Here is a 72,089-nt window from a genome sequence, read left to right as displayed (position 1 = left end):
AGGGAAAAAAAAAAAACGAAAAACCCCACACCTTGCTATATATACTAGTAGGCTTAAAAATTATATCCATGGTAAGAAAAGAAAATTTACTTTGAAATCAAAATAGAATCTTGTGTTTTACATTGAATCTGTTATTCAAATCACATGGAAAATTGAAGAGACATTTAAAAATAAAGCAACAGTTTAGTTGTGTAGAATTTTACCTGAAAATCATGAAAAACTTTTCAGTAACTGAAAGCACCTGAAGAAAGATGACAGAACTAATGAAACAGTATTTCCTATCAACTGAAGTCTCCTATGCTTCCCTATTTATCCTTTTTTATCCCAAGTCCTCATGCTCCCTGCCACATCCTGCAGGAATCCATCCTTGCTCCTCCATTCACCTGAGCCCAAGCGGAAAATACACTATGACTCGTTCGGAGCTACCCCTATACTGACTGACAGGTAAGTGTGTAATGGCTACACAGTCAGATGTTCCTGCTCGTCAAAACAAATCAGGAGCCATGTCCCTTTCTTCATAGGGGCACAAGTCTGGCCATCAGATTATCCCATTACTGGCAGAAACTTTGTATGTTTGAAGTCACCATATTCCTGTTAAATTTACTGAACATAGCTAATAGGTTCAGAAGTTGAAGAGAAAAATAAAGTCAGTCCTTTTAACTCTGGAATACTCTAAGATGTGCTGATGCAAAAATTACTATGCAAAACTTTGCCAGACAAGATTTTCTGAAGAAAAAAACCAAGTATACTGCATTTCTCAGTTAATGCACAACAGCAGCAACGTCATCTTTTGCTGAATTTTAGATGGAATGGATGTTTCACATGCTTTATAGATTTTCAGCAATATTTTGTGGTGACAACACCTAAAGAAATTGTTTTGTTTGTTAAAAGACAACTAAACTCAAAGTACACCTTATCCTTCACCTCCACAGTCACAATACAGGAACAGTAACTTTATGCTCAGTAGTATATAATAAAAAAAAAACAACAATCAAAACCAACAAACAAAAAAGCCGCAAAAAACCCACAGAAGATAATCTTCACGGGTCAAGGTTTTCCCAGACACTTGCTGGTTTAATCTGGGATTAGCTGTAATAAAACTGAAATAGCATATCAGACCTCTTAAGATTCAAGATCTAAAACAAGACGGAGATAAAAAGCATAGAAAGCACCACAACGAGAATTTGAAATTTGTAAGCACAAAAGGAAAACAAACACAAAATAAATTAAGTTTCTATGACTGCAAGTCAAATTACAGTTTTTAGTCCAGGGTTGCTTTTACATGTTTACTGATTCCAAACAAAAACTGAGATCTTACGTATAGTAATTTGATTTCCCCCTAATCTTTGGTGCATAAATATACCACAACAACTTAACATTTATCTACTCATTTGATGTGAAAGTATCAAAGATACCATAAAGCGTTACTGATTAACTGCATTTACTGCTCACTGTTTCCATGACCACTTTTCAGCAATTCAGTCAGGTATATGGAAGAAAAATAACAGAACTCTGAAATATTTTACTCCCTATCTTTACAGATTTCATGACTCAAGATCTGAAAACCATACATAACATATGTTGTAAAAATCAGAAATTTTAAAAGACAAAACCCCAACACATTAGTCAAAGTGAAAAGGAATATTTTATTAGTCTGAAGAGCATGGAAACTTGAAATCTCAGTTTTAAAGAGTAGCTCTTAATATCACAGTTTTAAGATTAAATTGAAATGCGCTTTCATGTATGTTGACTTTTTATTAATCTGCAGGGAAAACCACTCAAATAAGTGATAGTGAAAAACTCTTTTGATGTCCCACTTGCTAACACAACTCATCTGAGGTTGAAAGGTTGATCTTTCACTGAATAATAACTGCATCCAACAGAGCAGGCAGAGATCATTTCTCAAAATGCAATCTAATAAGCAAGGTCAAAAGGAGGAAGTTAGGAAGGTGCTGAAGAAGTTGTTACTCCTGTTTGGCTACGCCTTCAAGGACGACATTTTCAGTTTCTTCTTAACGGTCAAAGAGTCAATCCAGCAAAATCAGCAAGCATACATACTGGTAAGCCAGCCTGACTGGTAGTAGTTATTCAAATCCACCTCTACACTAAAACTTAATTTGCCCTGAAATGATGAACAGTTAGACTTTAAAATTCCCCAAAGTAGCAACAATACTTAAAACTTTATTCAAGACCAGGTCCGATGGTTAGAATGTTAAACTGGAGCGATCGTGACAAATTACATCATCTCATGTTATACCTGATTTGAAAAGCAGTAGTGGAAAGGGTGTTTGCTGGAGTCTCTGCCCTTACAACTTTTGCAACTACTAACCACTAACATTTCTGAACTGACAAGACCACAGTAAACAACTTCCTCCAACTAGTGAGGAAAGAAACCAATTATTTGCTTCAGTCTGACTAAAGATTGTCAAGATTATTCTCAATAAACAGATGCTTACTGAGATGGTAACAAATGTTATCATAAAGTTATGTTTAACATTCCATTAAATTACTATGGAACCCTGTTATTGTACACACAATACTTCAAAGTGATAGGAAAAGTAACAATAGAAAAAGGTAATTTTAAACTAAAGATTATCGTAAATCAAAATATCTGTATAACCAGTACTTTTAAAACATTACTACCTCTAATGAAAAGAAGCTTTCCTCAGTAAATAAACTGGTTTACATGATTCAGACTTCACCCCTTCCTTTACTGACAGGTTTGTACAGCTACTGTTCTCAGCCCTACCAAAAAGGAGTATTTTTATAGAGAAATGTTGTGTAAGTGGCAAGACTGGGTAATGTTTCCCTATTCCACTGAGAAGGCTGCTTAAATTATATTAATGAAAATTGCCAAACTTGGGTAATCTAGGATCTTATACTATTTTAAAAAAATGCCTGCTTTTGAATCTGTTACTATATTAGATATATAATTTACCAGAAGAGTTTTAGACAGGTTCCTCAGCACATGTCAAATGACACGCACAGCCGAATCAGAAGTTTAAACTTGCATTCATACCTGCTCACAATCACTTTTTAAATATAAAGCACCTATCACTCCAAAAGTGTCTAAGAAATATTTAGTTACGGTATGAATTACTAATACAGTGCTATTTCAGAGATTGCTTTCTGCCATGCAGCATGGTGCAAGAGTAAATTCTGATTTAAAAGCCATCAAAATCAGAAATTTAGCTTTATTTTATTACTTCATATCCTTATGCTTCAGGTGTCCTCACTGCACAACAAAAGCAACACTTTTCTGATATGCTCTCCTTCATAAAAGTCGTGGGCAAGTTTTGTTACTATGAATTTTTCCCTCAAAGCAGGACTGGCTCATTTGCATAGCAACAGTTTGGGATTTACAAATTACTCACTATTCACCACTACTACAGTTCTTAAATAATTAAGAAAACTATTTCTACAACTCAGAAAAGAAGTGGGTGAAAGCTTTACTTTCTAGCCTCCTCAGAGTTAAAGCGCTTGTCACACAGAGGTTGTATGCTTACTAGCGATTAACATGCTAAGCATCCTTCCCCTAGTTCGAAACCTCCGGTTATAATATTTTATTCTATTTATTAACAAAACTGGCAACTTCAAAATTCAGCTTTTTCCTCCTATAGCAAGTCATGGGATGTTGGGTGAGGAGATTTGTTAAAGCACTCCATGCTGGGAGGCTACCCTTCAAAAACCAAGACCTGAATGGGGCAGAAGTAGCTATATCCTTGTTCCTGTGAAACGCTCTCAGTGCTCAAATGGGTTTGCCCACATAATCTCCTCAAGTCATCCAATTCCGTACATGCAAAATAACATTTAATATTGATGGCGAATCTCAAAGAATGAGAAGAGTTGAGTCATTTTCTGTTGGAGACATCTAGAAAGAACTGTCACAGAAAAACACTGATTCAGTAAATGACCTTCATCACTCTACAGCATTAGTGAACCATACTCTAATGAATTTACTGGCACAACATGCTAGCAAAAGCGCTTGTTTCAGATGAAGCACAAATGCTCAGATTTCTCACACCATTTTATAATAGTCAACCATAATAAGAAAATATTCAGGCAACACAGTGTTTTTTAGCCAAAAAACCTCATACAGAACTCCAGTAAAACTACAAGATACTTTAACATGCAAACATAGTAATGCGTCTATTATCTTGCTAGAGCGAATATGGAAAAACTTAAAATTGTCTCTTCCTCAAAACTCTAAGAAAACTACCAAGTTTAAATTTCATAATTGAGGCAAACTACATAGAACATTATGTTCACCTAAGACTATTTTTACATGATCACATCAAATCTGCCTACTGAATATAAAGAAATACCAAAGCCACCTGCTCCAGAAGTCCAGTCTACAGTTGCATTTTTTCTCACTTATTATACAACAGCTCTAAAAAGAGTATTTCCCTCATTGAGGCACAGAATTGTTACATCAATCAATTTAATAACTAAAAATGGAAGCTTATTTTTGTAGTTTGTTTTCCTTTATTTTTAAAATATTTTCTTCTATTAAAAAAAGAATGAATTTGCAGCAGTTAAGAACTGCCAAGTATTCTGTTAGCACATTCACTCACATTACACGATCCCAGAGCCGTGAACAGCCTGTCTGTATGGAGGTACCTGTAGCTTTCAGCAAAGCGTACAGAAATTATCTAGCAGCAGTTGCAGTTTGACAATTCATAAACTGAAGGTAGACATGTTTTGTAGAGCTCCGTATAAGTCACCATGCAAGAAAACAGAACACTTTCGGTATATGATAATGTTATGATCTGTAGCAACTTTCTTAAAAGCAGAGAATAAAACAAAACCAGCAATTAGCTTAACACCACTGAGTTACAGCAGTATCTCATGAAAGATTTAAACCCGGTGCTATTCCTAACCCCCATCTCAGTACAGCCATGGATATTTTTCCAGCTTGACTGGATTTTCCCCCTCCCTAATTGCTAGTTTTCACTGAAGCCAACATAGATTAAGAATCAACCTTAAAAGCAGCATAGAGACTTTGAAGCAGCAGAAAGACATGTGACATTTTGTATCGAAAGCAGGCACTGGAAATGCTAAAATATAGATACCCCTTCCAGCAGAGGAAACAAAACTGCCCGTCTGCTGCTGCTGCTGCTGCGGGTACCCCGCCAATCAATAACACCGCACAAACGCATCACATCTCCTCCTTCATTCCTACGTCCTCTGCGGACGATTATTTGGACACCCTAACGCCCGCATTTCGCCAAGCCTAATCAGCAGGTCACCTCGCAGACTAGAAGAAGGGGCAGGTGAAGCAGAAGGGCGGTGGGGGAAGAGCCAGCAGACGCATCGCTTGGGTGCAATGGAGATTTAAACGCTGAGCGGCCGCTTCCTGCGGCAGGAGCATCCCACCTGGCTCACCGCGGTGGGCACGGGCAGGGGGGCCGTCCCTCCCGAGAGCTGGCTGACAGGAACCGGCCCTCCCGCCGCCCCGTCCCACTGAGCGGTTGGAGACTACCTCGCTCTGCCCCCCGCCGCCCCAGAGACCCGGAACCCCCCCTCCCCGCCCCAGCCCCTCACCGCAGCCACCCTGCGAGCAGCGGGCAGCTGTTTTCCCCCCCACACACACACACAGCCCCCCTCCTCCGACCCGCCCGCTGCTTGTTTTCAAGGCAGAGACAACCTCCCCCTCCCCTGCCCTCTCCTCCCCGCCGCCCCGGGCTAAACGAGGTGGTTCTAGCGTCTGCGCCCCAGCCTCGCCTCCCCCCCCGTTCCCCTCCCCGCAGCGTCTGCGCCCCTCCGCACCGCCCGCCTCCCCCTCACAGTCTGCCCGCCGCCAACGGCTGCGCCCCCGCCCGCCCCCCCGCGCCAAGACCGTTAACGGCTGCGCCCCTCCGCCGCTCGCGCGCCCCCGGACCGTCACCGGCGGCGCCCCTCCCGCGCCTGCCGCCACCCCCGCGGCCCTCCCCGGCAGCGCTCACCCGAGGGCAGATGAGAAAGGGCGGCAGGAGGGAGCTGGAAAGAAGGGGCCGGTGCAGACGGTCCCCCTGACGAAGCTGTCTCCGCCGCCGCCGCTGGCCCCAGCTCCGCCCCCCGGCGCTCCGCTCCCTCCTCCCCCACAGCCACCGAGCGGCCCCAGCCCCCACCCGACAGGGTGCGGCTTCCCGAGGCCGCAGGCCAATAACCGCGCCGCCCATTGGAGGGCGCACGCTCGGCGACTAAGCGGCTCTCCTATTGGTTAGAGGCGGGTGGGCGGGAAGCGCGTGAGGGGAATGGCGGGGAGCGGTGGCGGTGCCTCGGGAAGCCGCAGCCAGGGCTGCACTCCCCGGGCCGGGAGCCTGCGGGAAGTGCTGGGGGATTCCCGAAGGACTGGGCAGAGGCTGAGAAGAGCCCCCGGCACAGGGAAGGGACGTCTTGTGGAGCTGGATCCCCTCGGAAAGGAGCAGCGCGTCGTCTGGGAAGCTTATCATACAGCAGGCTGAGAGATAGGGGCAGAAATCAATTGCTAAGGAAGCATTACGATAAAGGGTTCTTTCACACCCAGCAGCGACGGTATCTAATCGCTGGAAGCTCAAAACAAGTCACGGTCGATCCAGAAGCACAGATACCCAGCGAGAGTAGTCAAGCTTGAGAACCGCGTTGGTGAGCGTTAGAGACATCTGTCAAAACTAAAGGTATTTAAGTCAGTCGAATATCCTCCGGATGTTAAACTCCAGTCTAATGAGAACTTGTATACTTGATTCAGGAAGTGTGTGGATATATTGTACAGCTTGTATGTAGGACACCTGATTAGATCTTTATAAATCATCCCTTTAGGTCTTCTAAGTCTTTTGAAGAGCTGTGTGGCTAGTAGAACCCCACAGTTTGTTAGTCACTGCAAATAAAGTGCAAGCTGTAAAGTTAACTTGTTCTGTTAGCTGTTCTGTTATTTTCTGTACATTTTTACTATCATTTCTATATTATTTTAAGACTACCACTTTACACTTAATTTTGGAAACTGTTGTTCAGAATAGTGCCTGCTCAGGTCAAAGGAAGATTTGGGGGGCTGGGAACATGCTTTCAGAAACACTAAACTCTTTTCTGTTACCTGTACCTCCTACCCCCAAGTTACCCACATGATCAGAAAAAAAATAGTATCTGCTAGCAGAACCTGATGGGTGTCTTCAGGAGCCATAAACTGGAAGATGGGAGGAATCTAACCTGCTCCCAACCACCTCTATGGAGGAAACACACTCCACTTACCTAGTTCACGCTTTCTGGCAATTAATCTTCATTTGTTTACTGTTCAGAATGGAAAAACTGGCCATAGACATATACATAAACTTCTGTGTGAATTCAACAACCAAAACTAGTGGTTTAGTTGTCAAGTGATGACACAATGATTATGGCACATCTGATAAGAAGATGCTGCTGGACATAGATCTGCCTCATCAAAAACATCCCACAATAGGACATGTGTTAGTGTAATTACTAATAATTAGCAAAACATGTCTGAACTTTTTTTGTAAGAACTGTTGCTATAAGCCTAAGACATTAAAGTCACTTCACCTGTCTAGTGCTGAACCCTGTTAAACCCGGTGGATGTGTTTACATGGAAGATAGCATACTTTGTCCCTGCTCAAAGTCTACTCAAGGAGATTTGCAGGTGCTCTGCACCTGCAGGGTCCAGCCACCTGCCTCACGCATTGTCTTCCCCTTGGCATGTAGATGACCTTCTGTCAAATCTCTCCTTTGTCTTGGCACTTGGCTTACCTCTCTTTCCTTCCCCCACCACGGCATTCAACACATAAAGCCCTCTTTCTTCTTGTCTGCTAAAGTAAATGGAAGAATGGATCCACGTTAAAACTAACTCAGTTAAAAAAATACTGCTTTGTTTTAAAATGAAGGGGTTTCCTCTCCAGCTCAGTGCATGGCTGTAAGACCAGCAGTGCCAAGAAAGAGGGGGATGTTGAGGACAGGAGCAGTGCCCAGAGACTAGGGGAGGGCAGGGTCATTTCTTTCCCTAGCAGCGCTTGGCATAAAGCCTTTGTGTAACCACCGGGTGCGGTGTCACAAGCAGCTTAGGCTGATCAAAGGATGTGTTTTGTCATTGCACCTGTTCGCTCTAATGATGAAATGCTGCAGAAGAATGCTGTTCCTGTACCCCTCTCTTCTGCTGTCCTACTCTGTGACCTGCCTAAGGTCGCAGGTTCCCGCTGTCCCCTTCCAGCCTTCCCCCCCCCACCCCTTGCATCACATCCCATCACCACGAGCCCAGAGAAGATTTTGTTTCACCTGGCTAATCTGATGGAAAAACTGGGGGGTGCGGGAGGGGCAAGGCCAGCTTTCTGCTGAATCAGCCGGCTCAACCAACTCACCTTGCAGCCCGAGACTGCTAAAGCTGATGCAGGGCAGTGTTGATCTTGCCTGTTCAGTTTTTGGCCTGACCAGATTCCTGAACTGCCTCTACCCAGCTGCAGGAACAGCAGCGCTGGTGCAAAGGCAAAGGCAGGATTATCTGGATAGAAACATAAGGGAGGGTGCATGCATACTGACAAGTGAAAGCAGTATGTGGTGCTGCAGAAATAAGGCATCAAAGACAATCTGAAAAAGCACTGCTGCATTATTTAAGACACGATGAACTTGACTGTCTTAACTCTTACCAGCTGGGTTTACAGCATTACAGCTACAACAAAAGGTACAGTATGAACCACACAGTGTTTTTCAGCCCATAGCATGTGCCTCCTTCAAGATCTTTGCACTGGTGATGAGGGGTCTGGGAAAACGACCAAGAGAAACTCATTGCCAGTAGGCTTGCACTTACCGTATGCACATCTGCATGTGTGCTGGAGAATGGTTACTGGCCCTTCAAAAAACAAAAAAATACTACCACATATTTACAGACAGCACAGCGTTCCCACGAGAGGTGTCAGAACGTGGTACTGTTTAGGCGGTATAGATGTTCCACGTGCCAACTCATCCACAGTAAGTTGTTTTCCTTAGCAGGCTCCAGCACCAACAGCACCGTACTCAACTTAAATCATGCAGTCTCAAATAAAAGAGTCAATACAAATGTATTCATGTACAAATTATTTTAGTTTGGCTTTACTAGGTATCAGAAAAATAATACTGTTCCATTATTTTTACCCAACTGACCTCTTTACCTGGCGTTAGCACTCCTTGGTGATCAAACTGTTTACAACTACCTGTGAGGAGCACAGTAGTAGGTTGATGTCACAAACCAGGACATTTATCTTTTCCTTTACGTGGGGTGCACTCATTCCACATAAGCGGTTCCAGATCAATTTTCTTACCTATAAACAGGAAATGATAGTATCAACCCAGATCTTTGCCTCTCGGCCTGCTAGAACTGCTCTATCCTGACAGTCTGTTGACTGGGCAGGACTTGCTTCCCTACTGTGATCATTCATTTTAATCTCACACAGACCTTTTACTCTACTTCTTGGACAAAGTTCTGGTTCCTCTAAATAAAACAGTGCCAGCATGTGAATTCTCTGCTACTTTTCCCATGAGCCTTCAAAAGCGGAGTCTTAGTGTTGTAACTTCCTCATCAGGTGCCAGTAAAGTAAAAGCCAGCCCCTGATTGGTCATACCAGACTCGGAGCAGCAGGAGGGTGGGTGTAGACAAACATGAATTATCTGTACAAAATAGCCCAAGAGCAGCCCTGGAAGTGCTGTGTGTCTCACTGGCATCTGGGACTCTGCTGGCGGTGGTACAAGTGAGTTTATACATGTGTAGCATTCCTACTGAAAAGCTCATGAGGGATTTTTCTTTGAAATTACTGAACTTAAATGCCTTTTTAAAAATTATCTTAATTTCAGCTGTGTGTAACGGCATTAATAATGTCTCATGGCTTATGTTCAGTATTACTAGAGTTGGTCAGTGTAGGTAAGGTTATGTCAAAAGTACTATTAGAAACTTTATTTTTTTCTCAGCTGCAATCCTGTTCTTCACAGGAGGGAGTTGCTTTTTTTGAATTTTACTGATTTATGTATGGAAAAACTTTCCCAATGATTTGAAAATGGTATATAGAAACAATATATATATGAGAGACATTTGATAGAACAACTACACAGAGGAAAAAAATGTATTCTGGTCTACTTTCATCTCCCTCCACAACCAAACAAAAACACATCTGAGGTTTATTTGAGCTGAAAAAAAAAAAAAAAAAAAAAGAAGAGAGCTGAAGCAGTAGGTGGGGAAAGGGCAGAGCAGCTGGAACAGGCTGATACTAAATGTTGGCAGATTTTACACAATCTATTAAACTGACAGGCCACTTTGGCTTTAAGTTTGAAAAATATTGACTTTATGCTCAGGGGGGCATAGGGAAATTTTTATACATGATTGTGATTAAATGTAAATCTAGCTTCATGGTTCAAGCTGCTTAATAACAGTTTAATTTAAACACAACTAAAGGTGCAATGATTGCTGTGGCCAAAAGGAATTCAAGCAGCCAACTCTTTTAATGTTACAACACTCTTCACGGAGCTTTGGGTTTGTTTTTCCAAAATCCTTTTCCAAGTAAAGCTGATTCTTTTGATTGTAACATTTGTGACTTCCTAAGCATCATGTGCCTTCTAACTGTATGTTCTCTGCTTCTATTCTAATTCCAGTGTGACTAGAGCTGCAGAGATTGTTTTTAACTGCTCTCTAATAGCATCTTCATCCTTAGCAGTAGGAGGAGTGCCACTACAGAAATTAGAACTTTCGGACAAACTTTTGAACTAAAAACCATCCCAGGAGAGTAAAACAAAGAAAGGAAAAAGAAAAAAAAGATAGCAGGGGAAGTTCAATGTAATGACAAGGACTGAGAAGCATAAGAAAAATATTTTAAAGTATTTAATATTTTAATTATTATTATATATAGAAGAAAATTAATTAGTCTTGGGAGAAGCTTTTTAATATTACAATATTGAACTTTGAATTCCTTTAAATCACATTTCATTTTAAAAAGGAACATTTTCAGCAGTACTCCCCTGGATAGGGCGTGGCTGACATTTACTTGGAAAAATAAATAAGCATAAATGTTAGCACAGTGTAAATTAAAGCGCAATGTAATCACTGAAGCCTAAAATGGAGAGCTTGTGAGGCCACACCTGGCACATCTTTCCTTACTTACCCTGTAATAAACCCCTTTAATAAGTTTACATGGAATTGACCCTTCTTTTTCCTGTGCTGCTGTGGCAGACCTTTCACCTTCCATACAAGTGCAAAACTCCATCCATGCAAAAAGCCTTCAAGGTCAGGATTGAAGAGCACATCAGCCTCCCCATACAAGAACCAACTGTGCCAAGATTGTACTCAGAGGGAGTTAGTATGAAGTGGCTGTTAAAAGGCAGAAAAAGTGGCAACTCAAAGAAAGGTTAGATGCTTTTCTCTGGTTTTACGTATCGAGAGGTCTAATTCTGCAAGCAGTTACTGCCATTTCAGTGCAAACCACCTCCAATAGAGGTATGTGTGAGTAAAATTAAGTTAAAAATGATTCTGTGATATCTCTAAGATTACATGCCCATTATAGGGCCATGTCATGAACCTGAGAGGCTGGATTACCCACTTCCCTGGTAACTAGATGCTGTAAGGAAGGAGGTACAGGTGAGGGATAGTAATGACTGTTCTGTAATTAAGATACAGAACAGAAGTCCTGAAGGAATAGATCTTGGGGTTGGCTATGCTACAGGACTTACTATATATGCTAAGCCCACTGAACTTAATCACTTCAGTTCATCCAGTTTTAAAGCGAGCTCAAACGCTATCTGCTAAAAAAGTTTTAGTAGCATTTGCTATTCAGTATTTTGGTACTTTGAGTATTTATAGTAAAAGAACTATGAGTTCTCCTATTTAAGGGGCTGTAATCATGGTCATCTCAAGCCCTCCCCTTGCTAGAAAACAAACCTTGACTTTGAGTTCTTGACTAGTAAGATAGAAACTATTCCAACATCATGTGACTTGCTGCTAGGTGAAGTATTTGATGTTCAGAACAACTCTTTAATGCTTCATGATGTAGATAATTTAGGTCGTGCTTAGATGTCCATTATGTAAATCCTACCTCAAAGTATATAAGAATAATGTAAACACAGGAATGTAAGATTCAATTAATTTTGTCATCTAGGTTAAAAGACATTCAGATGAGTATTTCTGCTAACAACATTGCTACTTAGATGAGAAAGATGAGCCAAAAGACATCCTAAGTTTCAAAGACTTGGCCCATCAAGTCTCCACCTGAAGTTAAGCTTTAATCTCTAGCTTCTACCCGAAGTCACTCAGGATTGATCTCTGCCCAAATGCCTTCCATGCCCATGCTCAGCGGCTGTGACGCTGTTGCTGGGATCCCTGCGTGGAGCAGCCTGACCACCAGATGTCCCTAAAGTCAAAATAATCACCAGAAAGCTTCCAAAATCTTTACAGCCCTTTGGAACTTTCCAAAGCATGAAGCACCAGAGGCCATGAATACTCTCGCTGCTTATTTACATTCTTGTAAAAACTGAAGTTCTGAACTAGGGAATACTTGACTGCTGGCACAAAGCACCTTTATTGTCATAGAAAAATTGTTCACTTTTTATGATACACTGCCTATTGATTGACAGTCCCTTGTTGAAACTTTTCTTTTCAAAAGCACTCTATTTTTTTTCCCCTAGAAGAGCAATCCTCCCACAAATGTCACCTGTAACACTTTCTTGGAAGTTTAGCTACAAGAGGCAAGGCTTTTTCCAAACTGTTATCAATATTTTGACTTGGATATCACCAAACTCACAAACCACATTTTTTTTTAGCATAACAAATACTGCTTTTACACTTCTCCACAAAGTATTTTAAAGCTAAGGAGCTTGCCTTAGGTTGTAGGTGCAAGAGGCTGATTTGTGGTGAAGGAAAGAGGAGAGTCAGGTTAGTAAGAGGTAGAGGAGACAGACTAGGCGCCACGCGTTCTAGCTGGGCCTTTCCTCCCTACAAACACCAGAAATGTAACTTCATCTAATTCTGCATAAAATCGACTAGTATGTAGGAGTAAGATGGCTTGGAAGAGAGAGTGTAAGTGATTGCAGATTTGGAGGGATGAGGGCATTACATAGCACATCCTTACCTATACCTCCTACCTTGAATTCTGAAGAGTCAGAGATTTAAACCTACGAGGTTGTAATCCTCCTCTTCTTGTACTAACCTACAGACACAAACCTACCAGGTTACACTGCCATTTCTGAGCAGAAGGGCTACGAGGTGCTGGGAAATGGGATGGTCCTCTTTCCCCTGGCAAGCTCCTGAAGAACACCTTTGGAGACCTGGCTTTCTTGCTCAAACATTCCTGTTCCTCGGAGATGCTCTTCTCATTATGAATGTACTTGCATTTTGTGTCCATAGATAAAATAAATGCTTCAGTTCTCAGTCCTGCACTCAGGAAACTTTGAAGTAACTGGAAAATGGGTAATTTCCACCCCCAGCCACACCATCTGATGACCAGAATGCCAAATGTCTGATAGTGCTGCTTAGCTGAAGATTTGCTTCTAAAGGTGGCTGAAAACTAATTCTAACTTCACAGTTAGAAGAATCAAGCACTATTTAACATAAGTACAAACAAAAGCATTAATACACACACCCATGAAGTTAAAGACAACTGCACAAAATTAGATGAACTGGCATTGAAAGTTTATCCACTTCAAAAATACATACATTTATATAAAAAAAGGAAATAAACACAAAAATTTACATATTTGCAAATCTTGTATTACACAGGTAAAGACAGTGTTATGTTTTATATGCATTGGATTATGTAAGTATTTTTACAGTTTAAAAATCTTAAGAGTATATGGTTGCAAAAAAAAAAAAAGTATCTGAATGGGGCCCCAAAGATACCATACTGTATGACTGTCATGACACAACTAAGTCAATTATTCCCAGACAGAGAAAAATTTAATCTGTAAACCGTATGTGTAAATACTGCAAGAAACTAGAACTTAGTCTCATATACATATATCTATATGCCACAAATATTCTTTAAATGCTTTGCTGGCTGAGCTTTCTTTACAGAGTGGATCATATCAGGGTAGTTAACCACAGGGATATTCATTTAAAATAAAAGGAATTGGAAACTTCAAATATCCAGTATTCAACAATCTGAAATTTAAGTACTGCGTATTCTTTACACACATAAAACCCGTTACAGCAGGAACAGAGATCAAAAGACTGATGTTGCATATGTCTGTTTTTCTTGTGAAAGACAGAGGCAGAGTCTCTTGCCTCAATTCCTATGTATGGTCCTAATATTACATGTCTTTATTAAGGAAAATCCCTTAGGGATTAAATCCTGGTTTATTGTTTTCATAAATAGAAAATTCTTATTCTATAACAGTTTGTTCATGTTTTTAAAGTTGTGACCAACTAACTGTAACAAGATTAAATCTGACATGTATAAACTTTGAGAGGGTAACTGAAAAAATTAAGTTTATGGATACAGATTCAGACTGATAGAAACTAGATACCTTCTCCTGTTTCAGGAGTGACAGGATTTATTTTTTTTTTAATTATCATTACAAGTCTTGTAAACATTATTAAGAGTATGAGACCATTATAACAGTAGTTTTGAATCAACTAAGTTACTTAACAGGTCATTAAAATAAATTTCTCCTCTTTATTAAAATTTAGGAATAGGGTAATTTTGGCATAAATATCAAGCCTGTGGTTTTAGGATACCTGTCCCCAAAATATTAGGGAACAAATATTACAAGCACCCTGGTAATGCCTATCGCTGATAATGCTGATAGTATGTTAAAAAGATTTTATTTTGCATACAACTGCAAACTGAGTAGCAATTTCAATAATGGAAAAATTCCTGGTGATCTACAAAAAGTAGAGTAGGGCAGCGTGTTTTCCCGTAGAACAGAACATAATGGGCTGACAGCCTGATCCTAAAAGACTGACCACAAAGATTTATGGAGTAATAGTAGCATCACATGTATAGTTTCAGGGTTTGGGTTTTTTGTGGTTTGTTTTAAAGAACCTTTGATTATGGCAACACAAGAGAAAACTGCTAATCAGAAGTAGGGATATTCAAAAGACTCCCTGGCTTCCCCCTTAATCTTCCAATAGTCCTTTCTCTTTTCTCATACCCATTAAAAATACTAGTGGCACCTACCCTTCCAGTTCAGAACTAAGGAATGGGGCTCCTATGAAAGCCAAATCATATTATTCCATACCGATCTGAAGTGCACGTCATCAAGTAATATGTGGGATGCCACAACCATATCAGTTGGATAGTACCGTGATATTGATTACTGCAGACACTGTAATCAGAAGTTACATTTACATATGAGGTGGCTTAGAAAAAAGCCACATTACCTATAGTAAACCAAATTATTTGCATAGAAGTCCTCATTATTTACACATCAACTATACAAGTAATACAAAAATTCTCAGTTGAGCACCAGTGCTGACTTCAGGAGTAATACCTTCAAGTCAGAGTATTAGTATTCCCTGTCACAAGTGACTTCTGATACACTTTCAGAAGTTTCCCTTTTCTGTATTGGTTGTATTCAGACCACTTCTTTGTTCGTGTCCATTTTCCATATTCCAAGGAGATTCGTAATAGCAGCAGTTTCATAAGAGGTGTAGGTATCATGGACAGCTTTCACAGCATAATCAGTTCAGATCTTTTTAAAAGAAAAGACCATAAAATCCACTGATCTGGATTGTAAGGTTTTACCAAGAGTTCATTAAAGGGAGTTTATATATCAATTCATCTGAGAATAAATGGTTGAAACGGACTCAGTTTCTGTGTGCAAACAATGGGATATCCACCAGTGGCAGGAGTCCACCTTTAATTCAGGGGCAGTAGGGAACCCATTTGTCCTAAGCGTCCGTGAATTATGCCAGTCGTGTCACCTTGGTTTAGAGTAACCATAAGGGCACCGAAGAACCAGGCTGTCGTGGCTAGGCAAGACGTGAGTGCTGTAGTATTCGACCAAACTTCCCATGTTCAAAAACATGATGTCTGAATCCAAGTAAAACTTGCAATCCTGTTGCAGAACAAAAACTGTAATCATTAACAGTAATTTTCCAACTCAAATGTTTAAAAAAAACCCAAAACATCATCACCATCAGAACTAAGAAGTTCTTTCAAACAAGCTACTGCTTTGCAAACTAGTCACACAAGTAAGTCCAATTTAATATTCCTTCATTTAGGATTTGACTGGAGCTGAAATTTAGATGTGAACATTTACAGCTTGTCTTTTGTATGATACAGCAACTAGAAAGCCCAGATCTGAGTACTCAAACTCTCATCCTAGACCAGATATTTGTAAATCAACCTATTTTTACTTTTAGGAGTAGGAAGAAGTTTAGACTTTTAACTTGTTAGCTCTGATATATACCTATACACATGCACACTTTATACAGAGATATATACACATGAACCTCATACACGTATACACACATATATACACATGCACACATAGTGCAGCTACTAACCTTTTCAAAGATTCTGTAGTTTCTCACTTTTTCTGCAGATTCATCCCATACAACCAATACCTTGAAGAAGAAAAATGCAACATATTCAGCCTGTGCTAATAAGCTCTTCTAAATCAATGTATTATTAAGGAATTAGTTACAATCCAGCCTAAAAAAAATAAATCACTGAAGTTATGATAGTGATTGTCTCAGATTTTCTGGTTTTAAGGAAAGAGCTCATCTAAATTGTTAAGTACTTAATATGATAAAGATACAATATCTCTAAATCAGAAAGGTTTTTGCGGGGGTAGATTCAGCAATTTCAAGTTACCTTTCCAGGCTTAGTAGATGAGTTCCTAATACAGTACAATCCATTTTGTGGTTGTCCCCGTGGGCTACTAGCTTTAAACGTCCTAAAAATAATACAGCAATTATACATATTAGCATTTTCTGACTCAGGTAAGTAAAATGCCTAGATTCTTAGAATTCTTATTACAAATCTCTACTTCAGTTGTAACAATTCATAGTACATCATCGCTGAAGGAATTTCACTGTTCTAGCATCTGAACCAGCAAGGCAACACAGAAGATCTGGCTTTCTGTCCCATCTAGCATCCTGGCAGAACAACCTTCTCCAGATGGAGCAAAATCACTCTGCAAGTAGTATGCATTTTCAATTGATACATGAGCACTGAACTCATTCCTCTAAAAAGTGATTTCCACATTAAAGGAATATAAACACTTTTATTGTGTTTTTAAACACAAATTGTACCTATCCAAATGATCTTTGGGCTACTGTTCAGTGCAGGTTTTTGTAGGACTTCTAAGCAACGATTTTAAAGTCACATTCTACCTTTCAACTTCGAAGGATTCAGAGGTATTAAGAAATATTGAAGCAGGCAGCCCAACCTGTAAAAAAGCACAAAGGAAATAAATCACTGCGTAAGTCAATGACAGCTCAAAATGCTAGCAACTTGTTATGCAAATAAGCTACACCCATCAGTATCTGAAATTTTTAATGGTGATTTGATCTTTATGCTTCCTCCTCCTTTAATCCAATATTAAAATCCAGTATTTATCAAGGCATCCCTTAAAGCCCCCCCCCCAAAAAAAACCAAAAACCCACAGCACTCTGTTTTCAGAAAGTTATTTTTTTCCTGAGATAATGCATTTAAAATGTTCCCAAAAGTATACATAAGCAAGTAAAAAAAAAAATACTCTTTGAGAATGGATCATCTGCTTGATCTTACTTTTTCATAGTCGTCATCAGAATCATTAGCAGGTTGGTCTGGCTTGGAGGGTAGTGCTGGTTTTTCAAATGAGAAGCTTCTAAAACTCTGTCCGTCCGGTGGTGATCTCCTGGCAGAAACAGAACAAAAACTGAAAGACATCTCAGGAAAACAGAACAAATATACCCATGACACTGAAGGGATAATAAAACTAGAACTGAAGAACAAGTATCAGTTTAGCCCCCAAATCACAAGTTAATTTAAGTTGGAAGGGACCTCTAGAGATCACTTAGTCCAAGTTCCTGCACAAAGCAGGCCCAACTAGCTCAGGAGTCGTCTCCAGACAAGTTTTGACTATGTCCAAGGACGGAGATTGCACAGCAACCTGTTCTGGTGTTTCACCATCCGCATGGTGAAAAGTTTTTCCTAGTATCTAGCTGTAATTTCCCAGGTTGTGACTTCCGCCTGTTGCCTCTTATCCTTCCACTGCAGACCTCTGAGGTCTTGCTCTGTCTTCTCCATATCAACCATTAAGTAGTTGTAGATAGCAGCAATCCCCCATTAGCCTTCCTAAAGGTTGAATAAATCCAGTTCTCAGCCTCTTCTCACGTACCATGTGCTACAGCCCAAACATCTTGGCAGCCTTCTACTGGACTCACTCCAGTATATCAAAGTCTTCCTTGTACCATCTTTAAAGAGTTTATTACTTGTTCTTCAGAGCTGCTAAACGATCCAACGGACGAAAATATTTTCATCTGACTCATCACCATAGATAGTTCCACATCCCTTACCAAAGCCAGTCTTAATACAAAATGGAACACACATCCTATCCTGGCCTCAAGTTGTGCCAGGGAAGGTTTAGACTGGGTATTAGGAAGCATTTCTTTACAGAACGGGTTGCCAGGCGTTGGAATGGGCTGCCCAGGGAGGTGGTGGAGTCCCCATCCCTGGAGGGGTTTAAGTCGGGTTGACATAGCGCTTAAGGATATGGTGTAGTTGGGAACTGTCAATGTTAGGTTAATGGTTGGACTGGATGATCTTCAAGGTCTTTTCCAACCGAGATTCTGTGGTATCTCCACAAAAGCCTAAAATTGTTTTTGCAGTTCACTGAGGTTCTGACATGAAAGCTTCTCATTCACTGCGATCAAAGGCTATTAAGTCTTTAAGACACACCTGAAAACAAATGAACTACCAAAATTTTGGTGTAATTTTTTTTTAAAGTTTGGTTTATCTACTGTTTCTTTCTGAACTATTTCAGAAGCTAAATTCATTGCAAAATTTTTAAATAACAGAGGGAATAAAAGCACAACATGGGGAAGAAGAGAGAGATGGTGCAGGGAAGAGAAACACATGTCGATGTGAATCTGAGATATACGTCTGTCAACTAGTTAACTAATACACAATGGAAAAATTTAGTAGTGCATTTTCATTCTTACTGTAACTGCGGACATGAAGATTTCTCTGGTCTAGGCTTGATTCCAGGGGGCTGGTGGCTTGGCACAGGTGGCTTTGGGAACACTGGTGGCACAAACAGTCCAGGTTTACCATGTTCTCTTGGCACTTTGAGCTCTACTGGTTTTTCAGTAAGCTGTGACAGCTTGGGTTTATTGCTTGGTAGTGGAGGAGGAGTTCGCGGTGAAAGGTTTAAGGTTTTTAGCTTCTCACATCCTTCTGGAGTAGCAAGAACTTGAGCTAGAGGCAGAGGCTCTGGAAGCAATGAGCAAGATTCTTTGACACATGTAGGCTTTTTGAAATGAGGTAGAGGGGGTACAGGGGGCAGATGTTCACTTAGTCTCCGGCTTGGGGATTGAATCTTTAGATTAGGTTCAGCTCGATGCTGTAACTGGGATTCTCTCACATTTAAGACATCCTCTAGTTTGATATCAGGTAGGCTTCTTTTAGGAGGCGGTGGTGGTGCTGGCAGAGTAGATTTGCCAGCAAAGGAATTTGCCCTTGATTCTGAGTAGGCAGCTTTTCTGGCATGAGGAACTGGTGGAGGCGGGTAGGCTGGGGGCAGGACCATATCTACAGAAAGAAAACATCCAAAAAACATGACACACTGAGGGGAAATACAGTATGTCATGAAACAAGACTTTTCAAATTAATTTTCTATGTGATTTAAGATATTTCATTGGCATCTGGTCTGATAGTACCCAAAATGCTGGGTAAGCATTTAACTTTCTGCACAATTCTGAATATTATGTGTAGCAAACTCCTACAATTTTTATTCAGGCATGGCTAACAATGACTTAGCAAAGAGTTTTCCCTTTGCTAAAAATAGAGAGACTACAATTAAAAGCATTACCCCTCCTCCAGACTGACGACCAAATACAGGTCCTTCCAGGGCAGGAGGCCTGCAAGAAAACATGCCCTTAAAGGCATGTAACACTTTCTGTAAATTGTTACTGCTGTTCCTAGGAGCTTTTGTCTCTAAATACCTCTCAAGCTTAGATGTCTGTGCATGACTTCAATTATTTTACTACCTGCGATGCTTCAGATATGACTAAGCCAAAATAATCTGGCATTCTGCATGAATATTGCCTTCACTGGAGACCTTTGATGAAGGGAATGAAAGAAATCACATACCATCTCTCACTATGTCAGAAGTATCTGGCTGCAAGTAAGACTCATCCTCTTCCTCCTGGTCATAATCTGCAGATAAAAATCAATGTGTCAGACTCCAATAAGTACTCCTGGAACCAAGAAAGAGTATTGAGTACTTATTGCTTTTTAATAAACAAATATTTTCCAGGTTTTTTTTTTAAGAAAGAGGTGGAAAAAAAAAGAAATTTGGTCCACCTGTTTGCTGTTTAGAATAGGTGTTTCCTTAAATTTTTATGTCTATTAAGAAAGCAATCACGTAGAACAGAGGGAGACAAACTATATGGCACATTAAATTTTTTTCATCTTTCAAGTTAAGATTTACTTTCTGGTGACACTTTCTAGTGTTATAGCCTTCCTGAGAAAAATTCAAATCAGTTGCAGAGACATAATTACATGAATGCACTGGCAAAACCAGTTGGGAAAAAAAAAAAATCCCCAAAATGTAATCCTAACACAGAAACATTTATGATTTTGCAATACGGAAACCTAAGCAAGCCTGGTGATCTACAAAACAATTAATTCTTTTGTCTTGCTCTGGCAACAAAAAAAATGCACCACAACAAATGGCTTAAATGGTTTCAGTGTTGCCTTTAACTGTAAGTCAGAATAATCAAGACATGAAAAACATGCTACTTCTAGGCAGTAATTTCTCATCATGGACTATGATAAGAGCCTCAAGGACAATATGCAGTATTTCCTCAGAAAAATACACTACCAAAAAAAAAAAAGTAAGAGTATCTGACAAAAAAAATCAGTTAGCTCTTCTAATTTTCCTAATTTAAACTCCTGCTAGGCCTCTTAACATAATCCATATTGCATACGACCCTTCCTTCCCATAACACAAAAGTACTATACTGCAATCCTAGATGAAATGCTGATGAGTCTATTTTCCTTCGCTTTGCAGCAATTGAACCGGATTTCCTAAAAAGACTCACTGATGGATTTTTGTTCTAGTCAGGAAAAGTAGTCAGGAATTTCCTTTCAGGAAGTGAGAGTACTTGCTCCAATCAACCCTGCCCTTACAAATCTGAAAAGGCAGACGGGAAAAGGCCTAGTAAAGAAACTCTGTTGAACCTTGAGGTGAGGCTTCTCATGTTGGGTTTTACCAACACATTCCTTGACTAGGAAGTCAGCTGCTGAAATATGCTGTGAGTTCCTATCTGACTGGCTTTCTGTAACGTCCTCACTTCTAATTAAAAACAAACACACGCAGCCCAAACTGTTTACTGTGAAGCAACTACAACAACGAACAGGTACCAAACTTTGAATAAAAAAGGCTATGCTAAGAATGAGATTTTCAGAGTCTTACTTTAAATTACTCAGCTTGAATGTTATCCTAGGCATTTCACGTAGGCCCATCCTATACCTAATGTAAGATCTTCCTGAACTGGAGGGATGATCAGTTCTGTTTCATACTCAGACTCCAACACAGATGCAACACCATCCAAATGTGGGTGACTGCTTGTTTGCCTCACAAGGGAATTAATTTCACAGTCTAGATAGGAGGTAACTAACTCCACAATGTTTTACTGCATAGTCTCTGGGTGTTTTCAGAACATACTTTTAAGTGACTAATATCCTATAATTATATTCAATTATTGTCAATAATATTCAATTATCATAATAAAGACCACTTCATATTTCTGCACTATGACTGACCTATGGACATACTCAAAAGTTTTACCTTTTTGCTAGATCCACAAACTCTCCAACATGCAGTCTTTTAAATAGTACTATTAGGGTGTCAGACACCTCCTTGAAAGATCTGAATTTCTCTGTTACCATTTATTTTTACTAATGGTTTCTGGCATAGAATATCTGCCTCTGATTTAAAATTACGACGACGACACACCTTGTAAAAAAAGAATTTGTAGTTGCAAATTGGATCAGTTTGCTTAAGCTATGGGAATAATTCCTGCAGAATCCAGAAGAAATGAATAAGCAAATAAATAAATGTTATTTATGAGTGTCTAAATTTGTCACCTTCATTATCTGCTGAATGATGAGAATACTTGATATCAATGGGACGTTCTACTGAGCCATAGAAACTGTCTGCATCAGAACCAGAGTCACTGCAAAAGAAAAGACAGAGTACCTTCTGCATCACTGTGCTTATGGGTCTTGGGACAGTAAACAAGTCTGTTAGCAGGACTGCAGCACTGGAAAGGAATGCTGGAAAAGCAGAAGCAATCTATTCCTATTTCCCAATTAACAGCCAGATATGTTGTTGCTGTCTTAAGTTTTTACTTGTTTTACACAAAGCTGACATTTAAAGTTCTCTCAGTAAAAAGATTTATTTTTGTCTTGGTATTCTTTAAACTATGTATTAGGAAGGACTTCCATTCTTGGGCCTTACTGTACCTGCTTTTATATAACAGTAGATTACCCGTAGGTACAAAGAGCCTAAAACACCACTGTCAAGAGCTAGTGCAAAAAGGATAAAAAGCAAATAAAGATTAAGGGTTTATACCTGAATTCTGTTATTGTTTCCTTCTTCTCATGGTAGTGATCAATTTCCCTCCTCAAGGATAGCATCCAATTCTAAATAAGAATAAAAATACAACATTCAACATATCCATCTTTAAATCATTAAACAAAGACGAACAGTATCTGCCCCCTGTAAGAACAGAGTAACTGTGCAAGGAACCTACATTGAAATAGTATTCATCCATCACTTTGTACTGAGAAAGTTATCAGTCAAATGTTTTGACTATCTAAAATGCTGTAGGAACATATTAAAATATTAAACTTCCAGTTTGCAAATGTAAAGCTGTTATTTCTAAAGCCAGGTAGTTGCTCACAGTATGTTTGTGGGCGATAGATATCACTGAACTGTTTTCATACTTTATCAAAGGTTAACAGACAAATATTTGTTACTTGGCTGAAAATAAAACAAGGAATATGGAGAAAACCATGTCAACTAGTATGTCACTTATAGCCATTCCCTAAATTACAACTTGAACTAACATTATCTTAATAGTTAAAACTTCAGACATGCTTTTCAGAGGAGCCCAAAGAACTAGGTATACAAATTTCAGTGACAGCTGCGTGTCCAGTTCATTTAGATTTTAGGGAAGTTCAAGATTTGCTTTCTGCTTCAAGGAAAATTATACTGCAAAAGAAGAAGAAAGCTACCTTTCTTTCATCTTCAGAAGAAGCTGAAAAAAACCATGTCCTGTGCTTCTTGCTAATGTGAACTAACTTGAAAGGAAACACATTGCTTGATGTTGTCTCCTCAGCTGCCCGCATAACCCTGAGAAACAGAACAACCAATACATCAAAACCTTACTCTATAAAGTTAATTCTGCTGTGCAAGTCATAAAGCTCTGATAGAAAGCAGTTTTACTGGCCAGTTTTGCCTTACGAAAAATAACGCCCAAGCCCAGGAAAATGCCACAAAAATCCCCATATGTGCATTTACAAATGCACAAGTACAAATGTACTTCTCCATTAATGTGGTAGAAAGGACAACGCGAGTGCTGACAGGAGGAAGAGCACTAGTTAAACCACCACATTACAAACGGATGTTTTGACCTGATCAAGAGTTTTAATGAATTGCATTAATTCACAAGCTTCACACCACGGTAAGGCACTGAGGAAAAAATCAAAACACAGGTTTCCACGCAAATAAAGGAGAACTAATGTTAAAAGTTAACTTAATTTTTCCACTTTTCCCTTATAAACACTTTCTTGCATTTTTTTTATTATTTTAAAACAAGCATAACTCAACCTCTTTCAAACTGCATTAGGTAAGTTTTTCTTTTTATTTTTTTCCCCAGAGGAGTCTCAAATGAGGAAATTCCTAACACACACAAAAATTTGGTTGTAAATGCTCACTATAAGGCTTTGGAACAAATAAGCAGACTGTGGGTAATCTAAAAGTAATGTTTCTAAGATTTATTCAGCATAAGCCATAGAGAAATCTCATTAAAGTTTTTACAATCATTACTGGGGCTTTCTTTCTCGTTCCTAAACTTTAACTCACCAATTTTCTCATATAATACATAAGTCCTTAATATTTAGCAAAGGTGGTTTGTAAACATAGAAAAAAAGATTGTTTGGTTAGGTACCTAATCAAGATAACATTGTTTTGGAAAAAAAAAAACTTTTCTAATCACCACCCTGAAGCTGCCATTAAGAATAATGTCAACTGCAACATTATTTCAGAATTAGAGACTGCGTGTTTTTTAGAACTCCAATCCTACTTTTAAGATGGCGGTTGTAGTTTTCTGCACCTGCCCAGCCCAAAACAAAGCCACAGAAGGAACTGTAAGTTATTTCACTAAAGCAAGGCTAATAGGGATGTTAATGTGGGAAATACCCTTGGTACAGCTGAGAGGGATACCAGCAACAGGCATCGCTATACATTTTGAGTCACTAGTGAACTCAGCACCTTCATCTCCTGTCTACTCTTAACACATAAAGGCTATTGAATGAAAACTGCAAAATAAAGAGTCCAGGGAAGCCTCAGAGTGACTGGTTTTCACACAATCTTATGTAACTACCCAATCTAACAAATTCTTTCATTTCACATTCTTTTTCAATAATGCTTACGTCTGTGCATAACACTAACCAAGACCCGGTCCCAGTTCCAGCTAAAGTCTCTACAAGGCTGCTAGAATGCAGATACATAAAAAGCAATGACACAGTACGTAGCATTTACAAATCCCCTGTTATTTTTCACATTAATGTGATTACTGAAGCTAGTGTCACGGTCAAGTTACAGTATAGGTTGCTTAAACAATTTAACCTTGAATTTTTAGTTAGCTACAATGTTTACAACTGCATTCCCATAAAACACACCATTGTTGTGATCAGTTAGAAAGCTCTCACATTCCAATAAAAGATATTCCCTTATTCCAAAAGTCTGAGAACATTATGCAGTACAAGAATAACATACATGTTTACAAATACAGTAAAACTGCAGTGGTTAGGACCAGTGTGATATTCCTCTACATTCTCTCTCTCATTAGTCCTTTCTTAGCATCAGTTACAACCGCAATTTCCTAAAGTTAGGTTAGACTTCTGTTAGTAGGCCTTGTACGTACGCTGCACTCAGATTCTGATAGTACTCCTTAACTTGAAAGCCATGCATTTTTGTCTTCAACTTAAAACGCAAATATTAAGATTTATAATGTGTAGCAAAAGGAGTCAGACATTTTGCACACGTATTCTCTCATTACTCCCGTAGTTGATTCAGTTTTTACACTAGTGTTACTGAGTCAGTAACTCCATAAATATTCCTTTCCAATTCCTTTCTATTTTTGTGATGATCATTGAAATCACTAGAGAACAAAGATCATTCATCTGAAAGAATCCACGTCTATCTGCATGTGCAAAGTCTCCATCAAATCGGTAACAAGAGTAAGCCCGTTGCAATTTTAACAGCTTTACTGGTTAAATTACCAAAGATGAAGGCTATAAACTTGCAAAGCACAGGAAACATCATATATACAATTTGAAAGGAATACACCTCTCGGAATCTGAGATCAGTGCTTAACCCAAACAACAGATGTAGTTGCATATAACTTTGTTGGAAATGAAACCCACAGCCCCCTGCATTAAGTAAAAGGAGCCTGGGTGTTAAGTAAGTTCTTTGGCACTCACCTGTTGTAACCATTCAAAGAAAATGCACCCTGTGGAGATGCAGATGTGCTGCTCTTAAAATAGTAAATACATCCCTCATGGATAATCACGAATCTCAATGGCCCTGAAAAGATAAGGAAAAAAAGTGAGCAAAATATAAATCCAAAGGCAGTATACTAACTAGAACCTCTTAACTTGGGTAAAATTATTGTTTAAGATTTTAGTATTCTTATTAATTATTATAAAAGAGCACAAACTAGTTAAGTGTCAGCTTGTTGATGATCAGCCACATGGTAGAGCTGTCCATTCATAGAATTTCAGAACTAAGGGCAGTATTTGCTTCCCTCATTTGAGAGGCAGCTGACCTGATAACTTCAAAAGAAGCCTAAGAGACTGCAGGTCTGACCTCCACCTGTGCTCCTTTACTAGAGGAATAAGCTAATGTAAGAATGTAACCTAAAATGAAGCAGGAGGAAGGTAGCCACAGGCTACAAAATACGTATTTATGTCCATCCCAAAACCATGCAGGTACCTCCCTCTCTTCTTTCACCTCAAATACATAAAGCTGCCAATAAAATGATGTTTTATTTTCTTTTTTTAAAGGGACCAACACTCCTCCTTTTATCAAAGGCAGTAATTTTTGTCCTTGACTATGTTAGCTTAGTTATAAACAGGGATAGCAAATAAACTCAAAATCTTAAGTTTTTCTCCATGTAAATAGATTCTGATTCCAGAAGCAATTACTGTTTTTAAGTACAGCCTACTGTTGGCAGTGAAAAAATTTCCATTTCACAACAGCAGTAGGAGATGGGGATATTTTTCCAGTACAGAATAACAAACTGGAAAAAAGCTGAGTACTAATCTCTTTTAGAAAAGACTATTTGAAATTGATACATATCCCGGGAATCTGTTTCTGTCTTTAAAATCTTACTTGTGAAGGACTTGACAAGAGATTTAACCAAGTAAAATAAAGTCAACTGCAACATTTATCATCTAAGATTTACAGTTCCAAAACATTTAAAGGAAATTCTTTCAATATAGGTCTTTCATACCTATATTCCAGTACAACTGTAAACCAGTACAGACAAAGTAAGTGGAAGAACAGCTTCCTTAGTCTGCTAACATGAAATGTGTTAATGGCCCCAAAGGCAAGCATTTAAAACATTTAATTTAGTTAATAATTCATTCAACTTACACTTCAAGATCTGCAGCTGGGTGCCTCCTTTTTTGTGAAGATACCCTGACTTGGTCACTCCTCCAGGCATTGTCAAAAGGTTTTGTGCTCCAATTGCCTTCATTGGGACTGGCCAGACTTGGTCCTGCGAGGCCATCATTCTGCAATTTAGAATAATTAAAAACAGTTTCAAACTTAGATTTTACTTTAAGAAATGAGTACCAAGAAACAAAGCTTGTTTCCTTAAACAAGTTTTCCAAACAACTAACATGGTTCAGCAGTCAAGTATGTAGCACAGACGGGTGTTCACAGATTCCAGGAAGTTCGTAATGTATAAAAAACATGGTGCAAAAAGTCCCGATTTATTTTTATACAGCTCTCAAAAGTGATTGACAGTTGTTGAAACATTTACTAAGCACCCTTCCATTGTTATTCAAGTATTTGTATTTTTAAAATGCCCCAGATAACACTGTGAGACTTAATCAGGCAGGTGGCTGGAAAGAAAATCAGTTTCTTCTCCAAAGTTCTATGCCACACATGTATATACAATGTAATTTTCTGTGTAATGAGGGAATCAACAGTCATATTTTAGTAACTGCAGTATCCAATACTACTTACTCCTTATATTTACATGTTTTATTCAGAATGAAAGCATTAGCATATAATCTCATACTGGATGTCATATGTGACAGCATCCTGTGCAAGTGAAGTTCACCTCAGATTGCTGCAGGCTTCCATTTAATTTATATATAAATTATTAATGCCATGCTCCACCAAGCACCTTTGCAGTTACCACTCTTTCTGCTGTCATCTTAAACAGGTTACCAAAAAAAATAGTTTCTTTAGTAGTTCTTTCTTTCTCCAACTGGTAACAGAACTAGACTAAAAATCCTACTGTGTAATACAGAAATCATGCGTGCACTGAATGGTTAAATTTGACCTAGACATAAAAGGCTCTGTTATCCTCAGGTGTAGGGCTAGAGACCTTTGCCAGTAAGAGGCAAACTAATGAAGTTCCAGTTAATTAGTTTCTGCTAAAGGAATGATGGTTTAGAACTGAAAAGCTTTCAGCGGAGGACTGAAATCTAATGGATCCTGTTTGCTCCTCCCTTCCCCAAAGGGACAGTAATGGAAGTCAATAGTGTAGCTCAGTACAGGAATCCAGGCACCTACTGCACAACACACCTTCCCAAGCACTGGTCTCTCCAGCCCAAGATGGCAAGTTGAAGTACCCATACTGAAAAGGATAAGCAAGTGATACAGTTTTGTTGAGGGATTAATTGCAACAGTAGAGTACATACCCATTCTGTATGTGTTCGGAAAAACAGAGATGCAAGTCAATTGATCTTTCAGTGGATCACCTTAGGATTTAGATCCAACTGCTTGCCCTTTGCTGGTGATGCTTGTGTGGGGAGGAGTGGAAATTACTCGCAATTTCTACCACAAGAGTTTAAACTCAATTAAATCCTCTAGGCAGCCTAGAAAACTTAATCACAAAAATTCGGTTTTAGTCCCCAGTGTTATAAAACAGGCACAAGCAGAGAAGATAGGATCCAAGGCCCTAGAAAGGTTCCGCATCAGACACTGTAAGGCATCATGGTTTCCCCATGTTCTTCCAGGACCTTCTTGCTCACCAAAAGGTAAGTTACTTTTGTTGTATTCAGCTATATCCTTCCTTCTGCTATTTCCTCCCTGTTCATATTATATGATTGCAATCTTTCCAAGCTGAGTTGTTCCTTCCTCCTCCTCCCCCACAATGAAATTTCTAGCAACAGCAATGTGTTAACAGGTCCAAGAGGGGGCTACACAGATATTTTAAGCTTTTAAGAATTTAAAAAAAAAAAGTAACAGATGTTAAACACACACCCCCCCAAAAAAAAAGTCCTTCAAATTATTTCTCCACATCTTGCAGAAAAGTCAAAGCAAGGGAAATGGAGAGCGTTAACCAGCTGGCCGCTGACACCAAACCACACTGCAGTATTGCTAAGACAGATTTCCTTGAAATGAGAAATGCAAAGGTAAGTCCTGGGGTCTTTTTTTTTTTTTTTTTTTAGAACAGGCACATCAATATTCAAACATTAGAAATTAATGTATGATTAAGTTATTTCAGTCTGTTTCTAGTTACATTCAGAAAGAAGACTAAGTAAAAATGGAACTTTTTTATTCAGACCAATATACTCTGATGTAATTTTTCTTGAACTAACTCTAACATTAGTCTCAATGCTATCCAACAGTTTCAAGTTCATCATGGGTCTTCAAATCCTGTGTGTTTTTACTACGAAGAACAGAACAAGAAAGAACGTGAGCACCTAGCCTTTGGTGTGAACCTGTTTCAGTACTTGGGTTGAAAATGTGTCAGAAAAGGCAGAGTTAAATGTCTCAGAAAGATTATCCAAAATAACCAATAAACTGAGATTTCTAGGAAGCCAATGACAAACACTGGGATAAAGGTATCCCACCCTAGGTAAATACAGAAAACAAATATTTGACTAGGTCATGTTGGCCTTCTGTACGGGAACAGACTAGTTAGACTACTCACTAAAGCATGCCTGGATGGGGCATTTTTTCCTCCACCTGAAAAGCCAGAATATCAGGCAGACAGAAAAAAGATAAATCACAGAAGCAGAGGAGCAAGCAGGGGAAAAAAAAATAAATCCAGTTCTACAGTGTGATGACTACAGGATTTAACTGAGGGGAAAGGACAGCAGAGTATCAGGTTCTGCTTCCTCTATTCACAGTAATTTCTTACTTTTGGCTACTCGCTCTAAAACAGTCCTGAGAATAGAGACCAAACGTCAGAACTTCCCCATCCCAGCTAAGTGAATAAAAGATGTGGCTGAACTCCATGCAACCAAGTACACATTATGCGAGCTACAGCACACACCTAATATAACAGGGCTTTTCAATAGATTTAGAGGCTGCTGTGCCTATTTTCTGGATCTCATTGTGGCTTATAGCACTCCCCATCACATCTGTAGGCTCCTCAAACACTTTCATTTGCAGACACACTGCAAACACATAGGGAGGACTTTGGTATTCTGAATTGAAATGTTTGAGTTAGGCTTCTAAAATCCATTTAAGTACTTTGAATCTAGTCACAAGCAGATTTTTCTTCTTTTCTTGACAGTAAAAAACAACTCTGGAAGGACACTAGATGCTATTTTGCAACAAGCTGCTGGGAGAAAGCTGTCAAAACAATGTAACGGCAGGATCTTTATTGTAAAGGTGGGAGGAAGGAAAAATGGATGCTCTTAAAAGATTTTTCTGGTCTTAGCATCTACAACAATGTTGCCTTTAGCTCACTGAAATGGTTCCTTCCACTCTTGATATTGCTCTTATAATTTTTTTAATATATTACATGAAGAACAGATGGATACTGCATTACCAGGTATATACAATGGCCAGCACTGAAGTCACTGTGGAGCCTGTTAGCTCTGTGACCATTAAGAACAGAAAGATACATCCAAGTTGTTTCCTATGCAGTTACATTCTTGCACTACAAGCCAAAGACCCCACTACACATTTTCACCCCGGGGTACACAAGCAGTCTCTTCCATGGAGCTGACAATGAAGTTAACAGAAGGGGCCCAATAAGTGCAATGAGAGCTCTTTCTGACTCTGGTCCTCTGTTACAAACAGAAGGTAACATTACTCACCCATTGTTTTGTGCAAGCTCCTAGTAATAGGTACACACTTTATTCTTCTTTCCACTCACCAAGGGACCAGATGCATATTTTTAAATTAAGTTTTCCATCAAGCCCCAAAAACCATTATAAGTGGCTATTGAATCAACTTTCTCCCCCACTGAAAAAAGCACTGAACTGAACCCTCTGAACCAGAAGAGGATGGCAGTAGACAGTGAAAGGCTCTGCATCACTTTGTTTCTCAGATGATCTCCATGACAATTCTATGCCTGTGAGGGAGATGATAGGCCTTAGAGTGCAGTAGGAGAAATGGTAGAACAGCAGTTTATAGGATCTGCTTCTTCGTTTAACAGTGCTTTTGGAAAGACAGAACAGTGCAGTTAGCACTCTTGAGCACGATGCAGAGCTTATACAATCACTATTGTAATTACTTCATATGTACAAACTGGTCTTCCAGACTAAAAAACAAACCAATTTGCAGTGTATTGTTCATGTATCAATCAAGACAGGCCAAGTCTATCACATGAGTGTACTTCTCTCAAACACTATCACAATGATCTGTTTTTTAAAGTACCATGAAAGTCACAACAGCATGAAAAAATGTGAAATTATACACTTCATTGTGTAACCTAAATAATGCCAGTCTGATGCAGAAGTTTATTCTGAAGCATAATAAACTGTTACCAAGCTCAAACTCTAAATGGAGAGTAGACCTCTGTTATTGTGTAGTATGCAAATGTATACATCTGTGAAGTAATTTTAACCTATCCCCTCAGTCAGCATATATCGAGTAGCTAGATTGGAGGCTAGGACATAACTTCACAGACTAAAAGTCCCTCCATGAGTAAAAATAAAATTCTGCTACACTAAAAATCTGGATTACATTATAGAAGAAAACTTACCCCTTTTGGCCTTAAGAGCTATTGGCGTTCAGCCCAATTAAAGCAAGTACAAACTGATTCAACTAAGGATTGCATCCTGGAAGAGCCATGAGTCCTCAGTTCTTGCTTAACTTCAGCAGAACATACAGCAGATGTGATCATCTCCACATCTTTCAGTATATAGGCGTAAAAACACATTACCTTCATCTCAAACTACAGCTGCCAAAAATTGTATTAAAAGTTCTCACTTGTTATAATATTTATGGTCTGTCCTAGATCCCAGTTTGGTCATGCTGAAAACAAATGAAAACCAGCCTCCAAAGCTGCAGTGCAAAAATTAAACCTGATCTGAATTTGTAACAAGTATCTCTATGCCAATTACGTCTGAGAACTTTTTAAACTCCGTAATATCTCAACCTCTAGTCTTTAAATTCTATTTTGAAAGTAAAACCTAGCAAAGCAAGATGCTAGTTTCCTTCTGAATATAACTTATATATAACATGTAACTTACAGAAATGAATGCATTCCTCATATAATGCAGAGGGAGACTGAAGTTTCAGGCTCTACAAAAGGCTTAGCCAAAAACGAGGCAGCAATACATACAGCAGAACTGTAAAATAAAAGCTTCCCCAATGTGCTCTCAGCAATTCTGAACAAAAACTAGTTCTCCAATTGAACCATCTAAACATTTACCATCTGTTCTTAAACCTGCTTACTGCAAATTTTTCAGGTCTTTTTTCCATTTATTAAACATTCTCCAGTTCTGAAATGGTCTTCCATATCTCTCCTACTTTTTTTGGTTACACATTCCATTTGTTAATACTTCTAACAGTCCCTTTCACAATAGTCTCTCAGAAGGATTAATAGCACAGTACAAACACACTGTGAAGTCAAATAAATCTTACAGGACAAAGGGAACAGAGAACTATGACTGTGATACACTGTTGTAAGTTTACTCAGTTTAACTTGCTTTGCTTTTCTGACAAACGTTTGCAACCACCACTCACCTCATCTATTGCCCCTTCAATTCTTTACCCTTGAATTTTGTGCACGAGTTAAAAGTATTTTATCCCAGATACCATATCCTGTTCTTACTTTTAGTCTGCTCTCTACCTAAAAGAGAAAATGACAGAAATACAAGCCACAAATATGCACTAACCTGGTGACCGTGCCTGATCGACACATAGTTCTTCTGCTGACAGTTTCACCGAATGATTGTTTCCTTTGTGATGACAAAGCCATTAATAACTTATGACCCCTCTCAGGCATGACAGGAACATCTCTGCATTTCTCCCCGCTCTGTGTATTACAAGGTTGAACGTGACTGCAATTGCTGCTGTACACTCAACACACAAAAGGAAAAGAAACCCTGCCCCAACTGCTTGTGCATCTGCACTGCACTGTGGCCAAAAGGGACGCCTAGGCAATGACTTGTTTCCTTTGTTACTTCCTGTTTCCCCCAGTGTTAGTGGGCAGCACTGTCTTTGTCAGATTTCCCAACTTCCCAGAGGGGTTATAAATCAAACCCTGCATACCTCAAACCTCTGTCACACAGCAAGCCAGAAAGCAGAGGGGATTTTCCAGTGCTCACTTGCTTCCTACTCACCTTTCAATCAACTACTTTCCCATGGGAGAAAATGAAAGTAATTCTTTTTTCTTACAGTCTACTCAGGCTCTCACACCAGCAGAGGCACGGCTCAGAAATGCTGCCTGCGTTTCTGAAGAGCCTGTGCTTCAGGTACTTGCACTGCACCACAGAACTATGGTAAGTATTTAATCTCTGTTTTCTTCTCCATAGCTGGAGCTTGTCCTTCCCTCTTCAACCCAAGAAATTAAAAATAGCCATTTTGAAAGATTATGCAGCACATATGTGCTTCAGAGCAAGTCTTGCCTGTATGTTTGACTCTACGCAAACCACAACAAACAATAAAATTTGAATCCAAGAGGCTCAAACGCAGGGCAACAATTCTACAGGACAAGTATCACCAACTGATGATGAATAAATGCCATTGTTTTACACTGCTTTCATCTGGAGCTCTTAAAATAATTCAAGTGTTTCACTGACTTCGTCTGGAATTAAACAACACCCCGGGCTAGAAAATTCAAATAAGACAAAAACAACTAGCAAGTTTCAGAATGATGGACAAAACCAACATACATAAATATGCCAAGTAAAGCTTACTTCATGTATTTTGGGGGAATCCAAATTAGAAAGAAGAAGTTTCTATATGATGCCTTTTCTTTTTTGTAAACTACCCAACAGCCAAAGAACAGAAGAAAATAACATTTCACATACTGGCCATGACTATATTGGTTAGAAAAGCAATTCCCAGTCTTCACCATAGAGCACCCATTTGCAGTCCTTCCATAGCCAGGCTATATAGGAAGGAAAGCAAACCATAAATACCACACACCTGTTGTTAGCTAAAAGGATCAGTATATCAACACAAAATCCTGATGCTCTTTAATAAGAATCAAAACCCAGTTGTCTCAGGGGCTTAATTAACAGGTTTTTCCCACAGAAAAGATGTAAAGATGACTGTACATCTCACCAGTTTGTGAATTAAATTCACTTGCTTTATCTACTACAATATCAGCTGCCAATTTAGACTTTAGGTATTAGCATGCAATGCTTTAAAGCAATATTTTCTCCCCCAGTTCTCTGCTATCTACGCATACTCTTCTAAGCTTGCATTACCATCTTTGTAACCTTTATCCCTACCTTACTAAAAAAAGCTATGATCAAAATGACAGCACTTGAATATATGTAACACTGGAGAAAAAAAAAAAATCAGTTCCTCTTTCCCTTTTCTGGTCTGACACACCTAAGTCTTGGTTTTCCCCTCCAAACTACACAACCATGCTCTTTTGCCTCCACAGTCTCATTTTAATTATGCCTTATTTATCCAACACATGTTCCTGAAGTACTGCTTTTCCACTCTAACCTTTCTGATGCTGTCCTCTCCCTTTCTTCACTTAAACACTCAGAAACACAGGATTTTTCATTTCAAGTTCCAAGATCCCCTTTTGATTTTTTTCTGGTGATTTCCAACACTATCAAGATGGTCACAGAGTTAGAACAGAAGCCATTTCACATATGCACACACACAAGTTGGTGTTCCACTAAGGAACAACAACAAATTTTAGATGTTTCACAGTTTTGGAAGAATGAAAATTCAGCTTCACTTTCTAGACCTGACATTAATCAGAAGGGTTGTGTTTCAAAATTGCAAATAAAGAGTCTGAAGAGACATGAAATCTTTATGGATTTGATTAACACATCTGTTAGGGAAGTGAAAGAGTATTAAATATCTCCTTCTTCACAACGCAAAATTCTGTCTTGCAAGGAACTCTGGTATATGATTTTCAGACCACTATCCTTCACTTGTCCCACAAAATCAGTGGTGAGAAGCAGCCTTGCACCAAGCTAGCCTAGGGAGAATTTCACTCAAAAGAAGTTACTTCATCTCTTTTAACATAATGAGATTTCACTCAGATAGCCTTAAAAGGAAGAACTGAAGCGTCATGAACCAACATTTAGATTTCATTCCAGCAGGGCCACTAAGTCAGCCATTCATCTCTGCCATTGTTAGGAACGGCTCTTGCTCCCAGTCAAAAGCAATCCTACTTATCTTTAGTTAATGGAAAGCAAGAGCAATACAATATATGTCTAGCACTATGCTGTCCTTGTCAGTATAAAATCACTAGTCTAGCAGAAGGGTTAAGTTGTCTCTGCAGCAATAGAGCTTCCTCTTGCTGACCAATTTACAGGAAACTGCAAGACTGGACTGTAAATAAAAGCAGTGCAAGAAGAGCACAGCAACAAGCAAGGCAAAAAAATTAACAAAGCAATAAAAAAAAATTTTTAATAGCATGAAAACCACTTTCCTTCAGCTGTAGCAAGTAGTCAGCTCAGTAGTCGAGTTCCACTCAGAATACATAAGAGTTCATACCTTACATATTTCCATAAAAGCCTACAGTATAGTAAGGCATTAGACAACCATGTTCTGTTAAAGTTTTACTGACTTTAATAAGCTTAAATCAGAAATAGATTATTATGAGTTTTATTATTTTTATTAATTCTACCAAACTAGTTTAGTCCCAAGTTTCTAGATCACGGTGGAAACAAATCCACTATATTGAGAGATGATGTATTTGTCACTTGTATACTCCACTACTGAAGACTGTAAAAGAGCAAGTGTAAATTACTACTTGTCTGAATCCTTCATCTGCTAGGTGAGGCAGTCCTGTGAGAATATGAATAACCATGCATCAGAATTACTTCTGCTGGGTGACCTGTAGAATTATAATTAAAAAAAAAAAACAAATGAAAAAATCAGCAGAGTGGAGAAATGAGGACAGAATTTCCAAAAATCCTCTTTCAATGCCAAGAGAATTACTATTCTTTAAATTTCAACGATCATTCCCTCATTCAGCTTACTTAGGAAGAACTGAAGAAGCCTTAATAATATTTTTAATTATTTACTTCTATACATTTAAAAAGGTAGCTGAAGCCTTGATAATATATTCAATCTAAAACTGAGAAGCACTTCAGGTCAAAGAGTTTCTATTTATATATCACTGCTCTTAAACTCCAAGTATCTATGGACATATTGTTGGCTTGGAACTTCAAAAAAGGCAGCCAGCACCAGTCTGCCATAAATAAGCCATACTTCAGAGAAAGCGCCTATCAATTTTTAAAAAAAGTTGTAACTTTTCTTGGTTGTTTCACCAAACAGCTTGGCATAAATCCTAGAAGATGATATACTGACCTTGATTTTGAGATACGGTTAATGTCATATATTGCTCAAACGTCTGTAGACCAAAGTACAGCCACAAAATATTTGCAGTGTATGCACAGCTTGTAAAAAACAAATTAGACACTGCAGCTGGAAGAGAAGAACCTTCTGCAAACTCTCAATGTAAGAACATTATCATTTAACAGATTCTCTCACATCAGCTAGCCTTGAAAAATAACTTAAGACTTCATACTGATATAAATAAGGATTGTATTAAAATCAGTGCAGCTATCCTAAGCATAATTTTTTATGTTGGCAATTTCATTGTGAGTAGCTTTTCAAGTTAAGTTTAAGGGATTTATACTGAATCAAAAGGCCCCTCAAAACTGTATATGAGCATCCACCCAGTGAGTTAACTGGGTGTCAAGTCCATGCCAGTGACGCTTGGTATAAGTAACACTTAAAATGGAAGGCAAGTTTTTTAAACATTTTTGCTGCTTAACATGTTTCTTTAAAATAAACTCAAAGACACATTACCTTCCATTCTCATTTACTTTTCAAGCCAGACGGACAGGTTCTTTGTTCCTTTTAACTGTTATCTATATACAAGGTCCCTGTAAAAAAGACTAAATGAAGCTATCGTTATGATTAACTGATATCTTTCGTCAGGGCTTGTAGAACCACGTAACTGAGCAGAAGTACAAACATGATTGCCAAAGTCTTATTCCTGCAGACATTTGTGCTGCAGACAGCTGCAACGGGAGTTTCCCCAAATACACACAGACACTTAAAGTGGGAGTTTCCACAAATTACTTATTTCCTTGGCAGTTATTTTCTATTCTAAAACATTACCGTTGAAACAATTTTACTGTTGGGCTGGTTTGTGATGAACTCCATACAATTCTCATAACTGATAATTTGGGAAGCACTGTTGGACTACAAAATAATTTCTGCTTAAGCATTTAGGCTGGCAGACCACTGAACTTTAGTAAAAGCAACACCTAAATAAAAGCTTTTAGAAATTTACAAGAGGGAATCAAATATCCATTACTGATTATAAAGCATATCTGACAGGTACATTTAACCAGCAGATATTTTGTCATATAAAGTTAAGTCTGTTAGGAATATTTTTTTCTGTTTTCTCAGAATTTTACTTAGATCAATTTAAAGAATATCAAGAGTCCAAGGAGAAAAAAAAAAAGAAGACAGACAAAAACCCCACCTTAGAGGCCTACACTTTTGTTCACCATTTTCTACCATTTCTGATACTAAAGCATTTCGGCAAAACATAAAACATCCCTCAGTTCATTGCAAACTGTGCTTATACAGGACTAACAAAACTTAGATCCAAGACTACTACTGCCAGTTAAAGAGAATATTTCATCTAAGTGTATATACAAATCAACAGAAAAATAACTGAATATAAGCAATTCTAAAACATTCTTGCAGCAGTACATTAAAAACAACAAAACCACATAAAGCTTACAGAGGCCTTTTGAATGTCTATCAGCAAAAAACTGCAATGAGTAAATTTATAAACTCTACCACTGACCCCAATAACAAGCTACTAATTGAATCCTAAAGAAATTCAGCAAGCCCTGGTTTAGAGGAAGCCTTTGGTCATGCCATCTGTGAGCCCTTCAAGCTTGCTGTCCCTCTTCTGGTGAGCTGCAGTAACCCTATATTTAAGAAAATATACCTCTGCAGGCAAATGGCTGCAGCCAGCACCAAAGAGGAAGCTCAACTTCTGTCAGACTCTGGAAAAACAAAATGAAACAAACATTTTCTATTTTTATTTTGCTTGTAAAAAGACTAGCAATACAATTTAGAGACAGAGTATAACCGCAAAGACACACGCTATACTTCACTGCTGTACAACACAGGAGATAGTACTGGTTTCTAAGTAATGATGCAGTGAAGCATCTTAGAGTTTGCTCTTCTCATACTTGGAAACTCTGACTAGGAACCAGAATCTCAACATAAGCTAATAATCATACAAGTGTAATTTATAGAATTAAAAGGCCCAACTGGGCTGTATTGCTAATGGATGGACCGTCCCCACCTCCAACAGCTTTGAAGCTCCTTGTGCTCAAAACCTCATGTAAGCAAGCAGGTGTACCAGAAACAAGTCTTCTTTACTCTGATTCCAAAGCCTGCTCCCTTTTAAATCACAATATGAACATTTCTCTAAAGGATGGTGTAAGGCATAAGTATTTTGCCACTCCCACTTCCAACCATGCAAATGCCAAATCAAAGGCCTCAAACAGGTAGGAGCATGGACTACAATATAACCAGGATTTAAGGCTACTATATATTTCATCACTTAGGTAAATACTACTTTTTTGTTTGTTTGTTCTTTTAACATGCACTGGAAAGAAGAATCTGCAAGCCCTTGCTTACTTTCTACAAAAGCTGAATTTAATTGTAACCACCAGATCACGCGTAGTTGGGATTTTAGGTCAAGATTTTAAAATTAAAACAAATGTACACTGCAAGGCTGTGTCAGAAAGACAGCAGTAAACAAATAATTTTAATTTGGACAACATGAGAGGGAATAGCCATTTCACATCACTTACCCCTGAAAATGTATGATCACATGCAATGGGCTGCTTCTACAAGTTGGACAATGCCATTTTATTTTATAATTTCTTTTATGGGAATCACTACTTGCTTCAGAATTATGACCAAAAGGAAAAAAAAATTTCCCCCTTAAATCTTATTTAAATGAACTCCAACAGCAAGGATTAGCTGACACTGCCCTACATCTCCAAAGCTGTAGAGTTGCATCCAAAATCAAGTTCACACGGGCCTATTTTCAAGTGAGTTCACACGGGCCTATTTTCAAGTACAGAAGACTTCATATGCAATACTTCATAAAACACGAACAACAACATTCTGATTTTACAACATAGATCACAGTTCACCTAATCAAATATATTACTGACACAGTGCCAACAAAGTTTGCAGAAAGGTTTCACAATAAGTACAAAAAACACACTTCGTATTATAAAAGTAACAAACACCTGACAGTAAGATAGATCAAAGGCAAGATGCTAAAAATACAAGTTCCAGATTCTTACTTTCCATCTGATCTTGATGTCACTTGACTCTTCTCCTCAAATCAGCTCCTTTTCTGACCTATCTTGAAAGTCAGGACATATACTCATTCAGACTGGGAAAAAGACTTCAGAAAACTAAAGATAATGGGAATGGATTTAGTGGTACTGCATGTGTAAATCAAAACCCTTCCTAGGGTGGTGATTACTAATATTTCAGAGGATGAAAAAAAAAAAAAAAAGAAAAAAAGAAAAAAGCTGTAATGCATCTAGCTTAGAACACAGTGATTGAGAAATTGCGAATACAGAAATACATCTCGGATTCCAAGATCTCAGTCTCTGGCACTTCAAAATGATACCAGTAAGCCCCTGAGCAGCAACTTCTTAGGCTGGAAAGAGCATTCTGTATTTTTACCCAGTTCTTACACTCTTCTGTAAGCACTCCTCAGATCTGATGCCATACAGCTATTTCTATCATTCCATCAAGTGATCAAAAAAAAAGTCTCTAAACTGAAACATTCACTGTAAAAGATATTTCCATTTACTTCCCACCAACTCTTCTTTTTTAAATTAAGATGTAAGGTCTTATTCCAGCCAAAGTTTGAATCTAGCAGAAGCCTGGAATTTTTTACATACACTCTACAGTCCAGTTAGATTATTTCCCTCCCCTTTAATTTGAAGATGTTTCTTGGCATCACATTAACCTATCCTATCATAGAGAACTTGCTTCTTTCCAAATCCTTTCTTAAACATCTAATGGTATTGTCTATTCTTTCCATTCTTATGGTCACATCAAAGCTGGTCCAAAAAACATCTGGCTGACTCCTGGCCTCATTGACTTTTCGCCTTCAAAACTTACTTTTATTTATTACACTCACAATAAATACATATATATATATATAAAAATACATATGTATACACTTCTTAAAGAAATGATACATGTTTTAAACTCCAGCAACCCTTATCTTCTCAGCAAGACGAGCTACAAAGAATACATTGCCTTTGTGCACAATTCTTTCATATAAAGTTTCTTTGAAAAGCTCTTTCAAAACAGTGCAGCCAGACTCTTTACAGAGATGAACTGGTTATGACAGAAGGGCACTCTTCTTTATGACCTCCAAAATTGTATGCTTTATGCACTGCCTAGAACTAACAGTCATCATGTCCAAGGAGTCCATATAGCAATTTTTCATCTCCAAGTTTTGGTATTCCAGAGAATTCACATGGAGCATATAACATTACCAGCAGAAGCTTTTACAATATTTATAGATTATCTTTCTGCTATACACATCCTAGATATTCTTAAGGCATTCTAAATAGAGTCACTTGTTGTATACAATGAAGAGCGGAAGCTGGATTTCACCTGCACAAAGGAAATTCAGGAATCTGGGTCAATGGGATTAGTCCTGTTTCAACCTAAGTCATCAAACCTGACATCTTTGTATAGTAAATACAACAACAGTTCGCCCAGACCCAAGCCAAATGACAGATCACACATATCACTGATGCATTGATTCGGCTGTGTAAGATACTGGCACCACAAAATAAAAGGTCTACAGAAGCTGAACTTTCTCCTTAAAGTGCTGTTTCTGCACACTTTTTAAAAATTTAATGGTATTTGTGACATTTTATATAGCATTTGAAACCATACAGACTGATACACAACATCCTCTAAAAAACTGCACTTAATAGTTATCTCACGTGTTTATATCTACAGCTATAAAAAGCACTCTCAGTTTTAGAGGTGTACTAGAAAGTGTTAGAAGTGCATTACACTGTCCAAAGCACCTCTCTTTCTTCCAGAAAATATCAGATAATCTTCCATGCATTCTAGTCATCTATTGTTAACTAGTAAGCCACTATTATAATGAAAGACATTTTAGGGGTTATAATGGAATTCATTTTCAATTTCTGTCATGTACATCTCCAGCAGATCAAAGCTTAACAGTCCCAACGCTTCAAACTAGAACTATCCCATTACATACTTGAAAAATTTTATCAAATTCTGATGACAAAATTTTTTCTAAATTTAGCATCAGAGGTTAGCAAAGATTTTTATACAATCACAAAACCACATACAGTTTATACAATAAACCAATGGAGATACACCACTGATAGATTAAGCAGGATTTTTGATTCAAAGAATCACTTTAAAAAAAAATTACAAGAAGCAGTTTGATTATTCAGCGAAAGTCTTCTCATACCAAAGAAACAAAACCATCTTTATGGTTATCAAAGGCACAGCCTGGAAAATAGCTTGTTTTAGGTAAAACTGCAGACTCTTTACACCTCCTGTTATTCAGGTTATATTCCATCTATACCTGTGCATGTTTTTATATATATATATATGTAACATAACATGTGGGTATGTATGAATAAAATCTATTCTTTGGAAAGAACCACCTTTAATAAAGAGTAGCATAATACTACAGTTTTGATTAACAATGCTAGTCTCGCATTTACGGCTGTTTCGTTTTCCTTGGAAAAAACATAACAGATGGCGGTTAGATTACTCCAGCTATAACATGGTGCCAAATTTTTCTAACTGTACAAACAAGTACATCCATTTTTATTTGCATCTAAGCAAGAATAAGAATTAAGATATCAGAGAACTAGTTGTTCCTCTTCCAAAGATCTGTGTGGATTCTTTCCACAAGAAAAAAGAAAAGTAGTAAAAGCATTAACTTACAGATTCAATAATCTTCAGTTGACCTATTTTAAAAAAGAAAAGTCAAACTGTTCACAAGACATAAGACGACTTGTCTACCTTTTAAGTCCAGATAAGACATTTACAATTGTAACAACCGTTAGTAAAAACTTTTCTTGTTTTTTTGAAATGGGCAACAGGAAAGTAACAACAAAATTATTGTGCTTCACTTCCACTGGTCCAGTGCCACTCCTGTGCAGTCTACCAGAGAACCAGCAGCTGGCATGGCACAACCAAAAATAACAAGTGCAAGGACTGCAATAGTTACAGTTTAACTGAATGTGAAAAAATAAGTCTTACGTCAGAAAGGATAGAGAGAAGACTAGAAAGTTTTAAGACTAAAGTATACGTGATTGATCTTGAAAGACTTCTTGCTGCGTACTGTATACCTTGAAATCTTAAAGCTCAAAATTTTTGTTAGTTTGGAATGCTATATAGTTTTCCTTTATCATTTTTCACTTCACTTTGTTGGAGTCACAACTGTTCAGTTAGAAATCACATGGAATCTATTCTCCAAGACTCACCATCCTTTTTGATATTTTGGCTGTTCTACAGAACACTATCCTCAACCCTGTTTATTCTAGTACAAGCTCCCTCTTCTCTCAAAAGAGGGAGCTTCTTTCCTTCTCAAAAACCTAAAAACCCAACAATAAAAAACTAAAAAAAGGAAAGGAAGACTGTCGAACACCACTACTACAACTGGTAAAGACTGTGTGGGAGACAGCTTTCTCACTACTTCTGTTTTCATAAGAAGGCAAGAATGACACTTCACAACTCCCAATTAATGAGTCAGGTGTGTTTCTTCCACACACCTTCTCAATTAACACAGACCAGCAAGCGCATTTAGAGCAAACTCCTACCAGACCACTAGACCATGCATTTTCAATCATCTCCTCAGGGCTACAAAAATGACAGGGAATGAGTAATATGTGGCAGCCAAAGTATTCCATATGTTGACTAGAAAGGCAGAAATGGCATAGAAGCAAGAATTAATTAGAAGCACTCATCTAATTAATTTGTTCCTTGCTATCTAAAATGGAAGCGAACACTCCATGAAGAAAGGGAATTGTATCAAGTTGCCAAATTAAGAGTTTCAAGCAAAAAGACTTCCATTTGCTACATTTTATAGCAAAGACACTGCTGCAAATCCCTTCTGCTTGGCTTTCTCTCAATAAACAAAGCCCGTCAAACAAGTGCCACATTCATCGGAGTAAGATCTCAAACTCTGGAAGAAGAGACCTAGCTCCCAGTTCAATAGCCCAGCAGTGAGGTTCCTACTACCAAGTAATTATTAAGTAGCATAACATTGTTGCAGCCCATTAGTTCAGAGATTATTACATCTTTAGTAATGAACAGATTTGTCACTAATCCCTTGCCACCTGCCAACCCCATTTTGCTGAGGAGCCGAGTCCCACAGTGCAAGCACACAGGCGGCATCAGCAGCACTGTGACACCCTTCGCTTCCACTAAGATATCCTTCTACCCCCAGCAGTCCTCTCATTCTTCCAGCACCAGTGAGCCACAGCATCGGCCAGCTCTGCTAAACAGAAGAGCCAGCAGGGAGGAGGAGAAGCACAACAGCTCTCCACTGTGGGGAGCAGGGGTGCCATGCAGCTGTGGAGAAACAGTCTGGCAGCAGAGGCACAGCAGGCACGATGCCAATATGACAGATAGTTTCCAGTCTTAATCACTTTGATATCATCTAGTACTGTGTACATTTGGAAATACAGTATTCCATCTCCCAAGCATTGTTTCCATCATTATTAGAAAGGTTATCTGCACCTCAAAGCAAAAGGTGTGAGATTCAGCAAATTCACACATTCCTCTGACAACGCTTGAGTTTGCCTCTTCAGACACTTAGATCAGTGGCTTTCTGAACTATAGCCATCTTCACAACAGCTGATATTTGCCCAGGGACAGAAATAAGGGGTTGGGGTTGGGGGGAGGCGCAGGAGGGAAATGACTCACTGAGGCTTGGAGTTCAGAGGGAAAAAAGAATTTCACTGTGAGTTCTTCACATAACAGCTTCCCACAAATTTTCCTCTAAGTGACTAGAGAAGACTTAGGCTGTCTAACTCTGTTCTCCTAGTTTAAACATGAAAAGTACATTTAAAATATTCCTCTCTCCCTTCCAAATTTCCCTCCCTCCCCCACTGCACAGTCACACATCAAGTACTTATCTAGCATAATCCCAGCAGTCTGCCATGCTTAATTTACTCCCTACTAAGAGTACCCACACAAGCTTATTGATGGTGGGACTGGAATAAATTTGGGCCAGACTATGCATCATCCTATTATTTGTTTGGGCTCTCCTAAAGCCAGGATCACAATTCTGTTGTCTATAATCCCATTAATATTCTTCAAAGTAGTGTTCTATCTCCAGCTCTTTACAGTGAAGAGAGCTACTAATGTTACAGCAAGATTCACGCACCCCTGCTGCAACGGGTATTTTGTCTTCTCAGAAAACCCTTTCTGCTTAGCATTGAGTATATTCACCTATTTACAGCCCTAATGCAAGTCTCCAGTTAAAAATCAAAGGTAAGTACTCCCTCCTAGACTTCAAACAATGGAGACTGCACAGGATTGATTGTCCCATGCTCCTACAGGTGGTATGCCCACTTTGACAGCAGAAAGCTTATTTCTCCATGCAACATCCACAAAAGTCTGTATACATAAATCCACTCCACTCACTTAAAACTGTGCAGTGCTTTGGAAACATACCTATCTGGCACGATAGTGGAGTCTGATTAACTGAATGAAAAATTACAGTGGAAAGCTTGAATGTTTAAGCCTGTCTGATTAAAGGCAGTTAACAGCTGCAGATGCTCAGGAGCTGTGCAAGTCAGGTCACTCTCTTGCCTGACGTGCCTCATTTTGATTAGTCAAGTTTACAGATTAGCTAATAAGCCTTTCATCTGTCAAGAGGACCTGTAGATTCAGAGTACAGGTTTCTCTGAGCTAAATTTCTCTCCATATCATTATCAGGACATTAAGTAGAAAAAATGCTAATCCTTCCAGGAATACAGGAAAGTACAGAAAATAATGAAAAGGAAAAAGACTAGCTCTTTCACAAGCCTATGTACCTAAAGCATACAGTTTTATCAGTACAGGGAAATACCAGAAGCTGACTTCAGTACATAGCTTTGGCCAAAACAGTGCAATTACTAGATTTGCATAAAAGGTTTAGGAGTGCACGTAATGAAAGAACAATGTTCAGTAATAACCTATGCCATCTCTGCAATAAGATCATACCACAGTGCTCCAAGATAAGAGATGCTCTCACTTGAGGAAATAACTGTCTTGATTGTAATATATTGAATTTAGTCTCTTCAAAGTTCTAGCTCTGTCTAGGAGAAACAAACAATTATGTGATATGTTGTAACAGAATTACTGTTAAGCAACGTCAAGGTAATGATTTACTCTTTTTCGTAGAGTTGTCACAAGATTAGAGACTAATAATTTAAGCCTCTGCTGCTTGGCTGCAGGAACTAGCTCTCAAGGTTAACTACATTCTGGTTTGAATGCCAACCTCAGCACTTAGATGCATGTAACTTCTGCTGAAATTAAGGGGAACTAGGTAGACTTCAAGGTGAAATTTGTAAGGATGTGGCATTTAAACCAAAACTTCCTACTTTATAGAAGAGTTTTAACAAGCTTTAGAAATACACCAATAGAGAGATTGTCCCTCATGTCAGAATGTTAAGTATGGTAAGTCTTGAAAAATAATGTAAGAGAGCTAATAAAACATGAGATGAAGGACCATTTCAAACAGATTTTAACTTGGAATAAGATTTACATGCAGACATGGAAAGGAAATCAGAGATCATCTATAGGTTCAACAGGATATAAGCCCGGGTATAATCATAGTTCATGAGACTTTTAAACTCAAAATTAGTTTCTTCCCCACCTTAACAGACTACTATTTATTAATAGGAAAATATGCAAATATTTATAAACATTACTGTTTCCAGAATGATGATTAATGTCTATCACTACAGTAGCAGAAGTTAAAAATAGAAGAGGGAAACAAAGCTTCCTACGAAAGCACTTTTTTTTTTGGTCTTGCAAGCCATATTACACCAGACAAGACCAAGGTATTCTCATTACCTACTTCTACCACTCTTCTTCCTTTTTTTGTTACTAAGCAGTTATTACATGAAAAATGAAAGCAAGTAACACACACTTTTACACTTAACTAGAATCTGTTTCAAGATCTGAGATGCCGCCCTGCAGTGCTGCATAAAGATAAAGACATCTCAGTGACTGATTTCAGCTCTCCTGGAGAGTAGAAAGCTTATTTGTCTGGAGAAGAACTGAACATGAGAGTGGAAACTGACGTGTTGAGTAAGATTTCCCTCCTCCAAGGGTTCTTGTTTTTTATTTTGCACATCTTTAAATGAAAAGCTGAATGTTAATACAAGATGAAGCTGGAGTTATTTAAAGTCATCTCAATTTAAGAACATTGAGAATTAAGTCTTGCTTTTGTTTAAGGATTAATTATTAAATTGCACAGCACACGTTCATAGTTCATCTAAATAGGAAGACTGCCAGCTAAACTAGATCTGACCTTATTTCCATCTGTTAAAGCAGGGTAACACCAAAAGATGTGGTTCAGCTGGCAGTTCTGGGTTGGCTAACCTGAACAATGAAAAAGTACATTTACATTCAGTAACGGTGGAGTTCAGGTCACTGAAGCTCAATCTAAAATCACAGAATCACGGAATCATCTAGGTTGGAAAGGACCTTGAAGATCATCTAGTCCAACCTTTAACCTAGCATTGGCAGGTCCCAACTACACCATATCCCTCAGCACTATGTCAACCCACCTCTTGAACACCTCCAGGGATGGGGACTCCACCACCTCCCTGGGCAGCCCATTCCAACGCCTAACAACCCGTTCTGTAAAGAAATACTTCCTAATATCTAGTCTAAACCTTCCCTGGCGCAACTTGAGGCCATTACCTCTTGCCGCTTATTACTTCGTTAAAGAGACTCATCCCCAGCTCTCCGCAACCTTCTTTCAGGTAGCTGTAGAGGGCGATGAGGTCTCCCCTCAGCCTGCTCTTCTCCAGACTAAACACCCCCAGTTCCCTCAGCCGCTCCTCGTACGACATGTGCTCCAGACCCTGCACCAGCTTCGTTGCCCTTCTCTGGACACACTCGAGTAATTCAATGTCCTTTTTGTAGTGAGGGGCCCAAAACTGAACACAGTAATCGAGGTGCGGCCTCACCAGTGCCGAGTACAGGGGTAAGATCCCTTCCCTGTCCCTGCTGGCCACGCTATTTCGGATACAAGCCAGGATGCCATTGGCCTTCTTGGCCACCTGGGCACACTGCTGGTTCATGTTCAGCCGGCTGTCAGTCAACACCCCCAGGTCCCTCTCTGACTGGCAGCTCTCCAGCCACTCCTCCCCAAGCCTGTAGCACTGCTGGGGGTTGTTGTGGCCCAAGTGCAGCACCCGGCATTTGGCCTTATTGAAACTCATGCATTCTTGTCCTAATAAAGAGAAAACCCATACGTGCAGACTACATTTCCATCACCCAGTATGTCTGGGGGTTTTTTGACCGTACAAGTACTAAACATAGGAACCCTAAATCTTCCTACTTCCTCCTACTATTCTCTCTCCTCTTGTTTATTTGGATATGCTTCAAACTCCTGAGAAATCTTTTGCTTTTAGTCATATCTCCATTACACGTAAATCACCTTTCATGATGAGTCTTGCAGCACATTTCCCATCATCTCTCCCTCAACACTTAAACAAAGATCTCCAAGACAGCAACAGTTCCAGACATGCACACTGGTGCCATTGGACTCCCCCAGCCTTTTCTTTCCAAGTACTGCCAGAAGCAAGAACAAAGAATATCATTCACACTCCAAAATGAAGGTTGTTTTTCTACAACAAGTTGGGACTAATCACTTAACTGGAAACTTGGTAACCAGTGTTAAGTCAGGGTGCTGGAAATTTATAAATCAGCTGTAAAACAGGAGATGAACTGAAACATAAAATACTAAATGCCAGTGCTAAGAACTGTGTCATTCAGGAAATTTCTGGTTAGTATACTGCTGCTCCTCCTCTGCTCTAGGTGTGAGCAACGACTGTCTAGCAGCGCTGGTCAGTCAGTGTGGGGTTTCTTTTTTTAAACTCACTGAAACTACACTGAAAGTCGTACAGTGCCTGAATTCTAGCATCATTGCAGTACTGGTCCGTATATGCAAAAAGCACATTGTGGTATTGCTGCACAGCACAGTTAAAAATAATTGTTAAGATAAACAGGTGATCCACCTCCAGTCTTTCTGTCACACCATCAATTTTGACAAAGAAAGGAGAAAACAAACAAAAACCCCCATTTCTGCCTGAAGACTCAGGCCACAGACACTATCACCACTTTGATAGGTATGTGGAAAATGGTAAAAAGACAGCAATACAGATATTGGATAGGGGGAATGAGTGCAGAGAAGGTTAGCAAACAAAAGAAAGATGAACACACTAAAGAAAGGATGACCACACCCTGACATAGTGAGTCTCAACCCACAGGACAAAAACACAGCTGCTGCAGTCTGTGAAATAGTAACCTCCTTCACTGTGTAAAAATGATGGTCTATCTACACAGAAACTCATAATTGAATCCTAACTCTCAGAACTGAAATAATCTCATGAACTGTCAACTCTGCAAAAGTGTCCAGAGCCCTGGAAAGGCATCCTTATTTATCATATTTAAGTAGTACTGAATCTTGACAACTACTAGATTTAAGTCTTGTTTCTTTTAAGGCTCCAGCTACTATGCTGAGGGTTTTTAGTTTCTGGGGTTTTAAAACAGCATGTTATCCTTCCAATTAGAGGAAAGGCTTAAAACATACAGCACAGGCACCCTGAAAGAAAGTGAATAATAAATGCTGGCTTAAAATATATACAACTCCCTCTTCTTAGAGACCTCATTCATGATCTTTGCTATTTGTGTGGTGTTCCTGCCAAAAAGAATTCTAAAATTTCAGGGGTTTGGTGCTCACAAAAAAGTTAAATATTACTTACCACAGCCACCAGATTTTTAAAAAAATTAAGGTTGATACTTTGCTCAGTTGTTGCTCCCATATGAGTTCTGATGAAAATTCCACTTTTGTATTTTGAGGAAACCATCCCAAATTAAAGATCTCCTGTCCGAAGAGCCCTTACAGGTGAGTTCATGATTAAAGGCATAAATCCAAGCTTCTCCTAGTATTCTCATTTATGTCAAAGCTGAAGGGATAATGAAATAAAAACATTGGCTAAATATGTTTGGTAACTTTCGCGTTTGGGGGTTGTAATATATTCCCTGCACTGAAACAATCAAGAATATCAGTGGTTTACAGCAATATATAGCACGAGTCCTTCGTGCATGCATGTGTCAAGAGGAGATGATAGTACATGTAAACAAAGTTTACAATTGCTGTTGCTTGATGTAGTTGCCATTGTAACTAATCTATTTACATGCACCACTAAAGTGATCTCAAATCTATGTGCAGGTATTAAGTTTTCTAAATGTTCTGTGAGAGAGTTAAAACCATCTCCATGCTGTAAAAGTCGCTGTAGGCACCTAAATCAATTTGGAATTATTGAGAATTACCACAGTCATCCCTAAATGCTGACTTACACTACAATATACAATATGACCACCTACGTAAATTAGAGTTAGTCATACTATAAAGAACAGAACCCAAAACTCCTGTCTTCCTGCCCTAACATACCCAAGGAAATGGTCTACAATGACAAATCCAAATCTCATGTTTTTATAAGTTACAGTAGAGTGGTTACATTTAGCTATGGAAAAAGTGTTCACCTTTTAAAAATGTAAGGATACAAAGCTAGCTTGAATTGGGAATTTCTTTCTTTGACAAATTAACACTAGAAGAGTGGGGCCAGGTAGGGGTTGCGGGGCAATTAAAGACATACATATTCGCTGAAGGACAGAACAGACTTAACGATTCAAATGTCCCTACTGTTCCATTAGAATGCAAGTGATCCTGATTATACATGACTAATGATGTACAGTTTGTCGGTCAATGTTATAACTTAGAGGAAATAAAATAAAAATCCAGAAAGCTTTAACCATAACCAGTTGAACAGTGAGAATTTTCAAACATAAAGAGGATGACAACATGAGTTCCCTAGCCTTCTTGGAATTCTACCCTTGGCCTTTCCAGAAAGATAAGATTGCAAGGAAGCAAAGGTCTGCTTTCCTTACCTCTGGACAACCAGAGATATGAAGATTAACCCAGCAAGCAGCTATTCCTAAACTTCGCCAAAGATTTGCTTATTTCATACCAGCCATCTAGCTCAGCTCTTTATAACCGTTTTAGGAGACAGATCCAGAATGTTCACTTTCCATGAAGCTAAGATTTGCCAGAACTACTTTAGAGAGAGCCCTAGCTGCAGATTAAGTGTCCCTGAATTACTCTGGTTAAACCAGCCTGTGACTGTGGCAGGAAGATGCAACAGGAATCCTTATAACATGCATGCAAGCTGTTCTCTTCTCCTAAAAACAAAGTCTGAAGGAGCTGAGGACATAAGTATTGTGAAGGTCTGATTTCTGAATGACTGTAAATCCTTCTCTGCACTGTATATCGTCTTTAAATATCTTTCTGCCAAAGATATTCTTCAGATATGTGTAACCACTGCAATAACAACACCCTAGAAGAGATAAGAACTTGGCCCATTACTGGAAATGAGCTGGCATGCAAGTAAAATAAATAGAGCATTTCGGTTATGCTGGTGTGCTGGGATAGGGGGAGAACAACATTTAGGTTTGTTTCCATAGGAAGTCATGTCTCTGCATTCTCCCCTAACTACCGCCCTGTTCAAAATTCATCCCTTACCTCGGGAAAATTAGTTTTCATATTCCCACATGTGCTAAATGAAATGTGGACTCTTCAACCCCCTTTCTCTTTAACAAACAAATAAGAAATTCATCACAGGAGTTTATGGAGAAGAGGCAAGACTGGAAAAACCTTCAAATGGGTCTTGTAGAAATACTGTAGAGACAGCACACTGCTCTTAAAAAGCACAGTGTACTGACAATTCTGTTCGATGCTCTAGTCTAGTCATTTATCTGAAGCAAGCAAGCTGAAGATACATATGCTTGTAATATATAGCATGATAAATAATTCCTTAAAGTTTGCAATAACACCCAGTGTAGTTATACTGATCAGAACTTCAGTGTCTTCCGTACTTTCCTCACACATTGCAAAAGGCATAACTTGCCTAGACATTCTAGCATAAGATGAGTAGCAGAGGTGTTGATTAACCACAGTTAGCAATGGTCCATAAATATTAGAGGAATAGACAATGACATATGTACATAATAGTATTAAAAAATGCACATTCCATTTAGTACTGTGCCTCTCAGATTACCTTTGAGGCTGCCTTAAGTCCCTCTGATTTCCAGACTACCAGCTCCTTTCCAGACACTGTTTGTTCCACTACAGTACAGGTTCAAAAGGAAATGTGAGGCAATGCTATCAGGAAATGTCTTCATGGAATATGAAGAATGCTTAGGTATGCAAGAGAGGAGTAGTCACCTAGGAAGTTATTTTCTCGTCTTCCTCAGAAATCCCCATCAGAAGACTAAACACGTTGTGGAAGAATCATTGTATCAACCAATACTTTCAAACATAAAGAAAAACAATTTACTCTGGAAGTCCCCTGGTAACTGTTATGAGTCCTTACCATTGTTTACAGAGCTATCCATCAATTCTGCCAAGAGTCTGAGCTTGTATGAACTTTCCTGCAAGGTCCGATAGTAGTAGTAAGCCAAGATCCTGATCCTACAGTAATACAAACTAACAGTTTTACAAATAATACGGTTACTTACATCTGCAAGTACTTTTAAGATCAGGGCTTAAGCCAGCAACAATTAATTGACACAATACTTGCAGGGTTGCACATGCCAAACAATTTAGGAAACTGCTGGATAATCTGATGAAAGTGTAAGTAACCCATGGTCTAACATCTCATGTCAAAGAGACTGGAAGATGATACCAACACTAAGTCAATGTCATCAAGTTAGAACACATACCTCTATTACTGCAACCTTACCATATTGTAATGCATAGCAATAAACGTACTAACAACCTAAGGGCTTCAGGGCAAGTGTAACCACCAGGGTTTGAGTGTCAAAAGCACTTTTCCTACAGTTAAAACGACAAATATATACGTGCCGTTTGGTCATCCATGTTTGTGCTTTAGTGCTGTAAAGAGTAAGTTAACAGTTCTTAATGCATTTCCATTTCTACTTAGCATTCATTACCAAAGTGGCTGCCATGCTTGGTTTTCTATCTGCTCCATGTCCACAGAAGTCGAAGGAGACTTTTTACACCTCCTGTTTTGTTTGGGGTTTTTTTTGTAGGCTAAGTCTTTTAACAACAAAATTAGATCGCAAGTCTGGTCTTAGAAGCACAGGAGAGTCATCTGCCTGCAGGAGCTTACAGATTCATGGTCAACTGATCAAACTGGCCTCAAACACAGGAATTCTCACTCAGACGGCCCTGCCTGAGGTGTCTGCAGGAATTTATCCTGGTGTATTCATTCTTACTGGTTTGAAAACTTTAAACCTTTTCCAGAACTGGCTTCTCTGTATCTCCCTCCTTCATAACTTCAAAAAAAAGCTCTTTATTTTCTGGACGTTTTAGCACGAAGTTTGTCATCCTTTGTGGAGAATTTTATGGAGAGCTGGGAGATTTTAAAACAAAAAAATTACAAACAGGAAACAGCATTTAACCCACCACTAAGCTGACCCAGTACTGACTCTGCAGTAATGGAATATTGGCAAGGGGTATATCTTAATCGGCTCTCTTGCAACAGCAAGATGGCTCCAAAATACAGTAACAGGAAGGGAAAGAAGCATGTGTTATGCCAAAAAGAAAAACAGCAAGTTAATTCTAGTTTGGTCTGTAGCATGAAAGACATATGTGAATGAAATAAACTACAGAGGCTCCAGCTCTACATGTCCTGAACAAACACAACTAAAAATAAACAGAAGAGGTATATAATTATTCAGATCTGAATTTGTTTTATAACCTCTAAGACACTAACGCTGAGCAGAGTGAAAGTGGAAATTTGCTTTTCACAGTAGGAAACGTATCAGTTTAACACAACTGATTTCACACAGGAAACTAAAGTCCTGACTATGCCCCAGCCAGCCAGAGTGCATACACCAGCAGGAGAGGCTCTTTAACATCTGCTCAGCAACATTATTTCATTTGTAATGATGAAGTTAGACAAGGTACAAGGCTGGTTCAGCCCCACTACTGACCTGTTCTTTGCTAGCATCATCAAGACCCAAGAAGAGATGTCTCAGCAGACAGAATGGTAGGAGGGGAAACGTTTATCCAGCTTCTCAATTCATTACGGATAGCAGTATCCTTAAGTTGCTACCAATTCTCACCAGCCACTTGAGGGATAAAAGTTGACAAATTAAACAAACACGTGCTAAGTGTCCTTGCTCTCTACTGATACAAGTACAGTACATAGTTTGAACAGAGCCTACACCTGTAGATGAACGGGAACTTCAAACCTAGTCAGAAGTGACAGCATGACCCAAGTAAATATGAGGGGGCTTCCAAGATTGAAGGGGCTTGAAGATGATAACACTAAAGAAAATGCTTTCAAAACCACATTTGTACTCTATATTTCATCTCTAAGAAGTCTCACCTCATCCTTTAACGCATATTTATATTATCACTGGAAATGTGCTAGGAAATTACTCCTGACACAACACCAGCGCCACAGCTCAACATAAGTGGGGAAACAGTAGAGCTCTTTCATCTTTTCTTTGCTGAAGGAAAGCACCTACACTTTTTTTTTCCCCCTGAAGAGCCTTTCCTTCTCACATGGGCAGAGTCACACTGTCAAACTGCATCCCACCTTCCACCTGCGGGCAACCAAAGCAGCTCTGAAGGCATCATCATAGAATGGTTTGGGTTGGAAGGGACCTTAAAGATCATCTAGTTGCACCCCCCCTGCCATGGGCAGGGACACCTTCCACTAGACCAGGTTGCTCAAAGCCCCGTCCAACCTGGCCTTGAACACTGCCAGGGAGGGGGCAGACACAACCTCTGGGGAACCTGGTCCAGTATCTCACCACCCTCACAGTGAAGAATTTCTTCCTTGTATCTAGTCTAAATCTACCGTCTTTCAGTTTAAAACCATTACCTGTCATCCTAGCACTACATTCCCTGATCAAGAGTCCCTCCCCATCCTTCCTGTAGCTCCCTTTAAGCACTAGAAGGCCACTATAAGGTCTCCCCAGAGCCTTCTCCAGGCTGAACAACCCCAACTCTCTCAGCCTGTCCTCACAGGGGAGGTGCTCCAGCCCCTGATCATCTTTGTGGCCTCCTCTGGACCCGCTCGAGCAGCTCCATGTCCTTCTGATGTTGGTACCCCCAGAGCTGGACACAGCACTGCAGGGGGGGTCTCACGAGAGCAGATAGAGGGGGAGAATCCCCTCCCTCGCCCTGCTGGCCACACTTCTCTTGATGCAGCCCAGGATACAGTTGGCTTTCTGGGCTGTGAGTGCACATTGATGGGTCATTGTCAGTTTTCCATCCACTGATACCCCCAAGTCCTTCTCCCCAGGGGGTCTTCCCACCGTTTCCCTCACAGCAGCGGGAACGGCACCTTCCCCAGAGCGGCGGCGAGGATCACCCATGTTCCCAGCAACGCGCAGCTGCCGAGGGACACAGACCGAGGCGGGGGACGCTTCCAGAAGCCCTCCCGAGGGGAACTGGCCGCTCCCAAGCGCCTCAACGCCAGGCAGCAGCTCCCGGGGCCGCCCGACCCCCCGCCCTCCCGCGGCGAGGCCGCAGGCCCTCCCGCCCGGCACGAGGCTCTCCCGCGGGGCGGCAGCGGCGTTTCTCTCGCGGCTCCCGGTGACTCACCCGAGGAGCTTCCCGGCGCCCTCCGGCGCGGCGCTGCGGCCGCGAAGCGGCGAGGGGAAGGAGAAGGGCGATGTGGCCGCGCACGAAGCCCCTTCCCGCCGCCGTTCCCCCCGCGGGCGCCCCGTGCGAGGGAGCGGGCGGCTGGCGCGCGGAGCGGGGCGGCGGTGGCTGGGGGGAGCGGGAACGGCCCCGCCCCGCCCCGGCCCCCTCAGGGGGAGCAGGCGCTTACCTCAGCCGCAGCCTGGCTCAGCTCCGCGGGCGCCAGCCGCCGCGCCGGCCGCTCATCCCCGCTCCGCAGCCCGGCCCCGCAGCGGTCACCGCGCCCAGCGCCCGCCCCTTCCCTCACCTGCCGGGCCGGGCCGGGCCGGGCCGGGCCGGGCCCGCCTCCCTCCGCCGGTGGGAGCTGCCGGCGGGCGGAGCAACACCGCCCCTCCCTGGCCTGCCGTGGGGCGGAGGCCGCCGGGGGACGGGACGGGAGGGGAAGGGAAGGGCTGGGCGGGCAAGGGGCTGGGCTGCGCAAGGTCGAGCCGGAGCAGCGGCTGTGTGTGCCTGAGGGGTACTGGGGGCCGGCCCAAAAGCCGCAGCCAGCGCTCGGCTCTGTCAGGGGCCGCGTGTGCTGAAAACTCTCGGCGGCCTCAAGAGAGCTGTTGTTGGCGGCCACGGTCGCAGGTCTGTCAAATGCAGCCATCAAAGCCGCAGCCCCGGAGGGCGCGACTGGGTAGGGCCGGGTTTCATCTGGCTGACGCTGGGGTCTGCCCCAGGTCCCAGCCCGGCAGACACCGGGGGTACGGAGAACGCAGGTCGTAACATACTGCCCACGGTGAAGGTCATTCGCCAGTGTCCTGTGCCCACCGGGAGGAGGTGCGGCACGGACAGCGCGGGGCTGCCGCCTCGGCCGGGGGAAGGCTCGGCCGGAGGGAGGCTCGGCCGGGGGCGGCAGCCTGGCTCGTGGGGACAGGGGCTGCTCCCCGGGAGGCAGCCAAGGTGCCCCCCTGCCCCGCCTCTGCCAGCAGGAGCGCTGCGGAGTCAGCCCCGGGCGCCACCGGCCCCATCCTGGCCGCGCACACAGGCGCTGGGTGCCCCCGCGCTCCACTCTCATTTTATCCAGCTTTCCCCCGTATCCATGGCAACTAGACCCCATTACTCGGAAGCTTACCTGTACCCCCAAGAGACGTTACACAGTTGGGAAAGTATTTTTAAGTGCTCTAAAAGGTGACTTTTAAAATTTGATAAGATGAAGCTCGCTTCATTCACTTCATTTTCACATGTTTAAGATAAGCTTTTATTCAGTATTTTGGCTTCTCTTGGGCTTTTGTTGTTTCTCAGTTTGCCTTTTACTACTTCCGAGACTTCTTTTTCTAACTGAAAAAAAAAAAAAATTTAAAAAATAAGATGAGCAAAAAATTGCAAAAATGGCATTTAAAAATACACAAAAGCAAAATATGAAAAAATCTATCAAAAGCTATTTAAAAATGCTCAGCAACTTAGAATACATTTTTTTGTCTTGTAAAAATGATATTCGAAGTAATTTTACTACTGTGAGAGCACTGCTATAAGAGGTACAAAGTGGTCAGTTTTAACTCCATTTACCTTTGTAACAATAATGTAACTGAAAAAAGAGCACTTAATAAAGCAATATTCCCAAAGCATTGATCTTTGCAGAATTCTGCAGATTTATTTGAATAAAAAGCAGCAGATTCCTTTCATGATTAGTCAGCTAATGCTTTAATATAGTTCTAAAGCCTTTAACCTTTACAATGGTATTAGACTAGTTTCTGTGGTCAGAAAATAAGGTGGTGCAATATTTCCTGCGAATGCCATTTATTAGTATTTTTCTTTGTCATTCACAGAAACTTGTATGAAGTAGCAAAGAGAATCCCTCTTCTTGAATACAACCGAGAGAGAGCTTGGTCTGTGAAACGAAGCCCTGTGTTTTAAGTACCACAGAGACTAGCAAAAGCTGGTTAGGAAATGGAGTTTAGTGGTGATCTTTGATTGATTTACAGCGTAAATAGAGAGCTGTTAACACCTACTATTGGATTTGAAGGAGTCTTTATGTAACGAAAAAGATAATTGCTGAGTACAAGGGAGTAATTGTGCTGGCAGGGCCTAAAGAAAATGAAGTTTCTTAAACTTTCCCACGGCATGTATCTCAGCTGCATCCAGCAGCAGCCTCTACCCTGGCCTTAGCTTTCTGTTGCACAGACTGCCAGCTGTGTACAACCGTGGACAGGCTGTGCAAAACAAATAAGTCCCATATGAAGACCACAAGCAGGAAAGCTGTTTGTATGTAGCACTTCAACTGATTTTTGGGGCAAGTTCTGTGTCAGAACATCCTGACTTTGTTGGTGGAAATTATAGCATTTATTTTCCTGCCTGACTAAACCCAGAACTTTCAGTCTCCAGAGAAGACAGATTAGTGCATTGACAGCATTAAGCTGAAGCAGGTGTGGGGAACCTTCGTTCTGCTGGCTGAGTATGCCCTGTGACTTCATATTATATAGGGTACAGCCCATGATTAAAATTACCGTGTGTGTTATTATTACTGGATAGCGGAGCATGTTAATGTGTGGTCTGCCAAATGTGTTGGAAAGGCATATTTGGTCCGTAGCAAGGAAAATGTTCCCCACCCCCAAACTGAAGGCTAAACTGACAAGCCTTTATGCGAACTGTACTACATGGTAACAGGCCCTTCTCCATTTCTCTTCTGAGTTGAGTTTTCCTTTTGTCCAAGTTAAGCTTTCTGTGTGACCTAAATTGCACGCAGTGTTCCAGCTGAGAGGACTCAACAACTTGCTTATTCCTCCTGCAAACCAGTAGCTTTTAGAATCATACTTGTGTAACATCAGGAAATCATAGTTATTTTATGAGCTTGCTCTTTCTCAGTTGTCACAAACTGATGAACTCGTTACTTGTATCTAAAGCTTTTACCAGCTCACAACTGTACTATACGCTATTGAACTTGCAGTATTCTAATCATTGAAGCCAATTATTTTGAATTCCAATAATCTTCTGTAGTGAGGAAACATCCCAACTTCATTTTATCAGTAAACATAACATTACCTTCATCTAAAAAATCCATGCTCTTATCCCTACATTCTTACTTTTTTTTTCTTCAAATTTGCATATAACAAATCAGATTGAAGGGACTATAGTAGCTGTGATGCTGCTTTCACCTCCATTCTTCTTAAATACAGAATTTGCATAAGCCTCATTATGAATAATATGTGATTTTTAGCTGGACTAGATTCTCAACCTAACAGACTTATGAAAATACTTATTTGTGATTTCATTAGCCAGAACTCACCCAGAATTCTGAGAAAGACACTGTCCCTTGCTTCATTGTGGCCCTGCTTCCTGCTTCCTTGTTCTCTCTCTTTTTTTTTTTTTTTTTTAATGTGCATGCAAACCCTTGGTCTATTTGTTATAATTGTCTTCGCATGTCCAATTTAGCTTGACTTTTGGCAAGTCTCATTTCCTGGCCTTGAGACATGGTTTACCTTTGCTGATCAGTCCAGCTTTCTGTTTTTTGCAGAATCTCTGCTTATGCCTGATTTCCAATTTGTGATGGCTCGACACACACTTTGAGCTCCAGCTGCTCTGTAAAAGTATCTTCCTTGTTATTTATGCAGTCGTGTAGCACAGAAGTTGTAAAGAGCCCAGCGTAAACTGCCTGCACTAAACTGAGCATCATCCAAAATGCAAACCTGGGGTGGGAAGGGTGCTAGGTTTTTTGTTTTGTTTATTTGTAATTCTGTCAATTACCCTGTAAAACATGTGCTAAAACATGCTCAGACCCAAGGAACAGAAGCATTTGTGTCAAATTTCAGTACTTGTATTCTGCTTGAAAAGCGTCAGAGAACTGTACAAAAATCTAGAAGTGCCAGATTAAAATCTGGTATTGTGATACTACCAAGACTTCCGACTATGGCATTCAGGACTGGGTTACCTATTTAAATATGCAACACACCTAATGCTTTAAATATGCTCTGGGTATTTCTCAATCTATCGTTCTACCCCAGAATCACGGCCAGTTTTGATTTTCCTTGCTGCTGTTTCCTTTAGTTGCTCTCCCAACCTGGGAATGCAGACTGAAAGTACATGAGTCCGGCTCCAGAGACACTATCACAAGGGGCCCTAATGGGGGCCTCTCAGTAACGGTGCAGTGCACATAAATAATAACATTTGCTCTGAGAGGTATGAGGCTTCTGATCGTCTTCCCCAAAAGGTACGCATTAAAATGACAATATATTTAGGTGCAAAGAGGGTACTTATCTTTGTTAGCTAGAATTGCCAGAGAAACATGAAAAATATTTAAATTCTGAAGATAAAGAGATCTAAAAAAGAGCAAATGTTTTCATTAGTGATATTCCCTGTTGTGTTTATAGGACTCTTACCAAGCCTTTGGTGAAATAAAACCTTTGTTTTGGCTTTTTTTGTTGTTTTTAATGCTGACAAATACTGCAATTAATTTAAGTTACATAACCTATTCCAGGGCCCAACTGTATCCCCGCAGAGACAGAACAATTCATTATGGATGGAGGAAGTATGCCAGAAAAAGCAAGGCTTCATGAAGGCATTTTGCCTATTTCTGTCATGCTTTCCAGCTGAAGATTTAAGGAAATAAGCTCACTAATACTCCTCCAATGCATTTGGCTGACAGCTAGTACATCCCTCCGTGTCTTCAATATTACAGTCTCGCTGATGCGCAGGACGAGAGGAAAGTGATCTGTCTGTGGTCATTACTGTTGCTGGCAACACAGATTATTCCCCTTCTTTTTTGCTGCATTGCATTTGCAATCAAATTGTATCATTCCTCTCCACAGAAAACAACAATCTCTTCTGTGTGATTTCCGGTGTGTTTGTGTTGAAGCACAACTACAACACGACTGTAATTTGGGTTTGGCATCTACATTACTGAGTTCTGTCATGGGAGACTCAGGGATGTCCATTTCACTAACATGTTTTGCAGTTGCATGAAATATCTCGGAAAAACATGAGAAGTATTTGAAAAACAAGGATTCATAAATATTCCAAGAAAGTAATCTGTCCCCTACCTGGTCTTCAGAGGAAATAACCACACTCTGGATAGCTGGGATTTTCAGTCTGCATGATTATACTTATTAAGTGAGAAGGCCATTATTGAGACTAGAAGAATGCATTTTCCTTAACTTGCCCGCTCTTATTAGCAGCAAGTATAAACTTTTCCCATCTGACCTCATCTGTTAACCCGTGTTCTGTTAAGACAGGTGGGAAACATCGGTTTCCATTGTATGCTCCAAAGGAATATTTCCTTACAATCCAAAAGGCAGTAATCAGTTTCACACTAAGCACATTAATTAAGAATGACAGTAAACACCAAATTTATAGCGACAGTGAAACTTGTCTCCAGATAAAGTGCTCTGTTTTTCATTTCGAAACTGAGTAAATGAAATCTAGCTGTAGCTGCAGGGGCAGAGAATCCCAAATAACACACTGCTAAACCTCCAACATACATTTCGTGATTTGAGTGCACCATGCTGTGATCTCCTCCTACTCTTTCCAGTCCCTTACAGCAAACTGCACGGTAACGGAAATCATCAGAACAATTCCAGTTTGCTGCTAGTGAGTAAAATTATTTTCATCTTGTCAAAGCAATATAACTTACATGATTGTGGAGTTTCCAGCAGGAAATTACCACTCACATAACTACAGCCTTTTTATGATGGCTCACACCAAGAAGACTGAAGGGCAAGACATAAAGTGCAGCACAGGAATGCAACCTTTCAGAGCCGTTCAGCTCCAGATATGCTTATGAAGGCATGAACACCAGAAAACTTGGTGGCTAAGGGTTCCAGTATCATGTAGGAGGATTTAGGTATGAAATCATCATTACAAGAATGGGAAAGCAGCCACCTCTCAGGAGCAGTGCTGATTTTAGGCACAATGAAAGGAGGGAGCAGCCCAGGGTTGAAGGCAGCAGCATCAGCATCAAAACCCTTCTAGTGTGAGGAATCGTGGAGCTCTTGCCTACGTCTGGCTGGTGGAGAGACCTGAAGTTGCTGGTGTGGGTGGCAAGTATTGCTAGGGAAACCAGGGCGGTTTCCAGCTTTGTTCCCTAACAACAGGACACTGAGTTGCCCTTACCTTGCACTTTGACCATGCTGACACTCTTGTGCCCTTTCTGAAATCTTTCTTCATATGTGGGCTATGTTTGCTCTCTTTCTCCCATAGTTATCTTTAAACCATTGTTAGACAGCATGAAGACTATTTAACTCTCTTAACTCCTGCTTTGAGCTTTTTTTCTGGCAGGAATCCTCACTGTAATCATCCTTTTGAACTGAGAAAAACTGAAGCAGATTTTTTTATTGCTTATTCATCCTGCAAGGATGTAGAATCTATTACAGCATCCTTAAAAAAAGAGGAAAATAATAAATAAAAAGAGCTTAAAAGCACAATAAAATAGGCCAGAACTGTTGTTTAAGAGCAACTTGCAAAAAAAGTATAAAAACCAACAGTAAATCCTTTTCCAAATGCATTAAGAGCAGGAAGCATACCAGAGAATCAGTAGAGTCAATATGTGATTAAGATTTAAAGGTACCCTCAGAGAAGATAGAATCATAGCAGAGCATTATAGAAAGGCTGAATAAATGTCTTACTTCTCGGAAAGTTAGGGAAGTTTCCATTCAAGACCCTTTCTTTATGGGAGAGTTATTAGAGAATCTGTGAGAAATCAAAGGATCAGTAGGAAAGACTATAGTTTAGATGAGCAAGATAAACAGATAACCACCAGAGCAAGACTCTATTCTCCCAGGAGTTCTAAGTGAATATAGCTCAAACTATGGTGTATAACCTCTTGCTTTAAACCAGCATTTTATCTGAGAAAGGTAATAAATGTGATTACGATTTTTTTTGAATGGTTCCAAGAGAGAGTCAGGGATCTACAGACATGGCATCTGGACCATGGTGAATTAATAAAGAGTGTAATAAAAGAGTTAGGAGAGGCAATAAAGATAATGTCTTAAGGAGGAGTCAGCATAGCTCTTGGGAGAGCTTATGCCTTGCAAGTAAGTCTGTTGGAGTTCCCTAAAGGAGTCACTAGTCATGTGAAAAGGGAGATCCGGCTGATACAGCCTATTCAGATTTCTTAAACACCCTCAGTGCAGTTACTCATCAAAGACTTTTCAAGAAGCTGAGCACCAATGGCAAAAAAAAAAAATGGCTAAAAGATTGGAAAAAGAAGGCAGGAGTTAGAGAGTTTTCACAGGGAGGAAAGGCATTTTCTTTTCTTGGGAACTGGCATGGAAACAAAGCTGTTCAACATAGTCATACATGATATGATAAACGTACTGCAATGCAAAACTTACTGTGAGAAGGGAGGTGATAAAATGTGCTGATATCAAGTTATTTGGGGTAGTAATGATAAGTGCTGAGTGCGAGGAAGGACTTAATAATATTGAGCAACATGGCAAGCTGAAACAGTGCAAATAATTGCGAAAATCTTCCTAACTTAGCACATAAAATGATGGGCTCTGAGCTGGTTATTGCCACTGAGGAATGGTGCTTGTAACAGTTCCAGAAAGCTGGTGGTTCAATGTTTAGCAAGAGTAAAACTGAAAAAAGAACATTAGTGATTATAAGCAAGAGAACCAAGAACAAATAGGAGAACACCCTTATGCCATAGTGTAAATCCATCAAGCCTCACAGGCTGGAAACTGTGTGCAGTGCTATTTCCCCCATTGCAAAAAGGGTATAGACAAATACCACAAAAGGTGGTAATTGTGTGATTAGGCTGTAGATCTCCTTGCCTCAGGATGCTGTGGATGGTAGGAGTTCAGACGGGTTTCAAGTGAGCCTGGGAGAACCTAAAGCAGCAAAACCCATCATCAGTTAAAAAAATGTACACTTCTCTCTCCAGAAAGTGGACCCCTTTCTAGGTGTTGGAGAAAAAATTACTGGGCTAGATGGACCTTTCATATGAACAGTAAAAACGTTCTTACATTATCATCAGTGCTCTCCAAATACATTATATAAATTGTTCCTTTGTCATTGTGAGAGTGCCCAGCTGGTATCTCTGTAGCCACCTGATAAACCATACCAGCAGACTGGGTCTTAACACCTGAGCTATCGTGTTGTATTTCATCAGGCTCATCCATTGACTGCTACATTCATCATGAATTTTTCTGGGACTTTCTGTAAGATCCAGGTGAAGCTAGTACAAACAGTAAATGCTCTGCAGAGTTAGCACCCCTGAATTTTTTTGTCCTTTTAATATACAGCTCCAATTTTTAAATTAGAAATATATGTGGACTGGATATGACAACTGAATTACTGTGATATAGCAGTGCTATCAGGATTTAAAAATTCTATAATCAGAGTTATGTAGAAAATTGCCTTGCCCTTCAGAAAGGTGGTGGAGAGGACAGCTATGTCTCAAAAGGGCACAGACAATGGAAAGGGAGCTGCACGCTCCTTAGAAACCAAACCTAACAACTGGAAGACCCAAAACAGTCTCGTGATTGTGACTGCTGTGGACATCTGTCCAACAACTGTGCCAAGAATTCAACTAATAAGCAAAAAACACAGCCAGAAATGAACAAAGGAGTGTTGTCTCCTTGGGGAAGCTGTCTGGTACCATGCAGTCTAGCTCTGAAGAGCACATACTCTGTGACAGACATAATACAGATGACTACAAACCCTGACACCCTTTAGATTGAAAAATGTATTTGAAATGCAGTGTTTTCAAGGCAAGTTTACACATCAAACTGTAGCAGTCCTAATGAAATTATGTGAGCCTTGAACCGGGAATAAGGAAACAAGAGAGACATGGGTTGGCATTTTCTATGACTCATCACTTGAAGACAGTTTTACTATTCATAAATGAACATAATGATTTACAAGAGACAAAGTTATTTAAACAACAAATTATATCCACGCCCCACATATTCTTAAAGCAGAAACAGATACAATAGAGGATGGATCACTATAAGCAAGCACAAGAGATGCTGTGGAGTTACAGAACAGAGCTGATGCTAGGACAGTGAGTTGTGAAACACTGCGATATGAAGTAAGAATATAGGAGGAATGATACAAATCTGATCTTTGAAGCCTATCAGTCAGCTCTATTGTAATATTTGTCTGCATATCTAGAACAGATACCAATAATGGTAAGAAAAAATAGCAGTCACAAAGCATACAGTTGCTTGAACAACTGAAAGGCTATAGGAAAACTTTTAGAAAACATGTAGGCTGCTGAACCACTGGTGAAACAAGGTAACAAAAGTTTCAGTGCAGTACAAAACTGTTCTTGCCTGCAAGGTTTCATTCCTACCGCCTAAAATCTGAAAGGTTTGAACTGTTCACATCTCAAACCAATTTGTAAACAGTTAGTGCTCATTTTGTTTCTCCATAGTTTTTAAAAATATTATTATTTCTGTTCTTGGTACAATGATAAGGGAGCTTGCTTATTTTTCCAAGCCCTATATTTTTCAAAATTGAGTCAACCACATATTTTCATTTTATGCCACGAATTTTTTCACCTTGCTTTATACCACCAAGTGTTATGAAGCTTATTTTCTTCCTGTTTGTAAAGCAATTTGAAATCTTCTCGTGAAAGATATAATATAACCAAGTAATTATTCATCAACTTTTGCCATCCCCATTCAACGTTAAATCTCCTCCAGTGCATCAGGACAGAGTTATCTGGTGACATATTGAACCACTGTGAAAAAGGAGGCATTTCTTCTCTGTTTCTGCTCACGCAAAACTCACTGGTGCCACAAAACTTTTCCAGTGATTTTTCTTTCCAGAAAAAGTGGTGAGAATTTTGCCTTGATGAGAATTGATGTGTCTGCAGAAGTAAAAAGACTCTCTGTCTCTGATGTGAACAGACTGGTGCCTCAAAAAGTCAAAAAGATATCCTCTTTTATTGTAAAACATCACTTTACATTAGGAATAAAGCACAGCAAAACTGAGGTGACAGAAGCTGTTATTTATATTATAAGGGCCAATCATACAGCACTGCAGCTTCTTGCTCACATAATATTAACGTGCCTCCTTCACTTCAGACCATGGGTGTACACTGCTAGCTATACTAATGCTCTCCTCAACCTGTCCTCACTACTGTGCATAAATGACTTGAGAGACTGCAGGTCTCAGTGGCGCAAAGGGCAGAAAACTGCTGGTAAATTCTGCTTCTACAAATAGAGCATCTTAGCCTATGACATATCCCACATAGGTTAAAAATAAACCACACGAAGTATTTCCCACAGCAGTTACATTTTGACAAGCAATCTAGAAATGTTAGGTTTTGAGCCAAACTAAGCACAATGTTAGGCTTAGAAATAACAATTATTTTAACCTATGTGAGTCCTATATCAAACACAGCGGGTGAGATTCAGCTGCAGATTAAGATTCAGAATTTAAACATTCATATGTGAGCTAGCTGGGTAATTTTCCTTTGCAGCCAGTGAAGTTCTGGGCCTTAATTATAGCTTTCCTGTTGCTCACATATAAATGGCTAATGTTATTTAAGATGCCCTACAGTGTCCGTGACATTTGCACAGCGAGGGTAGCTATGACACAGGGCCTGCACCCCGGGAGCACCAGCCAGGGGCCAGGTGAGATACCCAAGGCATCTGACTAGACATGATGTGCCTCTGTTGATAATGTCCTATCACTCATCAATATTTCCAAAGAGCTACTCAGCTTATCCAAACGCATCTCCCTATGCTTCATCAAATTACTAGAGTGGATTTCCTTGGTTATGGAGGAAGCTTTATTTGCAAATAAGATACATCCACTTAGCTACCTCAATTAAGGTGTACTAATCTGACTCCCACTCAATGGGCTTAATTCAGATTCTTAAATATTTGCATTTTATGCCATTTGAGATGCCTTAAGGTATCCTGAATCTTCACATAGAGCTGCCAGTTATAACATAGCTACAGGGCATCCATGTCCTTGGAGTTGCAGCTGAAGACATGGCCCCATGTGATGGTTTAGCCCCTGCCGGGGTCTGAGACCACGTGGCCGCTGCCCCTCCCCCACAAAGGGAGTGAAATACAAAGCCCCAAGACTGAAATAAGGAAAGGTTTAATACAACAGTGCAATAGCAACACAACCAACAACAACAATAACAATAACAGTAATAGTGATAGCAATGAACAGAGCAAAATAGCTACCAAATACAGCAGTTTGAAGCACGATGTACAAAACCACGAGTGCACCGCGCTCCGCGCCAGGAGAATGTGACCTGCCAGGATGTGACATCCGCATGGTATCTGAATAACCCGGCTAGAGCTTCCCCCCCCCACTGCTGGGGAAACTTAACCCTATCCTGGTTAAACCAGGACACCCCACAGCTCAGAGCGCCTCAAATGGCACTCAGTGCTCATGTTTAGGCAAGAAGTTCCATATGTCTGTGTGCTCTCTCTCCTTTCCACTCTACTACAAATCAATAGAGTTGATGTACAAGAACCACACTGAGCCTATATCCTGCTACTGTGCTGAAGGTATGATGTACTAATTCCTTTCCTTTTTTTTTTTTTTTTTTTTTTTATCACTGTGGTCTGTGCAAAAGGCCACTGCATCCTCCACTGCCACAGTGGTCAGAGAGACTGAGATGAAGGTCATGTTCTCAGGGTCTGGCAGGTTCATGCAAATCCACATCCTGACCTCAAGGCTTTCTGGAAGATCAAAGACTTGGTTACGTCCTTGCTGAAGATGTCTTCAGCGTGTCATGGGATCAGCCAGTACACCCAGCAGCACCTACAAACAGCTCGCTCACATGAATACATAACATACTAAATTCCTTGAACTCGAGCAGGCACTGTTTATCACAGAAATGTTTTTCCCCCACCGCTCAAACCTTACATACAGGTATGGATGGTCTCAGCAAACAATTACCGAGCTCCCGTGTCTTCTAGTTTGCAGATGACTCAGGTCCTGCTATGTGTGAGCAGCCTTTTCTTCAGGAAGCACATTCGTAAGAGGATTGTTTTATAGCCTGCCAGAGACAGGTTGTCGTAACAGGTTGCCATGGGATAGGCAACTGCTATAGTATGGCAGAAAACTGTTAACAGAGCAAAAATTATGAAGAAGTTGTGAGTGAAGTTAGGATAGCAAGAAGAAATTTTATAAATGCATTAGGAAGAAAATAAATCCTAGCTATTGTAGAAGGCCCATTAGTCAAAGGAAATGATAAAACTGTCAGTAACAACTTAGAAAATGCAGAAGTACTTAGAGGTTTTAGTTTATATTTGGAGGAAGGGATATGATGTACCCACATCACATGAGGATGATGAACTGCAGTCAAATTAGCAAATAAGTCAGATGATGGTAAAATGTATCTCTTGGGATAAATACTGTTACATAAACCAACCTGCGTTATTTGCACCCAGGAATTGTATAAAAGCAGGCTATGGAGTACCTCTGGCCTACTGATATTTCTTGATATATTTTGGCATTAACAATATTAAATGCAGCTAGAGTGAAATTCCAAAAGACTGGAAGAGTGCGACTGTTGTGCCAACATTAAAAATAAGCAAATGCATCGTGGGGAAGATCTGTGCAAGAAAAGATTTAAATTTATCAATCTTATGTAAAATAGTGGAAAAACAGATAAAGAATTCAATAAAAGCATAGGTATGTATTCAGTGTTTCAACCTTGACATCCTGATATAAATGTGGTATTATAAAAGACAAATAATCCAAACATTGCACAGATTCGGAACTTGCTGAAAGATTTCAATATGTTCTCAGTGGGGATCATCATTGAATGGTGTGTTTCTAGCAGGGTTTTATGCTGGACTAACACTACTGAATATTTCCATCATTGACATGGAAGTAAAAAGAAAATAACCATGGATAAATCTGCAGATGACACAAAGATGGAGTCCTAAATAAAGATGAGGCTGAGATATTTATATTAGTGGTATGGACCACTAATACATACAGAGTAGAACAAACTAGCTAAAGAAGGAAATTTTCCTTCTGTTCATGTCAGGATATTAAGAGCAGTTGCCTTTCTGGTAAGGTAGCCTCAGGTAAGCACAAAATATGCTACACCCTTCATTAGCACCAGTTATCATTGAAACAAATACAAGTTATTGCTTACCCACCTGCCTGAGTGCTGACATTTACAGGAACATTTGCACAGAATTACAGATATGATTGAAAACTCAGTGTAACTTCTCTAGAACATGTTTTCTTATCTGCCCTCCAATATTTGTTACGCATTGCGCGGCACCTGAAGCCTTGAGAAATTTCTCTGAGAATTTCCTTGTCTAAATCTAAATTTGTGATCATCTCTCAGGCAATTTGCTACCAATTCCTAGAGATTTCTCTAAACCAGGTGTCATGGAAACGAGGCTTCGGCACCAACATGTCCTTCTTACCACCATAGCTGACTGTAACGCTTCCATCTGGTGAACAGTCTGCTAGTCGGCAGAGTCATACAGCATCCCCACTTCTGGTGAGGGCACTGCACCACTGGCGAGTAAACAGTCAAAAGAACACATCCCCTATTTCCTGCAAAGGCATCTTTTCTCTCAGGTGGCAGACGGACATCTGCTGCCTCTTCTCTGAGGACTGTGGTACAGATTCACTTCCTCCACCTCAGCTCCTTTAGGCTTCAGGTTCACCGACATTCGTTATGGTTTTTCATATAGATTTTAGCACAATTTGGTATACTTTTTTCTTTTCCCCAGACTTTCCTATGCATTTTCACTCCAGTGCTCTGTTTTTAAATTGCATTTTGTTTCTAAAGGACAGCTAGAAGTCAAAAGAAGGAGAATTATTCATAAGTAGTCATCCTTGTTCAACCCTTACATAATTGATCATAGCTTTGATGAACAGTATTTAATTTTCTTCCCTCTATGTTTTATATCCATGTGAAGATAACCCACTTAGAAATATCTTTCTTTTAGTCTACTTTTTAGTCTACTTTGTACACTGCTGTGTAGACTGTTTAATCTTTTCACTGGAACATATGTTTGCCAACACTGACAGCCACATTAGAAATAATGCATAAACCTACATTAGAAGTAATGCATAAAACAATCTTTTATGCTTTTATTGCAAAATAGAAGCCATTTCACAGCAGCATTAAGGAATTTTCTTGTTAAAAGTGATTTAAAAATACATGTAATATAGATCATCTAGAGTAGGAAATACTAACTCTACCAGTAAATAACATGGGGAAAATCGTGCCTTTTTCACTTGTAGATCCTATACAAGGGGTCCCCAGGACATACAAAGATATGAGTTAGCAATGGCATATGCAAAGAGTAAGGGTGCTATGAATTGATATGATTTGCAGCATGGAGAATATATTTTCACAGACAATGTGCTACTATGTAGAAATGCCAGAGCTGGCTCTGAACAAACTGGCTCAGAAAGCAGAAGCTGAGTGACTGCATTAGTATTGCTCTCCAGCAATTGCTAATTCGTCCAGCTAATAGACAGGCTAAATCAGCTGGCACAGAGCTCTACAATTCTTCGTAAGGTTTTGTTACTCAGCTTGCTCTCCGAGAGCCAGCTCTGAGAGCGCTACTTGAAAATCTGTAGCACCACAAAGGCACACATTTACTGCTGCACATCAAGTCTCTCTACAAGGTATAGAGTGACTATAAGATAAACCCTTTTATTGGAGGGAATAGAGTGTGGAGGCTTGGGTTCCTGCTGCAGGAGGATGGCACATTTTACATGCAGTGTCATACATTAAGTGTGTGGAAAGTCCCATGGGCAGAAACTGTAGTCCAGGTGTCTGGTTCCTGTTCCCAGAGTCTCCTCTCATGAGCATCTATACAGCAGGGGTTTGCATCATCCCAGACACAAAAGAATGACTTGAGCCTGGATTTCCCACAGTGTCAATGGGAACACTGCCACCAGCACTACTAGAAAAGAAAATATTGGAATGAAAGCTTCTAGGTGCCTGATTTCAGTGGAGGCCAGTGGTTCTATATCCTACATGGAAGAAGTTGTGTCCCAGTAATACTGACTGCAGTGCCCAAGGTCAGGCGTTTTTCAGGACACATGCCTATCAGCTAACGTGAGCAGTTCACAGCTCTGGGAGTGCGTTCTTTGCCTCCTGCTCACCATCAGAGAGGTGCTGAGCCTGACAGTAAAAATGTCTCCCTACAATCTGGCATTGGGCAATCCTTTGCCTCAGGCTGACCTCAGCAAATGCCTCCTGAGGTTTCCAAACTTGTGATGTCACACAGACTGTCCCTCAAAGCTGGAAACTGCTTCACGGGGACACCTGGGGTTAAGGTGAGGTTCCTCCTCACCTTGCCACATGCCAGAAAGCTTCCTCATTGCCATTAGCCACTGGGAGATGCTGCTGCTTCTGCTGACCTCCACAGCACCAGCTTTCAAACTGGCCTGTGCAGTTCCTGTAGACAACCTTCTCTTATCCTCTGGGTATTTCAGACCAGCATAAGAGAAGCTGAAAACTTGCTTGGGGTGTTCCAGTATTAAGGATCGCCACATTTTCAGAACGAAAATTAAGATTAGGCAGCTACTTTGAAACCACTTTTGTCTCCAGAGAGATATAAAGAAATAGGAAGTAAAAATATATGCTTAGAACATTCAAGTCAGACAACAAAATAAAAAAATGTTGATAAAATATTTGTGAAGAAACAGAAAAAATGCTTAATCAACAAGAAAAGTCTCTTCCTATATCCTCTCAATTGCTTGTCTGTCTTCCTTGACCTCCATGTTTGGGCACTCTGCTGTCCTTTACATTTCATACTGGAGGATACATTCCTTGGAGAGACCCACAAATGATGGTATCTGTTACAATCGGTCTCTTCCCCAGACACTTACAAGAATTCCCTTCCCATGCAATTTATCTCTGCAAAAGTTCTCCACTTCTCATCCGTTTTGAAAGGAATTTTGATGTGCTTTCTACAAGCCTGTCAGTAGCATTGCTCTGGAGGTGGGAGTGTGACTTTGGCAGAGAGGTGCCATCTCCTGCCAGCAGCCCTGACAGTGTGAAGTCAGGTTTCCCCATCTGGTGGCAGGACATGCAGGGAAGGGAGTGGAAGTGGGGCTAAGCCCACCTCTTTCAACACAGCAGTTAAAGACTCCCCACTCTTATCCCTTGCCCAGCACTATACACCACCACTTCCATAACTAATTCTGTACTTACACTTGCCTAAGGTTTATGAACTAGCTTCATACACTGAAACTTAGATTTTATACCTATGTATAACTTAAGAAACAATACAAATATATAAATGGAATTAAAGTATATGCTAATTATTGGCTTTTATACTGAGACCAGACCAAATGATAATCTGCTGTTCTGCAGTGATAATGTTTAGAGGAAACCAATCCTCAAAATCTGTCTTTGAGGGATTTTGTAAGAACCCTCTGCATGCAGGGATCTGTGATATCGCCCAGAAGATAACATCACAGAGAAAGCACAATGTGATATTTCTATCAAGAAGAAATGGTTTAGCCCTTGGAACTTTTGAAAGCTTTCTGTCTGTTGAAAATACCACAAAATAAGATGCATCAAGGCCAGGACATTCCCTCACCTCTGAGATAAGCAGTTGTAAATCTGTGTTTTCTGATAAGACTGGAGATAACTTAGCTGCTATACCAAGAAAAGTGCATGTCCTCTGCATAGAAGCATCTGCCTTGACAGAAACCAATAAATATTTCTATCACTACTACCGTTCACATCCACTGTAGCTGTCAGTGAAATGAACTCCCATGGCAGAGAGCTGCTGCCCCGACCTATGTGTGCTATCTGGTGACACCAGCAGTGTGCTGAGAACATCTTCAGACCTTTGAGCTGACACAGCCAGCTCAAATCCTGTAGGACCTGTAACCCACAAATGAACACCCCTTGGAAATCAAAAGACAGAAAATCTAAGTAAAAGTATGAGGAAAAGCAGTGGGAGAGAATAATTCAGAACTAAATGTTGGTGCCCAGGCATGACTAACCCATCTGGTGACCAGGTATGAAATGTCATATCATTTACAGGATGTAAGAGTCACATATTGACCATGCAGGTCAGTTGTCCAAAGAAACCAGACTGAATGAACTGCAACCTTTCCTGAAATGACCAGAATTATGACCATGAGATAGGGGAAATTTACTCAGTCTATTGTCAAACTATCTAAAAGAATAAGACATTGGGAAATTTTTTCAACAGTGAGTAGAAAAAAG

The 72,089-nt window shown here is 40.0% G+C and overlaps 2 protein-coding genes across 19 annotated transcripts in view; both read right to left on the bottom strand.

The window, feature by feature from the left end:
• The window catches only part of ADD1 (adducin 1), a 66,643-nt gene extending 60,530 nt beyond the window's left edge, over window positions 1-6,113 (bottom strand). For 4 of the 15 annotated variants that reach the window (XM_074865634.1, XM_074865632.1, XM_074865638.1 and 1 more), the window contains exon 1: window positions 5,946-6,108. The gene's annotated coding sequence lies outside the window, so the exon portion shown is untranslated. Of the gene's footprint in view, window positions 1-5,249; window positions 5,414-5,945 lie in introns of those variants that run through there. The other 11 variants (XM_074865635.1, XM_074865636.1, XM_074865640.1 and 8 more) reach the window with 6 other exon arrangements.
• A 7,468-nt stretch (window positions 6,114-13,581) lies between these two features.
• Window positions 13,582-55,269, bottom strand: SH3BP2 (SH3 domain binding protein 2). Of its 4 annotated transcripts, none has more exons than XM_074865622.1 (14): window positions 55,158-55,262; window positions 53,305-53,442; window positions 27,013-27,152; window positions 25,839-25,941; window positions 23,367-23,484; window positions 22,702-22,772; window positions 22,215-22,303; window positions 20,214-20,279; window positions 19,064-19,652; window positions 17,649-17,757; window positions 17,252-17,307; window positions 16,731-16,812; window positions 16,421-16,480; window positions 13,582-15,969 (listed from the first exon to the last, which is right to left on the bottom strand). In XM_074865622.1, the coding sequence occupies exons 2-14, from the start codon at window positions 53,322-53,324 to the stop codon at window positions 15,832-15,834; spliced, it is 1,641 nt and encodes a 546-aa protein (XP_074721723.1). In that variant the 5' UTR covers window positions 53,325-53,442; window positions 55,158-55,262; the 3' UTR covers window positions 13,582-15,831. The 4 variants fall into 4 exon arrangements, with proteins under 4 accessions (XP_074721723.1, XP_074721725.1, XP_074721726.1 ...); XM_074865624.1 differs by lacking the exon at window positions 55,158-55,262 and adding an exon at window positions 54,929-55,042; XM_074865625.1 differs by lacking the exon at window positions 53,305-53,442 and having other exon boundaries at window positions 55,158-55,269.
• Between the last annotated feature and the right edge of the window lie 16,820 nt (window positions 55,270-72,089).

This window comes from Strix uralensis, chromosome 4, assembly GCF_047716275.1.
Source record: "Strix uralensis isolate ZFMK-TIS-50842 chromosome 4, bStrUra1, whole genome shotgun sequence".
NCBI lineage: Eukaryota > Metazoa > Chordata > Aves > Strigiformes > Strigidae > Strix > Strix uralensis.
Note: the sequence above shows the minus strand (reverse complement) of the source record. Positions and strands in the feature narration are given on the sequence as shown.

Coding starts and splice junctions, on each gene's coding strand:
- SH3BP2 (XM_074865621.1), bottom strand. CDS start 32,785: ATGCCTGAGAGGGGTCATAAGTTATTAATGGCTTTGTCATCACAAAGG. Junction 22,304..22,701: donor GAAACAATAACAGAATTCAG/GTATAAACCCTT, acceptor TTTCTTTTGCAG/TGACTCTGGTTCTGATGCAG. Junction 16,481..16,730: donor CATCTACTAAGCCTGGAAAG/GTAACTTGAAAT, acceptor TTCTTCTTCAAG/GTATTGGTTGTATGGGATGA.